Source organism: Dipodomys merriami, unplaced genomic scaffold, assembly GCF_024711535.1.
Source record: "Dipodomys merriami isolate MVZ:Mamm:240054 unplaced genomic scaffold, mDipMer1.0.p SCAF_1336, whole genome shotgun sequence".
Taxonomy (NCBI): domain Eukaryota; kingdom Metazoa; phylum Chordata; class Mammalia; order Rodentia; family Heteromyidae; genus Dipodomys; species Dipodomys merriami.
In genome coordinates, this window is record NW_027202645.1 from 117607 (window position 1) to 184034 (window position 66428).

General features: G+C 45.1%; 1 long non-coding RNA gene across 1 annotated transcript; it reads right to left on the reverse strand.

Moving 5' to 3' along the window:
- Positions 1-52562: 52562 nt before the first annotated feature.
- LOC138825071 (uncharacterized) lies at positions 52563-60712 on the reverse strand. The gene is made up of 2 exons (XR_011371333.1): positions 57633-60712; positions 52563-57446 (listed from the first exon to the last, which is right to left on the reverse strand). It is a non-coding gene; the product is annotated as an uncharacterized lncRNA (long non-coding RNA).
- Between the last annotated feature and the right edge of the window lie 5716 nt (positions 60713-66428).

The window sequence follows — 66428 nt, forward strand, 5'->3', positions numbered from 1 at the left end:
AGAGAACAATGGCTTTCCTCCCAGATGCTCTAATGTGCATTTCCAGGAAGTGTGCTCCCCAATCCTGAGAAATGACCCAGTTGACCAGACATGTGTTGGCGTCGGGGGGGCTCTCCCACATGGACAGTATCCTGCTTCCCCAGGTGCATCCCATCATTGCATGCTGATGAGCCTGGCCTGAAGGAAGAACCTGGGCATGTGGTCAGAATCATTGCTTGCTACGTCAAGAGAAAATTCATTTTCCTTGAGGGTTTTTTTCCCCCCAAGTCACGTTTTATGGCTGGAGTTACTCAGCAAATTACTAGGTATAGAAATGCAAAGGTCTTATTGCATTCTATCGACCTGATTGCAGTGTCATTAATTGAAAGATGGGGTGAGCATGATGGATAGTTGAGAACAGGATTTTACATTCCTGTTGGCCTATTGGAAGAAAGCCATATGGAGCAGACAGAAGGAAGCCTTTTGGTCTGACATGAATGATTCTTTCTTTGTCAGTTCTTGTGAGAGCATTATTCAGCCCTAGTGAGATTTACAATGTGAAAGGGTGAACTGTGTCTGCCCTGAAAGGAAAAATCAAAACCCAAGTTGCTTATTTCTGGAGTTGGAAATAATCCATGTTGTATAACTTCCTCTTAGCGATTCCTTATAGATCACATTTACAACACCCCAATCTGACAACAGCTGATTTTAATCCATTTCACTTGTAATATTGCAGTATTTGCATTCATCCTCATCCCTATGACAGGAGTATGTGAAACTTTAGGAAAGGTGGTATGTGTTTGGGGATATTTGTTTTTAACATTATTTCCCTTATTTGATCATTTGACCTACTATTCCTTGGAATTTGCCCATAAATTCAATCGAGGGTTTTTGTGTGTGTACAGAATTGTCCCCATACATATTTCATGGCTAGTTTGTGTGTGAAGGAAAAATTCTTCAGATTGGAAAAGAATATGCCAGCTTATGTTTCACCTGTTTGCAAAGGCAAAGAGCATATCTTTGCTTCCCAGTTGATTGCATGTTAATGAGTCTGGGTAGTTTTCGGTTGTGTTTCTCATGGTAAAGATTTGAAGCTTGGAGTGAATGGGAGGAACAGCTACATTTAAAGCACATCTAAATAGGCCACAGGTCTTCACCCACTCTTCCTGAGCACGTGCCTTTGAAAACTTGCAGAGTTTGGTCCACATTCTTAATGACTCACCTCCTATCTCCTCTTGGCCCTCCCATCCATGTTGTTCAGCTTGTCTCTCTCCAGGTGTTTTTTATTTTTTTTTTGTACCTAGCTGTTTGCAGATGTGGGTAGGTAGGATGCAGACATGGTCATGCCTGTGGCATGGTGTCTCTTTGGAGCACCTACTGAAGATGTACGGAGAGCTTTCTGAGCAGAGACAATGGGTGTTTGCTGAGGGTACCACCTCCCTGACCTTAAGTTTGGTGACAAGTGGAAACCATTTCCTCTGGCTTGTCAGCTGCTTTCAGAGTGGAAAAGAGGCTGCACTCACGTTGGGAGGCAGATTCTGTGGCTGATTGCACAGGCTGCCTTCCCAATGAGATTGTGTCTAAAAAATACCTCCAGCGACAGGCAGGCATATGCTGGCACCTTGGCGTGAAGGAGCTCGCACCTGTGTTTCTTGCTCTTCCCATCCCAGTTCTGGAATGAGGGGTTAAATGATCCCAGAAGCCCTGCCAGGTTTTGATTTGCTATTGTCTCAGCTTCTTCATAGGTTGTCTTTCAATGGGACTAACAGGAAGTGGCCAGGCAAGATACAGCTTCCAAGGAGACATTCCCAGCCACCCACTTCCTCCACCCAGAGCCCATCATTTCCACCAGCTCCCAAGGGTCTAATCAAATCCTGAATCCATCAATAATCAGATCCACTGATCACATCATGATCTGATGAATCCACTGATGATCAGATGTACACTGATCACATCATGATCTGATGAATCCATTCACGATCATCACCCTGGTATGATTGGATCATTTTAAAAATCCATCATTGACATGGGCAGAAGTGAGCCTCCCCTTTCTCCCCCAAGTATCTCCATCCAGTCAAGTTGACCAAACAATCAGGGCTAGGACTTCTCAAGCCCTATCCCTGGGAGAGGAGGGAGGGGATGTGGAAGTGGTGATGAGGAGGATAGAGAAGAGGGTTTACAAAAAATAGTGTTCAGTAGACAGAAGTGGAGGAAAAGTCCTGGGAACATTCTATTAAGAATTAGGAGACAAAACCTATAGATTCAGAGCCAAGTCAATGACAGACTGGTGGGAAGTAAGGGGGCAGAGGGTCTGCAGGTCTGGAGTCCCAGGCACTGACCACAGGGGCAGGAAGGCAGGACATCCTGTCTAGGGGCATGGGCCAAGATGGACACTGCAGTCCAGAGTGAAACTGCTCTAGGCCTCCCTGAGAAGGCAAGGAGAGGAGCTTATTCTACACAGCTCTCCACCACATGGAAAACATGTGTGTGAGCAGCTCAGGCAGCCAAAGCCATGTCCCACCCCACTTGAGATGGAGGACTGCTGGGGATCTATGGAGGACTCTTCCAAATTCAGCCCCCAAGGCCAGCACGGCAGCTGCGTCCCAGCCAGGGTGCCCTGCTAAGCCTTTTCCATAAGAGCTATTGGTCCATTTGGCTGTCCTCAATGTATTACTCGGTATGTATTGATAGCACAATTGTCAGCCCAGCAAACATTTCCCATTTTAATAGTTCACATGAGATGCTTCATTATTGATCTTACAGCACTAAATAAAAATCTCCTTTGTCAAGGGAACATGAAATGGCTTTTAATGGACACAGCCAAATACTTGCTACTAGTTATGGGAAGAAAAATAATCAGCCTGATAGAGATTTGGTTTGGGGATTTTCTGGCTTTTTGGTGACACTGGATATTCCTTCCCCAGCCGACCATCCAAAGGCTGACTCTCAGTGAGAGGAGAAAGAGGAGCCATTGGCCCGAACTTTGCAATGTGCAGGTGGAATGTTTTCTATGCCTCATCTTCCATAGGTCCCCCCACTTCCGTTACAGCCCCAAATGCATGATTCTATCTCCAATAAAAGCAGCTAGGCACTGCAGACATTAACTTCTCACTCAGCCAAAATCTGTTAGTGGATGGTTCCAGGATAGATCCTTCCACTCCTTGGGTTTAGAGCTCTGAGTCCCTATCTCTGCTGTCCTCTTGATTTGATCAACTTTTCCATTAGGACTGCAACCAGATATCTCTGCCATCCCTTTATGTCATCTTCTTCATCTGGGAAGCATGAATAAGGTCCAAAGGCTCCTGGGTTGAAAGCTTGCTGCCATCTGGAGATGAGAGAGATGATTGGGTCATAGAGGTTCTGACTCCACCAATGGGCTCATCCACCAGACATCATAGCTGAATGAACTGTCAGGAGGTGGGACCTTGATAAGTGATTGGATTGTGAGGGCTCTGACTCTACCAATGGGTTCTTTCATCCAGGATGTCATACCTGGGTGGGATCTGGCTCCTACTTGAAAGACAGGGATCAGGAGGCTCACAATTTAAAGCTAGCTCAGATACACACACACACACACACACAATTGCAATCAATAAGCAGGTTGTAGTGGCAGCTATGCATGTGGGAGTATCATACAAATAGGAAGTTCACACCAGCCCTGGCAACATGAGACCCTATTTCAAAAGTAAACACCCCATCCTTAACCTAAGCAGTAAGAACTGGGACATGGCTCAAGTAGAGAATCTGCTGAGCAGGCGAGGCCCTGTTCAAATCCTAGTACCACCAAAATATAATAATAATAACTTAAGGTACCCTTGGAAAGTCTTGATCGATGTATGTTCTTCCTGGACATCTCCCCTGGGCTCCTCACTGAGGATAGGGGACAGCTTGATTTCTTGAGAAGGGATTAAGAGTTGTGCAATCTCCCTGGCCTTACTAACAAAAGACACTGAGCAGATAAATTTTACAGCAATCAATCTCATCATTAACAAGTGGTAGCCATTTATCTCCATGATAAATCTCATCATTATAAATTGTTTCTACTCCTTATGGAGCTGTTGAGTCATAACTCAGAGCTGAGGCTACATGTGGAACTTACATAGGGCAACAACGGTCCTGGCACCTTATTTCCAAATGGAAGAAACCTGCCAAGGACTCTGGAAGTTTACAAATGCAAATAGACCCCCTGAGGCAGGAGAGATGCAGAAACAAGAAAATCGTATCATTTTTAATAAATATTAAAAGTGTCAAACTCAGAAATCAGAACAAAAAGTAGGTAGTACCCTTCCACCAACTCCATTAAGATATCAAAACACAGCCAGGGCACCTGTAAATCACACCAGTAATCCCAGCTACTCGGAGGCTTTAAAATGAGGATCATGGTTTGAAGCCAGCCCAGGCAGGAAAGTCCATGAGACACTTATCTCTAATTAACCACCAAAAAGCTGAAAGTAGAACTGTGCCTCAAGTGGTAGAGCATCATCCTTGACCAAATGAAAAAAAAATAACTAAGGGGCAGCACGCAGGCCTTGTGTTCAAGCACCAGGACTGGCACGAAGAAGGAGGAGGAAGAAGAGGAAGAGGACAAAGAGCAGGAGAAGGGAGATGAGGAGGAGCAGGAGGAGGAGGAAAGCTCCAGTGACTGAGGGATCCTGTATAGTTCAGACCAGAGGCAGCCTCAGCTGACTCCCTGACATAAGAAGGATGTTTCAGACTATTATAAGTAGCCCAGACTGTCCTAGAACTCTTGATCTTCCTGCCTCAGCCTTGCAAGTGCTAGGATTTCTGGTGAGTGCTATCAAGCACAGCCCTGCCTCCCCCCCCTTCCCTCAGGATGGGTCACCATAAGCAATGAGACAGGCTGAGCCCATTCTAGCATCATCAGCAAGCGGCTCCGTGAGCTCCCAGGGAGGAGAAAGGATAAAGTATGAAGGTCACTTTGGACCCTGGATCTCCCAAGGTCACACAGTGGTTAAACCAGAGCCAGGGGCCCCAAGCCACAGCACCAGGAGCCCCACATTCCATAGGGCCACTAGTTCCTCTGAGCCAAATAAAGACATGTAGCGAAGGGCAGAAAAGGGATGTCTGTGTCAGGTAATAGATAATGACAGCTCTTCTGTATGTCTTCGGCCATCTTTGGAGAGAGATGTTTGCTTTAGGTTCAACAGAAAGAATCAGGGCGGGAGGAGAGGAGGTGAGCAGAGGGAAAGCAGGGCCTGGTCACCAGTGCGTTCAGAACTGGCCAGAGGTGGCTTCAGAAGTGGACTGACAGTTCGTGGTCTTAGGAGAGGTCAGGTGGTGATCCATGGTCTCAAGAGGGGTCAGGTGATAAGCAGCTGCACCTGGCTCTTCGGATGTGAGGAGCCAGGGACCTGCTGGTCATTGTGAAGGATGATCCCTACCCACTGCCATGGCCACGGTGCTCCAGACTCTATACCCACTGTCACTCCATGGCCACACTCTCCTAACTCCTGACCCACTGCCATGGGTCAGTCAGAGCACTTCTGATTCCCCAAAAGGCTACCATCTTCCTTGATAGCTGTTTGCAGCCATGGACTCTGACCACCAAGCTCACCCCAGTCTCAGCCCCCCTGTGTGACCCTGGTTCCCATCACCAACCCCTGCACATGGAGTTTCTTCTGGGCAGAGGTCACCCCTTCTCCCCGGGCAGTGGCTCCGAGGACCCCATCCGGGCACAATGGATACACTAAGCGGACACTGAAATGCATGGGCTGGTTTTCCACAGACCTCATTTATCCTAATGGAGCACTAATAACCATGTTTTAAATGTGAATACTGTACTATGTGTCTCCATTAGCTTGCTGTGAGCAGCGAGCAAATGAAGGACAGGATTTCAGAGCATAGAAGGATGGGGAGCAGAGGAAGAAGGAAGCCCCCTGGTGGGGGAGGGAGAGTCTCAAGAGAGCCACTTGGAAAATTCCTGGGTTTCATTACTCTAACCTCGGGGCCTCAAGGACCTCCTGTCCTTACAGGAACTGCCAGTCTCAGCAAATTCTCCAGCTGCTGTTTCTTGAAAGTGCATCTTAATACCAAAAATGTCCCTTAGCAGGGCTAAGAACACAGAGGTCTCCAGGGGCCCATTCACTCACCCGCTGGCTTGGGGCTGGGGGGGGGCGGGGGAGGGTGCTGTTTCATCTCTGCTATTGCATTAAAGCAGGTAGAAAAGAAAACGGTGGCAAAGAGTGGACCTCTGTTCTGTCTAACTGTGTGTGTGTATATGATTGCTCCCCACCCCATCACCCCAAGCAAAGTTTCATTACTTAGTGGGGATAAAAAAAAAAAGCTAGATCAACCTAACAATAGTCTATAATTAATTTGCAAATGGTTTCAGAGAGCAATTATGCCATTAGTCCAAGTGCCTTTGACTTCAAAGAGTTCTCTCAGGCTCTCCTCCACACTGGGAAAGGAGGCTCCAGAGGAGCATAAATGAGTGGCAGGAGACCACAGCATGACTGCCATCCCTACGCACATACACAGGGGCACAACATCCTGCAGAATCCCCCATGGGAAGGAGACCAGCAGTGGCTCCAAGTGACAGCCCAGTAGGGGTCTCAGCCCCTGGGAATATCTGGCCACAGGACAAAGAAGGTGCCATAGGTGCCCTGCCCCCAGCACAACTCTTCCATCATCCAGTAACTGGTCTTGGCTGTTCCCACAAACTGAAGCTCAAATACGCACATATATATATGTGTGTGTGTGTGTGTGTGTGTGTGTGTGTGTGTGTGTGTGTGTGTGTGTGTGTGTATATATATATACATAAATATGTATATGGCACATACATATATATGTAGATATATATATATACACATATCCTGTAATTTTGCAATTCCAGCCACTAGGGAGGTGGAGTTAGGAATTTGGCTCTCCTGAGACATAGACAGACACTGACAGTGCTCACTGCCCCCAGAGCTCGGCACATGTGGCAGGATGGGAGGGATCCAAGCAGATGTTCACCCCCTGCATCATGGGCAGGGAGTTTGTTACATGGAGTACCAACTGTTGAATGTTGGGTGCTACAATCATAGTATCTATTTATGTGGTAATCTCCAATCATGCATCTATCTAATCAGTGCAAATAAGGTGGCACAACCACACTACCTTGGCTACTAAGATGGGAACCTATCACCACCAATCCACCCACCCACCCATTCATTGGTTTGGGCTAGCTGTCCTCTGGAAACCAGTGTTTTACACCCCAGATCCATCCAAACCCCAAGAGCTCCACTCCAAATAAAGGGACACGGTGAGGGGCATGTAAAGGACAATTCTTCCATGGTGGCCATGGGGTGGAAAACAGCTTGGGCACATCATCAGCTATCTTTGGGGTACAGACATTTGCCTTCGGTTAAATAAGGAGACTTGGCTGGGAATGTGGCTTAGTGGTAGGGTGCTTGCCTAGCATGCATGAAGCCCTGGGCTTGATTCCTCAGTACCACATACACAGAAAAAAACAAAAGCAGTGCTGTGGCTCAAGTTATAGTACACTAGCAAAAGAAGCTCCGGGACAGTGCCCAGGCCCTGAGTTCAAGCCCCAAGACTGGCAAAAAATAAAAAATAAGGAGACTTGAGGACAAAGGTATGCCAAGTTAAAATGGCCACCAGTCCCTGTGTGGCCTAGGTGGTGATCATTCTGGTCCTTGTTTCTGGTGGATTCTGGAGAGGCATGATGGCTGTCTCAGCTGGTCAGGATGAGCATATCCTGTGTCCTGTGGGGTGATCTGTCCTGAGGAGCTCTGCCGGCCCTCAGTGGTGGCTTCATCCCTTGTCATTAAGAAATTATCAATTTGTCTGGTCCTTCCTGAACCCTAAAGTGATTGCAAAGCAATGGCTGGAAAAATGGTTTAGAGCAGAGACACATACAACATGAGTTAGAGGTATGAGACTCTGCCCTCACTTTTAGTTCATTTGTGGGCCCAACAAAAGTGGCTTTGAAGCAACTGTCACTTCATGCACAATGAGAATTAGTCATTTTTCTTTTTTCTTTTTGGCTGGTCCTTGGGCTTGAACTCAGAGCCTGGGTGCTATCCCTTCACTTTTTTTGCTCAAGGTTAGTGTTCTACCACCTGAGCCACAGCTCCACTTCTGGCTTTTAGGTGGTTATTTGGAGATAAGAACTTCATGGATTCACCTGCCCAGGATGGCTTCGAACTTCGATCCTCAGATCTCAGCCTCCTGCATAGGAGGCACCAGGGCCAGCAGAATCACACACACACACACACACACACACACACACACACATATATATATATATATATTTAAATGGGCTTGTCTGAAATGTTTTGCAGGCCATACTGAGGTTGTACTTAGGGCCTCATACCACACCCAAGCTCTCTTCACTTCAATTATCTTTGAGATGGGGTCTCAACCAATCAGCTGGCCTGTCATAGTCAGTGGCCCAGGCCATGCAGGCCACTTCCCAAACTCCTGAAAACCTCCTTTAACCCTCCACGGACACCATCTGAGGGCTTCCTAAACCGGAGAAACTGATCCTTTCTCTCTCAGCTGCACATTTGAGTGATCAAGCTGAGCAGGACTGAACTTCCCACAGCTCAATGGAAGGCAGCCTGGGAGACTACTTCCCACCAGTGGCCTCAGAGGGACCCTGAAGCAGCCATGCCCTTTTGGCCACCCCCCCACACAAACCCCTCTGAGAATGTCTCTTTCCCCTCCCTGTCAAAATCCACCTGGGGCTTGACAGGGAAGCTGTCAGTGTGAGCTATAATCCCAGGCAGGCCTGGAGTCTAAGCTAAATTGCTCGTGCCACTGTGATGATGAACTCATTCTGCAGGGAATTGGAAATCATTTTTTGTCATCATCCAACAGAGTTCCTTTATCAAGCAGTTCCTGATAATGCAACCGACAAGGAGCTGAAGGGAGACATGGAAATGGGGGGAGGGGCGGGAGGAAACAAGCCTCCATGTGTGTGTGTACATGTGTGTGTGCATGAACTGTATGTGTGTTTGTGTCTGTGCACATGTGTATATGGATGTGTATATGCTCATGTTCATGTGTGCATGCTTGTGTGTGCATACATGTGTTTGCGTGTGCTTGCATGTTGTATGTATGTGTGTGTGTATCCCAAAACACACCCTGATCCAATGCTATCCCACGTGCTCCTCATTCTCCCATCTGTAACATAACACCTGAGGCAATTGGCCTACAGGATGAAAGGTTTCTTTTTGTTCTGGCCCACTTGGCCCTGTTGCTTTGGGTTGTGGAGGGGTAGAACACCGTGGTGGAGATCACCAGGTGGGGCAAAATGGCTTCACCCCCACTGGAGACAGACAGAAGAAAAGCAGGGCCAGGCTCCTAACAGCCCCTGCGCGGCCAAGTCTCAATGACCTCACTTCCTCCCTGTGGACCACGCCCCCATTAGCCTTCCTTCCCTAGGCCACACCCCTATGGCCTTACTTTCTTCTCTAGACCCCAATGCTCTTACTTCCTCCTTCTAGGCCACGACTCAAATTCATGGGGTCTCTAGGCCACTTTCCCAATACCATCACTTCCGCCTCTAGGCCGTGCCTCTTACAGGTTCCACTGCCTGCCCTTGGTGTGGGGCTGCAGGCCAAGCTGTCAGCCCTGGGCCTTTTCGGGACTGGGACTCAGGCCTTGCCCAGCCTCCCCAAGGGGCACCTGGGTCCTGTGGCCCAAGCCCAGCCCACCGCAGAGCTGGTGTCTGGAAGCCAGCTGGGCTGCCTTGGCAAGCATCTACACCCCATGCTCCACTGCTCCTGGGAAGCGGGGCAGGGCCGGACGCCAACTGTCTGGGCCCATATCATTTCAACTACCAGCTGAGAACCCTGAAGCCCAAGGCGAAGGCATCAGCCAGGGTCAGCCAGGCTAGGAGCTGCAGGGACAGTGCCCGGGCGCTGAGTTCAAGCCTCAGGACTCGTCCCCATCCCTCCCTGCCCATAACTAATCTTCCCTAAGGTTCATTAGCTGCTGCACTTTTTATGCAATCCTCGTAGAACTGTGCTCATAGTAGGTCAGCAAGGAATATCCATGACTCAATAAAGAAGAGACCAGGCTGCAAAAATAAAAAATAGCAAGACACACAGGGCCAGGGCCAGCCTTGGCTGTTCTCCTCCTCTACACACACACACACACACACACACACACACACACGGCTAAGCCTTCCAGCCTCCTGAAGCAAAATCTGTAACCCAATAATGTCAGCCCCAACAAGGGGGATGAATTTGATCCAGGAAAAATACCATCCCTGGCAACCCTGAAGAATATTAAGGTCTTAACAGCCCGTGGTTTAGAATTGTCATGGAAGGCGAGCTGGAAATAATTACACACCTGTTACTCAAAACTCAGCAGTAAAAAGGAATTTACATGAGTGTATAAATTACCTTCCCAGCGATATAAATTAGGATTTGAGTGCAGGCTGAGATTTCCCAGGAAGTCAAGCAGCTGGGGCCCATCCCCCAGGCACCAGGGGACCTCAGCTGAGGGGGGATCTAAAGGCCACTGTCACCAGCCCTGCTGGAAGGTTCCATGACTCCACAGACCACCCTTGGAGAGGAGTGCTGGCCCCTGAAAGTCCAGCCTGAGCTTGGCAGAGAACAAAGCAGTCTTCTTCCCTCTCCTCCAGTCTCCCCTGGACAGAGATTCCCCCAGGGTTTTTTACAGCTCTACGTTTACATTATCTACACTTCCCTTATGGATGCTGGGGACTGTCTCCTGTGGTTCGAGCTACCATGATGATAGGGTACTTGAGGTGGGCTGGTTTAGAAGACATGGAAGTTTCTTATTACAGCATTCAAGGTCAAGGGTAAACTTGCTGCACCAGGCCATGGCAGAAGATGCCAGATCAGAGAGCAGGACGGAGGCGAACCTCAACCTCAGGAGCCCTCCTGCCATACCTGATCCACTCTGTTCCATTAATCCACACCACAGACCCACTCTCCTCACTTTGGATTCAGTTCCCACCTTCAAACCTCAGCCATGACACCAACTGCCACTGGTCTGACTCGTGGCAAGCATGGACCAAGCAGTTTGGAATCCCAGACTGTCTTTGCAGGAGCTTTGGAGTCTGCAGAGGCATTTCCACTGGCCCTCCTTGGGTCTGCAGGAAGCATTCCCATTGGTCCTCCTTGGGTCTGCAGGAGAAATGCCCATTGGCCCTCCATGGGTGAGCAAGAGGTATTCCCATTGGCCCACCTTGAGTCTGCAGAGGCATTCTTATTGGCTCCTCTTGGACACACACCCACCTCCTGGACCAATCACTCTTTTTATTGTTTGTTTATTTATGTGGTGCTGAGGAATGGAACCCAGGGCTCATGCAGGCTAGGCAAGTACTCTACCACTGAGCCACCTTCCCAGTCCCCAATCACTCTTGAGAGGGGCTGGAGTGCTGTGATTGGCTGGGCTTAGGTCACATGCCCCTCACTGGTGATGCTGGTGATGGGAAGAATGGTTTTGTGCCACCACAAAGGTGAAGAAATGGGACAGGACAACACCCAGAGGAAATGGGGCTGGTCCTGAGGCAATGGCGAAGCCAGGTGCTCGGGGCATCAGCGAAGAAGGCAGCACAGGCCTCTACCCTGTGGCTGGGTCCTTCCCCCTGCCATGGCCACAACCTGGGGCCTGCCTGGTCTGAGGCATCCAGTCTCTCTCCCAGGGAGCCTGGTGAGTCAGAGAGTAGCCCTGAGCTTGGGCAGGGGGTTGTGACCTTCAGCAGATCCTCAGGATGCTCCGGGACAGAGCCATTTGGAAGGCCATCCAGGTAAGCCCAAGGCCCTGTATGCATTGCCAGTGGAAGGGCAGACCGTGGTGTGAACTTCCTGGGAAGCTCTGCACAGAGCTGGGGGCCTGTGAGCTGGGTCCAAAGGGGCAGACTGGACGTCTTAGTAGGGGTTACTTACAGAGCAGGAGACAGCTATGAGCCCCTAGCCTGTACCACCCAGTGAGTCATCACGAGGACCCTGGAAGACAGACACACATATACTACTACCCCTAAATTCTCCTGTGACTCTGTCTTTAACAGAATCTAGGTCAGAGCACCACCTAGTGTCAAGCCCGCAGAGTAGCTGCAGGTGGAATATGGGATGGCCTGCTTGCACCCTGCTTGCTGTCACCCAGGATCCAGCCAAGGGAAGGAGGTCTTGTGTGCTGCAGTTCACCTGGTCCAACAGCTAAGTAATGACTTGCTACAAGATGGTGTTACTCCAACTCCAGCAAGGACAGGACCTATACACCTAGAGATCAGTGCTGTGACCTGGAGCTCAGCACTCCTCATGGATAAACAAACCCCTAAGGGTTCACCTAGCCTCACCGAACAACCTCTCTGGGAAGAGAAGGCTGGATGGTGAACCCAAATTCAGAGGTGCAAGATAAGCAGAGCTTAGTTAAGGTCATGCCAAGGACATGACTGCAGTGAGTCTAGATTCCTTCCTGAAACCCATCTGCAAAAGGGGAGAGGGGCTGAGCACATCAGGGCACACCTTTCATCCCATTTACAGAGAAGACATAGGTAGAAGGATCTCAGTCGGAGGCTGACACTGGGCAAAATTGCAAGGACTTTCTGAAAAAGTATCTATAGCAGCTGGGCACTGGTGGTTCAAGCTTTTCATTCTAGCCAATCAGGAAGCTGAGATCTGAGGATCACGTTTCAAAGCCAGCCCGGGCAGGAAAGTCCGTGAGCTCTTAACTCCAATGAAACAACAGGAAGCCAGAAGTGGTGCTGTGGCTCAAGTGGTAGAGTGCTCACCTTGAGCTGAATAGCTGAAGGACAGTCCCCACGCCCAGAGTTCAAGCCCCACAACTGACAAAAAAAAAAACTTAATTAAAACTGTTGCTGGTGTGCCAGTGCTTCCCGCCACCATCCCCAGACTTCACCCCACCAGTCCCTAGAGAGATACCAATTATCTCCCCGGGGGATGTGAAGTGTTCAACACGCTCTCTCCTAAATGACACGAATCTTTAACATATTATACCTAAAAAATAAATTCATATAGCACTTTTCTGAGAAAAAGAAATGCTCCAAGTTTGGATGGATGGATGGATGGATGGATGGATGGATGGATGGATGGATGGATGGATTGTGGACAGATGGAGGATGAATTGATGGATGAACGGATGGTAAAGAGGAGGATCAGGGTTGGAGGGTAGAAAGATGGATGATAGATGAATTGATGAGTGGGTGAATGGATGGATGGGTGGATTGTGGATGGATGAGCATGGATGATAGATGGATAGATTGAGTGGGTGGATGGATGATGTGTAGATAGTGGATGGGTGAATGGATTTTGGATGACTGATGAGTAATTGGGATTGGATTAATGATGGATGGATGGGTGGATGGACAGATGGTGGAGAGATGGATGAGGGATGGATGGGTAGATATATGGATGATGGATGGATGAATTGACGGGTGGTAGGTGGAAATATATTTGGTCTTTGCTCCTCTTAGCACAGAACTTCAAAAATCTTCTTTAAGAAGATATTAAAGTGAATCATGTTTTGAGGGTGAGATTCTTGCTAAGCCATCTTGACAGGATTCTTGCTAAATCTGGGTGATGTAAAGATGAGCGAGCCACCTGGAGAGACTTCAGAAAAGCCCCTAAACTTTGGTGCCATTGGGTTATTATGGGGGAAGACTGCCCCCTAGTGTCCAAAGAGCTGAACAGCAGGAGCCTGAAGAGACCATGAAATGGTCAAAGCAGATTGGTTGCCCCCAAAAAATCTAATGATACACTTCTTGCCATGTTGTGTGTGTGTGTGTGTGTGTGTGTGTGTGTGTGTGTGTGTGTGTGTGTGTGTGTGTGTGTGTGTGTGTGAGTTCTGAACCTTGAATTCAGGGCATGTTCCTGAGCTTTTGTGTTCAAGACTAGTGCTCTACCACTCAGGCCACAGCTCCACTTTCAGCTTCTTTGGGTGGCTAATTGCAGAAGAGTCTCACAGACGTTCCTGCCCAGGCTGGCTTTGAAAAGTGATCCTCAGATCTCAGCATCCTGAGTAGCAAGGATGACAGAAATGAACCTTGCTTTTGCCACCTTTTAATATTTGCAACTGGTTATATTTTTTATTTACTTTGTTAATTTAGAGATGATATACAGTGGGATTACATTCACATTCGCCAGGTAATAAATACATTTCCTTTCATAGAGTATCATCTGTTTCCCTCAGCCTCTCCCATTCCCTCCCTTCTATCTGCACCCATGAGTTGCATAGTTGGCTTTCATCCATGTTTAGGACACTCCACTGCCGCACTTTTTCACCCTTTTCCCTCAGATTCTATGCTCTCCCCTCCCTTTCCACAGATGTTCATGTGAATACACTATCTATAAGGTAAAGAACACAGAGTCATCATATAAATAAAAAAAACTAAGAAAAAAGTTAGTTATTTCCATATCTTTGGAGTTCATTTCAGTATGTGTATTATATAAATAAAAAGAGGTGCTTGGGTATTACACCTTTGTGATTCTCTCCTAAGACGATCCTCTTTTGGTCTCACTGTATGTGAGTATCTAGATTTCTGTATAATTTGTCATATACCAGTGTGTTTCAGATCTAACCCACATATCAGGGAGAATATGCGCTATTTGTCTCTGTAATCTTGGCTTACCTCACTTAACATAATTTGTTCTAGTTCCATCCAATTCCCTGCAAATGATATTTTCTTCTTTCTAATGGTTATGTAAAATTCCATTGTACACACTTTCATTGTTGTTGTTGTTGTTGGTGGTGGTGGTGGTGGTGGTCATGGGGCTTGAACTCTGGGCATGGATGCTCTTCAGCTCAAGGCTAGCACTCTTACCACTTGAGCCACTTGAGCCAAAGCATCACTTCCAGTTTTCTGGTGGTTTATTGGAGATAAGAGTCTCATGGACTTTCTCATGGGCTGGCTTTGAACCATGATCCTCAGATCTCCGCCTCTTGCATAGCTAGGATTACAGGCATGAGCCACTGGCACCCGGCACCACATTGTTTTGATCCATTCATCTATTGTGGGGCATCTGGGCTGTTCCCATATCTTAGCTATTGTGACTAGTGCGACAATAAACATGGATATGCAGGTGTCCTAATCATGATGTTCAGGGTAGATGCTGGGTATGGCTGGGTCATAGGGAAGGTCTACATTTCGTTTTTTGAGGAACCTGCAGATAGTTTTCCAGAGGGGTTGTATTAATTTACATTCCCACAAGAAATACAGTAAGGTTCCTTTTTCCCCACATTCCCCCCACCCCCGCCCCAGCATTATTTGTTGTCCAAATTCAGAATATTGGCCAGTATAACCAGGGGTGAGATGGTATCTTGTTTTTTGTTTTTGTTTTTGTTTTTTGTTTTTTGGTCAGTCATGGGCTTGAACTCTGGGCCTGGGACTGTACCTCAGCTCTTCAGCTCAAGCCACAGTGCCACTTCTGGCTTTTTCTGCTTATGTGGTGCTGAGGAATTGAACCCAGAGCCTCATGCATGCAAGGCAAACACTGCCACTGATCCACCTTCCCAGCCTTTAGGGTTGTTTTGATTTGCATTTCCTTTATGGAGGGGGATGATGAGCATTTTATCTATGGACAGAGATGATAAGCATTCCTCCTGTATTTCTTTTTATTCTTACCTCTTCTGAAATTCCCTCTTTTGCTTCCTTGCCCATTTAGTGATTGGTATATTAGGTTTAACAGAGGTTGGTTTCTTGAGCTCCTTGTATTTTTTTGGCTATTAAGCCTTTGTCTGATGTATTTGGGGTAAAGATCTTCTCTCAGTCTGCTAGCTGCTAGTTGTCTTTCTAGGTGAATAACTACGTGCAGAAACTTTTTTATTTTGATGTAGTCCCACTTATCAAGTCTCTCTCCTCTCTGTTGTGCCCCTGGGACTTTATCCAGGAAGTTTCTGCTGTACCTGTAAGTTCTAATCTGTTACATTTCTTTAAAGACCCAAGCAAAAGGCTTTTAAAAATACATACCTTGTCCTTATTTTCATTTTGTATTTTGAGAGGATGTTTTGTTATGTAGTCCAGGCAGGCCTCAAACTCATGATCCTCCTGCCTCAACCTCCCAAGTGTTAGAATTTCAGACGTGCCCACATCCAGCTCCCCAGATCTTCCTAGGCAGCACAAGTCAGTTGTTTAGAAGGAGGTCTCTTGATTTGGGTTTGTTTGGTGGTTTCACAAAATATGAAACCAGGCATGGTGGTGCATGCCCATAATCCCAGGAACACAGAGGTGGTGGGAGGAATTTAAAGCCAGCCTGGGGGCTGGTAATGTAGCTCAGTAGGAGAGCACCTGCCTAGCATGCCTGGAGTTCTGGGTTCAATTTCCAGCACCACAAAAAATAGATAAAAAAGAGATCTAAGTGTTTGCAATTAGAATGTGTCTTAAAGTTTTAAAGTGCTGGCCTTGTGCACAAAAGCTCAGGGACAGCACCAGGCCTCAAGTTCAAGCCCCACAACTGACTAAAAAATAAATAAAAACAAATCAAGCCAGCCTGGACTAACATTTCAATCCAGTTTCTATACCCCAGTTGGGACCAAAAGGTTTGTTGGGTTTTTTGTTTGTTTTCTTTGTTTGTTTGTCTTTGCCAGTCCTAGGGCTGGAACTCTGGACCTGAGTTCTGTCCATGAGCCTCTTTGTGCTCAAGGCTAACACTCTACCACTTGAGCCATAGCACCACTTCTGGCTTTTTCTGAGTGGTTTATTAGAGATAAGACTGTCAAGGACTTTCCTGCCCAAGCTGGCTTCCAAACATGATCCTCAGATCTCAGCCTCCTAGAGTAGCTAGGATTACAGGATTGAGCCACTGGCACCTGGATTCAAGGATTTTTTGTTTTGTTCAATGAGATTGCATAATATCCAGAGTGGTAGTACATGCCTGTAGTACCAGCAACTCAGGAGACCAAGGAATAGTAATATTTAAGCTCAAGAATTCCACGACCTAGCCTAGACAGCATAGGAAGACCCCTTCTCAAAAGAAAGAGCTTGTGCAGGGTGTACCCATGTCTGACACTGGGTGTGGAATGAGCCAGGCTGGTTAGCTGCATGGATGGTGTGTGCCTGCTCTTCTAGACTCACTGCCCCTTCCCCTTCATTTCATCCTGGAATGCAGGACAGCATCCAAAGAGGAGTTCCAAATGCTCAACATCAGAAAGTCCTTTTTTGTGCCAATCCTGGGGCTTGAACTCAGGGCCTGAGTGCTGTCTCTGAACATTTTTTTTTTTTTTGCTGGGGCGCTACCACTTCTGGCTTTTTGGTGGTTGATTGAAGGGAAGAGTCTCACTTTGGTGCCCCAGCTGGCTTCGGGCCATGATCCTCAGATCTCAGCCTCCAAAGTTGTTGGAATTCCAGGAGTGAGCCACCAGCTCCGGACTGAGACACTTCCTCTCCTAGGGGACTCCCTCACCAGATATTAGCTGTACCCCAAACCAAGCAAGCAACCCCCATTCATCCCCCTGTATGCGCCTCATAAAGATTTTAGGGAGCTGTTCAATTGCAGAACGATGCAGGCAATTAACCTCCATCCTGGTTTTATTAAGGGAAGATGTTGCAATTGCAAGAACAGAGCCAGCATCCTTGGTTCAGAAGGCAGGGCCACCGAGCCCAGGGGCCAGGCTGAATGGGTACACACAGGCCGGAGGCTCGTGGCTAATGGGCTGCTGGCATATGGCCCTCAGAAGGCTGGCACGCAGCCCTGGGGAAGGTTCTGGACAAGCTGGACTGAGCCAGCTCCCCATGTATGATGGGTGAAGGCGAGTTCACCCCGAGTGGGGTTTGAGTCATAAAAGTCTGCCTTGTTGCCTTTCTGGCATAAACTCGTCCTGGCACACATGGCTTCCACCCATGCACATGCAACTTCATGTCAGATGTATCTACAAGGAAGGGGAGGGAGAGGGAGAGAGAGGAGGGGGGAGAAAGGTGGAGAAGTGGAAGGAAGGAGGAGAGAGGAGAAGGGAGGGGAGGGAGAGGAGAGGAAGAGAGGAAAAAAGGGAGAGGGAGAAAGGAAAAGAGGGAGAGGGGAGAGAGGCAGAGGAGGGAGAGGGAAAAAGGAAAAGAGGGAGAGAGGGGAGAGAGGCAGAGGAGGGAGAGGGAAAAAGAAGGAGTGAGAAAGACAAGAGGGAGGGAGATAAAAAAGAAACAGAGAGAGGGCGAGGGAGATAGAGGAGAGGGAGAGAAGAGAGAGGGAAAGAGGGAGGGAGAAAGAAGAGAGAAAGGGAAAAAGAGAGGGAGAGAGGAAGAGAGAAGAGAGGGAGAGAGGAAAAGAGGGAGGGAGGAAGAGAGGGAGGGAGGGAGAGAGAGGGAGGGAGAGAGAGGGAGGGAGAGAGGGAGAGGGAGAGAACGGGAGAGGGAGGGAGAGGAGGGGGGAGGGACAGAGGGAGAGAAGGAGAGGGAGAGGAGGAGAGAGGGAGGAAGAGAGAGGTAGATGAGTCCCTGGAAAGCTGAGCTCTGACGTAGGCCAGCTGGGAACCCTGCCCCTCTAGCTGTAAATTGCATAGGTCTCCGGTTTCCTAGCAATGGTCTCTGATTGGCCCCAGCCCTGTCTGTCTGCCCACTGCCCGCCCCTTCCCTAGGGCGGGGCTAGTAAGGGTGATTGACACCGAAGCTGGGAGGCCCAACCCCGCCCCAGCGTCCTGGACGCAATTACCATGAATCCTGCCAATTCTGAAGGGTGCAGCACCTCCTCCCAGCTGCCTCCTTTTGGTGAAGCAAGGGTCTGGATGTGGGGGGAGGGAGGCGCCTCCCATCTAGCGGGGCCCAGGTTGGAGTGAGGCTGAGTTTGGGAGGCCCAGCAGGGAGGCTCGGCCAGGGAGGCCTGGTGAGGGGGAGGGGGGAGGAAGGGGAAGGGAAATTTGCTGGGGTTCCAGAGGGAGAAGTCCAGGGCTGGACTCCCACCACACCCCCGACCTGGGAGGAGCTTGTGAGGCAGTGACAAGCAGAACCAGGACCACCAGAACAGGGGCAGTGGACAAGGAAGGTCCATGTCAAAGCCCCTCTTGACCACCTCTTCCCATCAAGCCAAGGGCACGTTGGAAGTAAGGGTGGGAGCTCAGCATGAGACACTTCCCCCAGTCCAAGACAACTAGATGCCTATCTGCTATTAGAAGTGTGTGTGTGGGGGGGTGGAATTCCCGGGCCGAGCTTGGTAACACATGCATTTAATCCCAGTTACCATTGAAGAAAAGGGTCCTAAGGCTCCCCAGGAAAAAGCATGAGACCCTATCTGAGAAAGAATCTCAAATAAAAAAAGGGCTGGAAGCATGGCTCAAGTGGCAGAGCACCTGCCTAATAAGCAAGACATCCTGAGTTCAAACCAGCAAAGCAAAAAATAAAAGTCTTTCAAACATGCTCTCCTGGCTCCACTGACTTCTTACTCTGCCAACCCTTCCCTGATGCAGCTATATAGTCCTGCAGTCCAAGAACACAGCTTCAGCACCCAGAGCAGACACAAAGACACTGGCTGTGTTCAAGGCCAGCTGCCAGGTGCTCATCTAAATCCACAGTTTGGAAAGATGACCACAAGCCATCCTTCCTCCCCGAAAGTGGCTGTGGGGTTGCTGTCTGCTCAGAACTGTCTGCAGTTGAACAGACCCATGCCACACTTAAGACACAGACCACTGCTTTCCCTTCAGGACTTGCTGGCACCTGGCACTGCTTTTTATTTACCTTGTCCAGGACCCAAGTCCCAGGCTGGGAATTTAGTCTCTTCCCATCTCTTCCTCAAAAATTGGTCTGACCTGAAGCTTTGAAACTATTAGAGGAAACACTTCAAGACCACCAGGTAGGTGTGGTGGCTCCTGCCTGGAATCCTAGATACTTGGAGGCTACGAACAGGAGGACTAGACAGAAAAGTTCAAGATATCCTACCTTAACCCATAGCTGGGCACAGTGGCATATGCCTGTCATCTCAAGCTACATGAAAGGCTGAGATTGGGAGGATCATGGTTCCAGGCCAGCCAAGGCAAAAATAAATAAATAAATAATATAAATATCCTCAAAACTTCATCTGTACAGAGGGAAGTGGAATGGGGCAACCTGTTCTTGTGGTTCCAACAACAGAGCACCTAAAGCAGCCAGGACATGGGGAATGGAAAGCCTGCCCTAAAAACAATAAGCAAGGAATAAGGATGGAGGTGTAGCTCAGCAGTATTATGCCAGCTTAGTAAGTATGGGACCCTGAGCTCAAACACAAGCACAGAGGAGGAAGGGGAAGATGTAGGCACAGGCAATAATTTCCTAAGAAGGACTCTAATAGCTCAGGAAATAACTAGCAAGAACTAGCTAGGTACCCGGTGGCTCACACCTGTAATCCTAGCTACTCAGGAGGCTGAGATCTGAGGATCACGGTTCAAAGCCAGCCCAGGCAGGAAAGTCCCTGGGACTCTTATCTCCAACTAACCACCAGAAAACCAGAAGTGGTGCTGTGGCCCAAGTGGTAGAACGCTTGCCTTAAGCTGAAAAGCTCAGGGACTGTGCTCAGGCCCAGAGTTCAAGCCCCACCACCTACAGACCCCCCTTCCCCCAAAAAATCAAGGACTAACAATTGGGATTGCATCAAATTATGAAGCCATAGAGCTGGTTTGTTGTTGTACACCTGTAATCCCAGTACTCAGGAGATTAAGGAAGGATTGGGTAACCTAGTAAGATCCTGCCTCTAGAAAGAGGTAAACCTTCAGAGCAAGCAAGGCCTGCTGACACCTGGTTTGAACAAAGAATAAATCTCTGTTATTTAAAGTCACCAAGCCCATGAGAATTGGCTGTGGCAGGCTAGAAAAGTAGTACCATCCCCATACCGTCTCCCTCTCCTCAGGTGTCATGCCTTGGTTGATTCTCTGTGTCACCTTGACTGGGCCACAGGGTGCCCAGATATGTGGTTTCTGGCCTCCCTGTGAGTTTCTGGATGGCATTGGCATTTAACTTGGTGGGCAGAGTCCAGCCAGGTTGGGCTATGCAGGTGGACGTCATCCAACCCAAGAATAGAGCACAAAGGTGGAGGAAGCTTGATTCTCTCAGCCTGCCAGCTGGAGCTGACACCTTGCTCTTCTCCCCTTGGACTGGGACTGTCACCTCTGGCTCTTCCAAGTCTCAGAGAATCTGAACTCAGGCTGGAATTCACACTCTGCCTTTCCCAGGTCTCCAACTGACAGATGGCAGACTAGATTTCCATAACTCAGAAGCAAATTGCTGACGATAACTCTTACTATATACAGATGCTCCATGCACAGCCTAAGCCCCGACTTCCCATAGGGTTACATCCTAAGTCTCCTGTCAAACATTTTGACAGACTGTAAGTCAAAGATGCCCTTCATCCACCTACCCTCCCAGCCATTGTTGCTTAGCAACACAGCACACCACAGAGGGTCCCAGGGACGTGTAAGCTCACTGTCACCACACAATGTCATGGACATCACTAGCCAGGGGACCAAGCAAGACCTGCTGAAAGTGAACTGTTCTTGTGTTTGTCCCATGGTAGGATATGCCATTGAGAGTTCAGCCATCATAAATCAAGGACTGTCCACTCACCTACAGATCCATCCCTTGCATCACCAAGGAAGATGCCATAGATCTCATCTAAACAACAAACACAACTGCTCCAGCAGGGAGAGGGCCTGCTCTGTTCCCCAGGAGGATGGCTGTGGCGGAGCCAGTTCATGAGGGTAGAGGCAAATGAGAACTTGAGGGCCCCTGGAACAGAGGCCCATGCCATTACTTAAGGCTCCTCCTAGTGGCTCACTCCCTAATATCACCATTCTGGATTCAATGTCAACAGATAAATTGGGGGAAAGAGCATGTGGAGGCCCTGCCTGTGCCTGTCACACTAGCCAGTGGCTCTGAACACTGAGGTCAAGGTGGATCTGCAGACACCAGGAAGGTAGGGCTGGATGGAGGTGACCTAGAGCTACTTGCTCTTTGTATTTGAGGGACAGCTTATAGCCGAAGACCTGTGCTTTTATTATTGGTGTGTGTGTGTGTGTGTGTGTGTGTGTGTGTGTGTGTGTGTGTGTGTTTGTGTGTGTGTGTGTGATTAGTGCATGCACACACACTGGTTCCAGAAGCTTGAACTCAGGGCCCCACTCAGCTGCTTGGCTTTCTTGCTCAAGGCTGGCACTGTAGCACTTGGAACACACCAGGCCCACAGGCGACCCACCAGGCCACACATGGATGGATCCTTTTCCACTGCAGAGATGGGCCTGCGCAAGAGGCAGAGGCCCGTTTACTCCTTCACCCCAAGACAAGGAATGTCTGTTCTGTTTCTTGCACCAGTCACCTAAGACTTGAGGAACACAAAATTGCCTGTGGGGGCTATAAATCCTTTGATGTTCCTCTCCCATCAACATGTAGTGAGACAAGGCCCCTCCTCTTCTCTCTCTCTCTCTCCTCTCTCTCTCTCTGTCTCTCTGTCTCTCTGTCTCTCTCTCTCTCTCTTTCTCTCTCTCTCTCTCTCTCTCTCTCTCTCTCTCTCTCTCTCTCTCTCTCTCTCTCTCTCTCTCTCTGCCTCTCGGTCTCTCACTCTCTTTCTCTCTCTCTTGTTGGTCATGTGGCTTGAACTCAGGGCCTGGGCACTGTCCCTGACCTCTTGCTCAAGGCTACCACTCGGCCATTTTCAGCCACGAGATCCACTTACACTTTTCTGGTGGTTTATTGGAGATAAGATACAAAGGGACTTTCCTGTCCAGTCTGGCTTTGAACTGTGATCTTCAGATCCCAGCCTTCTGAGGATTACAGGTGTGAGCCAACTATACCCAGCTATGTCCCATCCTTTTGAGCCTAGGCTAGCTGCAGCGCCAGGTCTGTGCAGGGCAAAGCCATGCTGCGATGCACTGCTAACTCCAAGTCTCCTCAGAACATGCGTACTGCAGCCCTGTGCTGCCCTGAAGACCACGTGCTGGAAAGAACACACACACACACACACACACACACACACACACACACACACACACACACACACACACTGCGTATGACCTGAGCCAGCACAGCATGGCAGATGGCTCCAGCGGTTCCACATGCCTCCACCTCCACCCCCAGCCAGTTCCAGCCCCTTGGGGCCTGAAGCAGGTGGCAGAACTACGTGAAAAAGCACCTCTGGGATCCTGGCCCACACAAGTAAATTGGGGTTACACCACTCAAGTTTGGGGCTGCTCTATGGGAGCAATGATGCTCTCTTTGAGTTCCCTCAGTAATCAAAATTTCAACTTGACCTTCTCAGGGTCACAAGCAAGGCAGGAGTTTGCCTCTGGAAAATTCTAGAACCTTTTATATCATCATGGATCATGGGATCAATGGGACCATGTGACAGAGAGAGAGAGAGAGAGAGAGAGAGAGAGAGAGAGAGAGAGAGAGAGAGAGAGAGAGAGAGAGAGAGAGAGAGAGAGAGAGAGAGAGAGAGAGACCAGTTAAACACAAAGAGAATAAAAAGAAGAGCCAGGCACTAGTGGCACATGCCTCTCATACTAGCTGCAACTCAGGAGGCTAAGATCTGAGGATCAAAGTTTGAAGCCAGCCAAGGCAGGAAAGTCCATGAGACTCTTATCTCCAATGAACCAACAAAAAATGGAAGTAAGGGATGTGACTCAAGTGGTAGAATAACAGTAGAATACCAGTGTAAAAGCTAAAAGACAGTGCCCAGGCCCTTAGTTCAAGCTCTAGGACTGACAAGAAGGGGTAAAAGTAAGAGGGAGAAGGAAGGAGAGGAGAGTGGAGGGGAGGGGAGGGGTGGAGGTGAGGAGGGGGAGGGAAGAGAAGGGAAGGGAAGGGAAGGGAAGCTGCAGCTCTGCGGGACAGGGGCAAATGCATCATGCTGACCACAAAGGGCAAGCCCTGGAGGCCAGAGGCAGCCAGAGAACTCTGTGAAGCCTGTCCCAGGAGGGAAGGAGAGGGGAAGGGAGGGAGGGGAAGGGAGGGAGAAAGGAGAGGAGGGGAGAGAAGGGAGAGGAGGAGAGAGGAGAAGAAAGGAAAAGAGAGAGGGGGAGGAAAGAAGGGGAAGAAGGAAGAAAAGGGAAGGGGAGAAAGAAGGGTTATAGGAGAGGAGAAGGGAGGAAAAGTGGGGAAGAGTGTAAAGGGGGAGCAAAAGGGAGAGAAGAAAAGAATGTAGGACAGAAGGACTGAGTGGCATGAAGGGAGCAGATAAGAGGAAGGAGAGGGTGGGGCTGCAATGATGGAGTCAGTGGCCTTAGAAGAAGAGACACAGTTCAGGCATGGTGGCTAGTACCTGTAATCACAGCTGTGTGAGAAGTGTAGGTTTAGAAGATCTCAATCAAGCAAAAGGGTGAAACACTATCGGAAAGAAAATAAGAAAGGAAGGAAGGCAGGAAGGAAGGAAGGAAGGAAGGAAGGAAGGAAGGAAGGAAGGAAGGAAGGAAGGAAAGAAGGAAGGAGAGAGAGAGAGAGAGAGAGTGGGAGGGAGGGAGGAAGGAAGGGAGGGAGGAAGGAAGGAAGGAAGGAAGGAAGAAAGAAAGAAAGAAAGAAAGAAAGAAAGAAAGAAAGAAAGAAAGAAAGAAAGAAGAAAGAAAGAAAGAAAGAAAAAAAGAAAGAAAGAAAGAAAGAAAGAAAGAAAGAAAGAAAGAAAGAAAGAAAGAATATCCCCCTCCATCCATCTCCCCCATCACTGAGCCCTTCTTAAAGAAATCTCAGGCCCCAGGGTTGTGAGTTTCATCTGTAATTCCCGCTACTCCGGAGACTGAAATCTGAGGATAGATGTTGGAAGCCAGCTGAGGCAGGAAACGCAAGAGTTTCTTGTGTCCCATTATCTTAACAATAGAGCTCCATCCTTAAGCAGAAAAAACAGAGTTACAGGCCCTGAGTTCAAGCACCAGTATATACAAAAAAAAAAAATAAATGTGGTCTAGGCTAGCGAAAATCACAATCCTATCTCAAAAATAACTATAGCAAAAGTCAGTATACACTGTGGAAATTGAACTGTGTAACTTGCAGGCAGGCTGGGAGGGAGAAACTGAGGGAAAGCAAAGAAAGGATTGAAATGTATTCATTGCCTGACTTATGAAATAGTAACTTCTTTGTATAACACCTTAATAACTGAAAAAAATAACCACAAGCTGGGCACTGGTGCCTCATGCCTGTAATCCTAGCTACTCAGGAGGCTGAGATCTGTTGATCATGGTTCAAAGCCAGCCTGGGCAGGAAAGTTTGTGAGGCTCCTATCTCCAATTGACCACCAGAAACCCAAAGTGGCATTGTGGTCAAGTGGTAGAGCACTTGCCTTGAGCTGAAGATCTGAGGGACAGCACCCAGGCCCAGAGTTCAAACCTCACGAAGACCATCCCCCCCCCCAAAACAAAAAGGGTTTCCTAGGGGCAGGGAATGTAGCTCAGTGGTAAAGTGCTTGCCTAGCATGCATGGGGCCCTAGGTTCGATTCCTTGGTACCACATAAGATTAATGAAGAAAAAGAATCATTAAAAAATGTTTTTCCTAGAGTTACAAGGATTTTCTCTTATGTTTCTCTCTGGATATATGTATTTGATCCTAGGGCTTGAACTGGGCCTGAGTGCTGTCCCTGAGCTCCTTTTCTGCAAGGCTAACACTCTACACTTGAGCCACAGTGCCATCTCCAGCATTTACTGTGATAAATTGGAGGTAAGAGTCTTATCTCCAAAGTCCAGCTTGGCTTTGAACTGCAATCCTCAGCTCTCAGCCTCCTGAGTGGCTAGGATTACGGGAGTGAGCTACCAGCACCCGGTTATATTTTATTTTTAGTTTGCCTTTAATTCTGTGATCCATTTTAAGATCACTGGTCCAATTATGTAAGCTTGGTTACTGTTGTTGTTGATGATGATTAAGCAGATGTTTCAATGAAGTGTTTATCTTCTCTTCTGAATTTCCTCTGTCCCTACAGCCACACAGCTGTGCATTTATTTCTAATTTACTAACTTCTAATGCATGAACAGCAGGATAAAGATTTACCTGCTAAGAAGAAAGGAAGGAGAATTTAGATACAGAAAATTGTTGAATTTTTTAAACAAATATTCCTTGGGTGCCAGTGTCCAAAAAGAAATATAGTCATTACCTGACTTACATAACTGTGACCCCTCTGTACATCACCTTTATAATAATAGAACAATTTGTAGGCACCATGACTCATACCTGTAATCCTAGCTATTCAGGAGGCTAAGATCTCAGGATTGCAGTTCGAAGCTAGCCTGGGCAGGAAAGTCTGTGAGACCCTTATCTCTGATAAACTACTCAAAAAAAGCTAGAAGTGGAAGTGGCACTGTGGCTCAAGTGGTAGAGGTCTAGCTTTGAGCTCGAGCTGAGCAATAGTGCCCAGGCCCAGAATTCAAGCCCCACAACCAATAACAACAGCAACAAAAAATCCAATTGTAGACTCCTTATGGGCCTGAGACGGTGGCTCAGTGATAGAGTGTTTTGCCTTGCATGCTTGAGGCCCTGGGTTCAATTCTTCAGCACCAAATAAGCAGAAAAAGCTGAAAGGGTTCTATGGCTCAAGTGGTAGAGTGCCACCCTTGAGCTGAAGAGCTCAAGGGACAGTGCCCAGACCCAGAGTTCAGGCCCTAAAACTGACCAAAAAAAAAAAAAGCCAGAAGTGGCACAGTGGCTCAAGTGGTAGAATGCTCACCTTGAACAAAAGACACCTGGAGGCGACAGCACCCAGGGCTTGTCTCCAAGCCTGTGGGCAGACAAAAAAAAAGCAAAAGAGTAAAAAAGAATAATTTTTAAAATCCACGTATTTCAATCATGCTGCTATTGTGGTCATGGGACAGAGATAGGACATTTATCAAGAAATGCCCTCCAAACAAGTCCATGGAGAATTATTGAAAAAACTTGGCCAGATGCTGGTGGCTCACACCTGTAATCCTAACTACTCAGGAGGTTGAGATCTGAGGATCACACGTCAAAGACAGCTTAGGCAGAAAAACCCTGAAAGACACTTATCCACAATTAATCAGCAAACTACTGGAAGCAGAGCTGTGGATCAAGTGGTAGAGCAACAGCCTTGAGCAAAAAGGCTCAGTAAGACCACAAGGCCCCAAGTTAAAGGAGATGGAGGGAAAGAAGAAAGGAAGAAAGGTAGGAAGGAAGGAAGGAAGGAAGGAAGAAAGGAAGGAAGGAAGGAAGGAAAGAATGAAGGAAGGCAGGCTTATCAAATGTCTTCCTGAACAGAGAGCCAGGCAAGGTGGTGTGTGTCTGTAATCCCAGCAATCAGAAGGCAGGGGCAAGAGAATTATAAGTTCCAGGCCACCTGGAATGCCATAGCAAAACTTGTTTCAAAGAACAGGAGAGGAAGCCAAGTCCTGGTGGCTCCCATCTATAATCCTTGCTACTCAGGAGACTGAGATCTGAGGATCACAGTTCAAAGCCAGCCAAGGAACAAAAGTCTGTGACACTCATTTCCAATTAACCAAAAAGCCAAAATGGAGCTCAAGTTGTAAAGTAACAGCCTTGAGTGAAAAAACTCAGGGACAGCACCCACTCTCTGTTCAAGCCCCAGGACTGGCATGAGTGTGCGCATGCATGCACACATGCATGCATACACACACACACACCACCACCACCACCACCATGACTACTACCATCCAAGCTCCTCGCCAGGCAGACAATTCAGACAGCAAAATGAAGCGGCCATCACTATTGCTTTCTCTGAAATCCACATTGCTAAGTGGCTGGCTGTATTTTCCAAAGATGGCTAAAAGAATAGTTTCACCTATATACTTTTCCTTAGTTTGTTTTGATTTTGAAACAGTGTCTCACTATATAGCCCAGACTGGCCTGGAACTTCTGTTTCTCCTGATTGCCAGCACATACCACCATACTTGGCTTTGAATATTTTTTAACCAAGACCCATATTAAGAAATGGTTAGGCCAGGCACACACCTGTAATCCCAATTAATCAGCAAAAAGCCAGAAGTGGCACTGTGGCCACAAATGGTAGAGAATTTGCCTTGAGCTGAAGAGCTCAGGGACAGAGTCCAGGCCCAGAGTTTCAAGCCCCATGACACACCACCAACAAAAACACATTTAAGCTAGGCAATGGTGGCTCCCCACCACCGTATAATCCTAGTTACTCAGAAAAACTAAGAGATCTGAGGATTGGGGTTGGAAACCAGCCCAGGCATGAAAATCTATGAGACTCTTAGTCTCCAATTAACCACTAGAAAACTGGAAGTGGAGCTGTTGGCTGACAAACAAAGAAAGAAAAAGAAGATGGATGTTTAGGCCAGGTTGCTGCTGGCTCGACACCTGTAAATCCTAGCTACTTAGGAAGCTGAGGTCTGAGGATCATGGTTCAAAACCAGCCCTGGCAGACAAATCTGAGATTCTTCTTTCTTTCTTTCTTTCTTTCTTTTTCTTTTCTTTCTTTCTTTCTTTCTTCTTTCTTTTCTCTTTCTTTCTTTCTTTCTTTCTTTGCTTGCTGTCAGGGGTCTTTCTTTCGTGTATGTGGGTGCCTGCATGTGTGTGTGTGCTGGTAATAGGACTTGAACTCAGAGAAATGAGCTTTTGCTTGAATTTTCTGCTCAAGGCTGGTATAGCACAACTCAAGCCAGAGCTGTACTTCTGGCTTTTTGGGTGATTAATTGGAGATAAATTGTCTCAAGGCCTTTTGCTTCCCTGGCTAGCTTGGAATCGTCGATCTGACTTCTTACCCTCCTGAGTAGCTCAGAAACAGGCATGAGCCACAGGCACCTCAACTAGCTCCATGATATATTTATCTATTTGGGACAGTTTATGAGTTTCCAGGTTGGTTTTTGTTATTTTATTTTTTTGCCTTTTAAAAGAATCTGAAAGAGCACAGTTGTAGCTCAGTAATGAAGCACATGTGATTCTTTCTACAGGGTGATTTCTTAGTGGTAGAATTTCTAGGCTAAAGGAGCATAATGCTTTTCTTTTTTTTTTGGGGGGGGGCGTCCAGTCGTGGGCCTGAACTCTGGGCCGTGCGCTGTCCCTCAGCTCTTCAGCTCAAGGCTAGCACTCACGCTTGAGCACTATTTGAGCCACAGTGCCACTTCCGGCTTTTTTCTTTTTGCTTATGTGGTGCTGAGGAATCGGAAACGAGGGCCTCTATGCATGCAAGGCAAGCGCTCTATACCACTGAGCCACCTTCCCAGCCCCAGCAAATGCTTTTTCTTAAACAAACAAACAAACTTATTTTCTGCCAGGCACCACAATAATCCTATCTAGCTCTCAGGAGGCTGAGAGATCTGAGGATCACAGTTTGAAGCCAGCCAAAGCAAAAATGTGTCCGTGACTCTTGTCTCCAATTAACACCAGAAAACCCGGAGTGGTGCTGTGGCTCAAGTGGTAGAGTGCTAGCCTTGAACTGAAGAGCTGAGGGACAGCACCCAGGCCGCAGAGTTCAAGCCCCATGTCTGACAAAAAAATTAATAATTCTATACTCTTCAGAGAACACACACATATACATATAACCTTTACAATTTCAAAAGGGGTGTTCTCATACTGTCAGTCACTAGTTCGTTCAATGCTCAATGACTCCTCCAGAGAGGAGGAGACCATTATGAATTGCAACTTTTCAGAGAAAGCAAAGAGGTTTCATTAAGTGAAGCCATTCGCTTAGTGTGACACACACAACCAGCCAGTGGCTGAACCTGCCTGCCCTTCATGTCACCTGTTCCACACACCTCCATTCCACCACCTCATGTCCACTTCCTCACTTTCATAACATTCCTGTGATAGAGACCTTCTAGACCCTTCTAGATCCACAATGGATGGCTGACCTTGCCACCACCATGAATGAAGGCAAGAACGGTTTCTGTAAGAGCAAGTGGATCTTGGCCAATTTAGTTTTTGTAGGATGATGTTCAGGGGCTCCATTCAGCAAGAAGTAGATAATTTCTGGGGCACAGATGGTTCTAGCACTGCTTTCAAGGAGCCCAGAGAGATCCCTTTGGGGCAATAGATACTTGTCAGTTCACTAGTATAAATTAAAAATTCCACCATAGAGATTTATTTACTTATTTATTTATTTTTCCCCAAAGACAATCATTGTGATTCTGGTTAAAATGCAAACCTGCAAAAAAAAGTCAGAGTCTGAACACTTGCTTACATGCCTCGATCTCCTAGCTGTCTTGGTTCCTGACTGTCAATGCTACAGCATTGCAGTGCAGGTGTAGCCCTCAGCAAGGTGCTCACGACAGTCCCTAAGTGCTAAGTAAAAACCAGGTCTTCTGAGGTGCTTGCTTGGTTTTGGTAGCTGCTGGGGAAAAGGAGCTGCAGAGGGTCAGGACCGAAGAAATAGCAGTGCACCTGGGAGGAGCAGCTCATGGGCAGAGAGGACGCCCTGGCCATGTGAGAAGGGGAATGCTGGCCCTGGTGGGAGGTGGGGGCTGGTAGAGAGGATAGATGGATGGTTGAGAATTCCAAGTACTCTTGTCCTGTTGTCTGGGAGAAACCCATAAAGGTGACAGACCAAGGCTGCTTTCCTCTTTCTCTTCCATCTCAGCAGGTGGGGGCCCACCCTGGGTGTGCTGGGGAAGAGGGGGAGGAGGAGGAGGAGAGAAGAGCAATCAGGTTCTGGCTAAGGGTGGGTTCACACTCTCCAAGGGAACTATAACATTGGGCTCTAGAACAGTCTGGTTCAGAATTTGGAGCAATGTGGCCAGACGGGGGCGCATGAGCTGTGTATGATGGCAGGCGTGTGTGTTTATGGAGCTGTGGTGATGCAGGTTTGCCGGTTTATATGACTTGCCTTTTAATGTTCTGCATCTCAGGCATTGTTTTTGCAGTGCTCTCTCTCTCTCTCTCTCTTCTCTCTCTCTCTTCTCTCTCTCTCTCTCTCTCTCTCTCTCTCTCTCTCTCTCTCTCTCTCTCTCTCTCTCCCTGCTCCTGTCATCTTTCCTTTGTTTCTGATCTTTTGCAGAGACATCACATAGAAGGGCAGAAGCAATGCAGTTCCTATGGCGTGCACCACACGTCTGTACACACAGGTGACCATTGTGGCCCACTTCATCCTGCAGCTCAAGGATATCCACACACATAGGACCAAGGATCAGGCTTTGTTAAAGCAGGAAGCAGGCAACTTGCAACTCAGACTTTGCCCTTCACCCTTCTCTCCACCAAAGATCTATTAAATGTGCAGACACAGAAATATGCTTATGCTGGCAATGAGGCTTGAACTCTGGACCTCATGCTCTTGCTTAGCATGTTTTGCTCCAGACTAGTGCTTTACACACCATTCGACTGACCTCTCCAATTTTGACCTTTTTCTGGTTAATTGGAGAGAAATTTTCCATGGATTTGTCTGCCCTGGCTGGTTTTCAACCTTGATCCTCAGATCTCAGCCTCTTGAGTGGCTAGGATTAGAGACATGAGCTATTAGCACTAATGTGAGAAAAAGTCTTTTCTATCAAAGGAGTTTTCTTCATTTTTGTTAATATTGAGAGATTTTCTTTTCTTTTTCCATTTTGTCCACTATGGGTCTTTAACTCTGAGCCTGGGAACTGTCTCTGAGCTCTTCAGCTCAAGGTGAGAGCTCTACCAATTGGGCCACAGTGCTTCTGGTTTTCTAGTGGTTTATTGGAGATAAAGAGTCTCATGGACTTTACTGCCCAGGCTGGCTTTGAACTGTGATCCTCAGATCTCAGCCTCCTGAGTAGCTAGGATTACAGGTGTGAGCCACCGGTGCCTGGTGAGAATTGTTTTTCTGAAGGGTTCCTGCTTTGGCCAGGTGGCTTGGCCCTCGTTAAGTACACTTTACTTACAAACTTCCTTTTCCTGAGCACCTGAGAAGCTCTTTGAATATTAATTACATCTACATCCCTTTCCACATTGTGAGCCTGAGCTCAGCCAATGGGAGCAGAGGGGTGGTGCCTGCTGGATCATGGATAGAAAGGGAACAGCCAGCCTGCCTGCTCTGTGTAGTTGCTTGCCAGCTTTTTGACTGATGGTGCATTCTTCTGTAGAAATAAACTTAGTCTTGATGAGTTCCGTTTGAGATACCCAGGAACTGAAAATCCACTTTACTGTACAAGTCCTTAACCTACACAACCTGGAAGTCTGCATGCATACAGAAGAGGTAGGGCTTGCTGCCTGTCCTGAGCACACCAAGGTTGCTCTATAATTGACCATAATGCACTTGTACTGAGACAGGAGACAGCATGGGCTAGACTAGAATCTCCATCAGCTCTGTGACCTTGTCTCTATCTCCTGGCTGTTCATTTGCCCATTCAAACAATGGAGTTCCTGCTTAGCAATCTCTATGTTCTTCTCCAGTCCCGTTGGCCTTGTCCTCTTGCTTTTCCCAGGCTCCTTCTTCTCTACTATATATTTAAGACATTTTTTTTTAAATTGTATTTTATTTTATTTGAGAACATACTGTACAGAGGGGTTACAATTACATGGGCAGGATAATGCATACATTTCTTACCAAGCATTGCAGCCTCCTCCTTTGTTTACCCTTCACTTCCCTTCCCCGCCTCCCCCCTCCCCCCACCCAATTTTACCCCCCTCCCCCCACCCAATCATACCCCCCTCCCCCCCCACACCGAAATTGTAAAGCTGGTTTTGACATGACATTTTGTACTTCTCATTGTTGCAACAGGTCCCCCTGAATCCTTAAACGACTTGTTTGTCCCCATCTCCTCCACATGTTATACTGACCTCAAATATAGTGAAAGCGGGGGTTACACTGTGGGGGAGGGACATACAAAGCAACAAAGAAATAATCTTATAAATGCATTAGAAACACATGCATGAAAGAAACAAAAACATTAAAATACATATTTAAGGGTTCATTTTCCTAACATCACAATATCTGGCCTTTTCCGCTTGACTCATACCTATACTAGATATTGCAAATAAGGGAAACCATGGGACCTATGCTTCTTTGGGCCTGGCTTACTTCACTTAATATAGTTTTTTCCAAACCTTTCCATTTCCTAACAAATTATTTAAGACATTTTTAAAATTTGTTTATTCCTGGTGCCAGTTATGGGACTTGAACTCAGGACCTGGGCACTGTCGTTTATCTTTTACTCACAAGGCTGGTGCTCTACCACTTGAGCCACAGCCTCACTTTTGGCCTTTTGTTACTCATTAATTGGAGATAAGAATTGCACAATCTTTTCTGTCCAGACTGGCTTTGGATAGCAAGCCTCAGGTCTCAGCCTCTTGAGTAGCTAGGATTACAGATATGAGGTATTAGTGCCCAACAACCAATTATATCTCTAAATGAAGTGAAACATACATAAAATATTAATTTCAATGTTGGACAATAAAGTGCTATAATGAATCCTCCATCTTAGACTGTCTCTTTGTCAATCATATAACTTTCTACTCTGTCAAGTCCCTTAATAATGGCAGCCCTTATGGCCAAATGGTTCCTAACAGGTGACAGCCCCCTCCCCACACACCAGGGAGGGACTCGAGGGAGACACATATTTTGTAAGACAGACATTCAGACAATGGCACTCAATCATCCCCCTAAATTCATGTCTTTTCTACTTTCAAAACACATTAACTCACCTGGCACCAGTGGCTCACACTTGTAATCTTAGCTGTTCAGAATGAGATCTGAGGTTCGTGGTTCAAAGCCAGCCCAGACAGGAAAGTCCATGAGACTCTTATCTCCAATTAACCACCAGAAAACCAAAAGTGGTGCTGTGGCTCAAGTGATAAAGTGCTTGCCTTGAGCTGAAGAGCTGAGGGACAGTGCCTGGACCTAGAGTTCATGTGCCATGACCACCAAAAACCCCCAAGAAAACAAAATAGACACATTAACTTCATCGTAGTATTCCCCATCCCTCCATCCACAAAAAAGTAAACTTTGTCATTTATTCCAGCATCAACTTTAAAGTCTAAAATCCCCAGTATGACCAAAGTCACATACAGACAGCTTTAAATAATGCTTCCTTCTGAGTTTGTACACCAGTGGAATCCAATGTATAGTTCTAAAACACAATGGCGAATTGGCATAGAATGGACATCCCCATTTCTAGAGGGCTACATAGAACAGAAGAAAGGAATAGCCATTAAGTCTCCCAAATCCAACAGAGTAAGCAACATTAAATCTCAAGGATGGAGATGTGTCATCTTAATGAAATTCCATTTCATGGACACTTAAGGCCTCAGGAAGACTTTCCTAGGTGATGCTCAAGTTTCTGCTCATGCTGAAATTTCATGCCTATGACTTCTTTAGGTTGAGGCTGTACATTGTGGCTTTGTGCTTGTGTGTGTGTGTGTGTGTGTGTGTGTGTGTGTGTGTGTGTGTGTGTGTGTGTGTGTGTGTGTGTGTGTGTATAGCCTGGTCTTCCATCAGTCCTCTCAATATTGTCGTAGCAGAGATCTTGATAAGACTCCAGTGTCACAGCCTGCTCTCTATAGCAGTTCTATGATAAAGTGCTTGCCTTCAGCTGAAGAGCTAAGGGACAGTGTCTGGACCTAGAGTTCAAGCCCCATGACCACAAAAAACCCCCAAGAAAACAAAATAGACACATTAACTTCATCCTAGTATTCCCCATCCCTGCACCCACAAAAAAGTCAACTTTGCCACTTATTCCAGCATCAACTTTGTCTAAAATCCCCATTGTGACCTAAGTCACATACAGACCAGTTTTAAATCATGCTTCCTTTTGAGGCTGTATGCCAGCAGAACCCAATGTATAGTTATAAAATACAATGGCAGACTGGCATAGAATGCACATCCTCAGGCTGGGAAGGTGGTTCAGTGGTAGAGAGCTTGCCTTGCATGCCTGAGGCCCTGGGTTTGATTCCTTAGGACTACAAAAGCAAAAAGAAAAAAGCCAGAAGTGGCACTGTGGCTCAAGTGGTAGAGCACTAGCCTTGAGCTGAAGAGCTGAGGGACAGCACCCAGGCCCAGAGTTCAGGCCCCATAAATGGACCCCCCCCAAAAAATAATGCACATCCTCATTTCTAGAGGGTTACATAGAACAGAAGAAAGGAATAGCCATTAAGTCTCCAAAATCCAACAGAGTAAGCAACATTAAATCTCAAGGCTGGAGATGGGTCATCTTTATGAGATTCCATTTCGTGGACACTCAAGGCCTCAGGAAGACTTTCCTAGGTGATGCTCAAGGTTTCGCTCATGCTGAAATTTCATGCCTATGACTTGTTTAGGCTGAGGCTGTACATTGTAGCTCTGTGCTTGTGTGTGTGTGTGTGTGTGTGTGTGTGTGTGTGTGTGTGTGTGTGTGTGTGTGTGTGTGTGTGTAGCCAGGTCTTGTCTTCCATCAGTCCTTTCAATATTGTCGTAGCAGAGATCTTGATAAGACTCCAGTGTCACAGCCTGCTCTCTATAGCAGCTCTGTCCCTGAAGTAGGACCCTGCCTGGTCATCAAGGCTTTTGCAAGCATCCTTTGAAATCTGGCAGGAGGAAGCCATGCCTCCATAACTCCCACCTTCAAATTGCCTGTGGAATTCACTGTATGTGGACACTATACAAACAAGGCTTGCATTGTGCTGGCCTGAGGCAAATCTTGGCCCTTGGAGCCACAGCTGGGGGTGTGGCAGAGGAGTGCTGTGGTAGAATGTAGGGATCAGACACAAGAACACCTCTGGGCAAGGAGCCCCGTAGGTCCCACAGGTACTCTGGGCCTGTGAGGGGATGGGTAACCCTAGAAATCTCAGACATGCCTTCTAGAAGCTTCTTTCTAGCCTTTGCTAATCTCCATATGATTACTTGTTCACAACTTTGCTTTTCTGTCCTCAGCACACTTTGTGTATGTGTGTGTATGTGTTTGTGTGTACGTGCACACTTACTTGTATGCATGCATGTGTGCATCCTGGTCTTGGGGTTTGAACTCAAGACTTTGTGCTCTCCCTTAGCTATTTTGCTCAAGGCTGGTGCACTGGAGCCACACCTCCATTTTTGGCTCTTTGCATGGGTACTAGGACTTGAACTGAGGACTTTGAACTCTTGCTTAGCTTTTATGCTCAGGGCTGGTGCTCTAACACTTGGGCCACATCTCCACTTCTGGCTTTGCTTTTTGGCTTATTAGATGAAGATAAGAGTCTCATAGATTTGTATATAACCAGCCTTGCTTTGAATCGTGATCCTCAGATCTCAGCCTCCCTGAGTAGCTAGGATTACAGGTATGAGCCACTAGTGCTCAGCTTGAACATTCTTTTTTGACTCTTTACATAGACCGTCTCAGAACTTTCCAGATCTTTCCATGCTCATTCCCTCCTGAGTGTAAATACTGGGCTTCAGATCATTTGATAATTCCTCTTTTCTTGCATTTTACAAGAAGCTATTCAGAGAAGCCACATAGATTCATGAACCTTTGCTGCCTGGAGAGATTTCTCCTGCCTGATTCCAGAGCATCACCCCACACATTCTGCCTTCTATAGCTTCTGAGGAGAGGGACAGAATTCACCCAGCATCTTTGCAAGGTCACAGCAAGGCTGGCCTTTCCTCTTGTTTCTTTCTCACACTTTGCTCAGCACGTCTAACTGAGGGTCCATTTCAGCTGATTCTAAGTCCTGACTGCAACTGCTGAGAACACAGTTGTTTTCCCTCCCTACCACTTTATTCTCACAGAACCCATTGCCTAATGCTTCCTTTACAAAAAAGCAAGACTCCTCATGGCATTCATCTCCAAACCCTTCTAGCTTGGGCCCTGTATCCAGCTCCAAACCCACTTCCACATTGTTAGATATTTAGGAGAGCCACCACAGTGTACCCCATGGCTCTGGGCTCCATCTTTTGTTGTTTTAGTCCATTGTTATGACTATAACAAAATACCAGAGGCTATTAACAAGAGAAACTTGTGTTTTATTGCCTTGAAAATGGAGACAAGTTCATGGCCCAGCTGTCAGAGGCTCAATTGTCAGATGATGCTACACTTGGCTTCCAACATGGTGCTTGGAACACAGCATCTTTGGATGGGGACAGACACATGCTGAACATGGACACCAACGGTCAGACTCCCCTTAGATTCCTTTCTGCTAGCATTAATCTCTCCACAAGGTCAGAGCCTTCCTGGCCTAAACACCTTCCCAAGTCACCACCTTCTAACACTGAGAGAATGGGGATTAATTGTTCAGCATGTGAACTCGTGTGTGTGTGTGTGTGTGTGTGTGTGTGTGTGTGTGTGTGTGTATGTGTGTGTGTGTATGTGTGTGCACTCAGATCACAGTGATCTCACTTTCTGCATCTCTGATATAAAACATTCTGAGTGCTAAACAAGTATATTCAGGACTTCCATGTGAAATCATATGAGCACCAGGAAACATGCCAGGAACTTTAGATAGAGGGAGAAGGGATGATGGTTAGGATTTTTTTTTTTTTGCCAGTCATGGGGCCTGAACTCTGGGCTTGGGCGTTGTCCTTGTACTTTTCAACTCAAGGCTAGTGCTCTACCACTTGAGCCACAGCACCACTTCCTGTTTTTCTAGTAGTTTTTTGGAGACAAGACTCTCACAGACTTTCCAGCCTGGGCTTGTTTTGAATCGTGATCCTCAGATCTCAGCCTCCTGAGTATCTAGGGTTACAGAAGTGAGCCACCAGCGCCCGCCTTTTCTAGGATTTTTATCCCTTTTTGCTGAATAGAATTAAACACACTGTGAACAAAAGTGTCAGTTTGTCCTCTGTATCTTGGTATTATTTCCAGGCCACCATTGTGATTTCTGAGAACTGGGATAAAAAGATTCATGAAGCCAGCTTTCCAAATATATAGCTTGGAGCTATATTTGGTGATGTCCATTCAAACAGCATAAGCTCGTTTATGAATTCTAATTTGTATTTCACTCAGGAATCACATAGAATTAGACACCAGACTAAGGTGAGCTATATGGAAATGAAATGGACAGAACTCGAGACTTCAAAATTCTGTTGGTCAGCCAGGCCCTGGGGGCTTATGCTTGTAATCCTAGCTACTGAGGGGGCTGAGATCTGAGGATTGCAGTTCAAAGCCAGCCCTGGTAAGAAAGTCGATGAGACTCATGAACCACCACAAAACTGGAAGTGGTGCTGTGGCACAAAGTGGTAGAGCACTAGCCTTGAGCAAAAAGAGCTCAGAGACAGCATCTAGTCCCTGAGTTCAAGCTCCACAATAGACCAAAAAGAAAAGAAAAAAAAAACAAGACCAAGGATACTAGCCAGGCCCTGAGTTCAAGCCCCAGGACAAGCACAAAATAATAATAAAAATAGATGCAATCATGGTTCTAATGTCTGAATTAGCTCTTACTTGTTTGAATTCTCTTTATGAAGGGATTGAGCTACTAGGGGATACTGTGAGGAGGTGAGGAGTACAGAAGTCAGGCCATTCTCAACGTTTTTGTGTGACCCAACACTCAGTTCCATAACCTTGATGGCTGAGTTGTGGGGTGAGTTTTATAGTCCTTGCCTTCCCTCTCAGGGGTGCAAAGCATTCATTGAGTTCTTCAGGTAATGATGGTAGTGTGCATGCTCTTAGGAGGTCTCCTCATCTCTATCATCATGTGAATTCGAAATGGGGTTTACACAGCCATGCAAAACCACCTCCACCAGCACATTGACCCTATGGGAAGGTAAATATATGGGCATACTAACACTCAGGCTGAGTCTGAAGCAGTGAGACAGATGGCTTGCACCATGAACAGCTCCTCTAGGGTGGAAACCTGCAAGCTGGATTTCTATCTCTATCAACAAAATACTTGACGTCCTACAGGGTCTTCTCATGACAGACAGGGTTGCACCTGGCACCTGTAGGATCACAGATCAGCTCCACAACACTGATTTATGGTTTATAGTGGGTCTAGTAAAAAAAAGAAAAAAAGGAGACAAAGCATTCTCCTCCCTTTCTTCCTTTCTTCCATTTCTCCCTTCCCCTTTCATCGCTCCCTCCCTTCCTCTTTCTTCCTTCCTTTCCTCCCTCCCTCCCTTCCTAGCTTTTCTCCCTTCCCTTCCCTCCCTTCTGCTATCCCTCCTTCATTCTTTCCTTCCTTCTTTGTTTTTCCTCTTCCTCTCCTCCTTCCTCTTCCTGTTTCCTTTCTCTTTTTCCTTATTTCTCCTTCCTCCTTCTTCCTTCTCCTCCTCCTTCTTTCTCCTCCTCCCACCTTTCTCTCCTTCCTCTTCTCTCTTACTCCCTGCTCCTTCTTCCCCTCTTTTGTCTTCTCCTCCTCCTCTTCCTCCTCATTTTCTTCTCCTTCTCTTGTTCTTCCTCGTCATCTTTCTTTCTGTGTGCCAGTCTCAAGGCTTGAACTCAAAACCTGGGCCTTGTCCCTTCATTTTTTTTAACTCAAGGCTAGTGCTTGCCACAGCTCCCCTTCTTGTCTTTTGGGTTGTTAATCTGTGATAAGTGAGTCTCACAAACTTTCTTGCCAGAACTAGCTTGGAACCATGATCCTCAGGTCTCAGTCTCCTGAGTAGCTAGGATTACAGGTGTGAGCCACCAGTGCCTAATTCTCACATTAACTTTTAGCCCACTTAAAAAAAATTGAATAAAGAATTTGGAATTCTCTCACATCTATTTTCCCCCTCTGTTTTCTCCCAACAGTGGCAGCTATGTGCTGCCTTAAATCAACGCCTTGTTACAGAGTCCTGGGAGAGAAGATGAGGCAACCTCCTGCCTGCTTCTATGCCTCTGGTCTCCATGCACCTTCCAGTCATAAGCTGAGCATGATTGCCAGACTCCAGTTTCTACAGCTCCCTCCCATCCTTCCTCCAAAGTATTCAATAACTCCCTATTGCCAGAATGAAGAGTGAACTGCAAAGGAAGTGCATGCCAGGTTCCAATGTCTATCTCTAATTTTCAATTTTTCATCTATCTTTTATCTATCTATCTATCTATCTATCTATCTATCTATCTATCTATCTATCTATCTATCTATCTATCTATCTATCTATCTATCTATCTATCTATCTATCTATCTATCTATCTATCTATCTATCTATCTATCTATATTGGTTCTGGTATGAGGACTTGAACTCACGCCCTAGACACTGACTCTGAGCTTTTTCCCTCAAGACTTGCATTCTACCACTTGAACCACAGTTCCACTTCTGGCTCTTTTGGTGGTTCAATGGAGATAAGAATCTCACAGACTTTCCTGCCTGGTCTGGTTTTGAACCAGGATCCTCAGACCTCATCTTCCTGAGTATCTAGGATGACAGACATAAGCCACGGTTCCCAGTAGATAGTATTCATTTCCATTCTTACCTATAAATAGATTTATTGACTGTAAGATGGGACATAGAGCATTGTCTTCAGAGTAATGGCTTTGCCAAGATCTAGGAAATGATGGAAGCATGGCCTCTGCTAGCCAGCCTCTAAAGAAAGCCCTTCTTCTGGCTTGCTCACACTAGAGATGAGAGTAGAGGAGCTCGGAATGCTGCTCCAGGAAGGACGCCATCATGTTCTTCTGTGAGGGGAGAGATGTGGCCCTCCATTGGGCTGTGTCTTCATGGGAGGAGAAGATTGTCTGGCCCAAAGCCCAGGTAAACATCTACTTCTCCCACCATGCATCATTCTTGACTGACAGCAGCTTTTATGAGTGAATAGCTAGGCGTGGTGATAGTCATGGGAAAGCCTGGGAGAGCAAGTGAGGGCCTTTGGCCTTGTGTAGTCTAACCCCCATCCCCTTCTGATGGGGAAACTGAGCTCCTGAGAGGTGCCTCTGTTCTCTCATCTTCTCTTTTCTTAATCTGAGGCACTGAGGGGTTGAGATCACCTTGAAAAAGCAGAGGGCTGTGTTGATCTGCTCAGCCAGGGGCAGAGAACATTCCAGATATACTCCTAAATCCAAGGAGAGCAGAGGCAGAGAAGAGAATAGGAGAGGAGAGAATAGACATGCCTCTGTTTCAGAGAAATAGAATGCAATCCCAGAGCAGAGACAAGAACAGGAGAGACTTCAGAACCTATGTGGAAACTTCCTCGCTTGCTTGCTTGCTTCCTTGCTTTCCTTCCTTCCTTCCTTCCTTCCTCCCTCCCACCCTCCCTCCCTCCCTCCCTTCCGTTCCCTACCTTTCCCTTCCTTTCTGTTCCTTTCACTCCCTTCCTTCCTTCCTTCAATCTTTCTTTCTTTCTTTCTTTCTTTCTTTCTTTCTTTCTTTCTTTCTTTCTTTCTTTCTTTCTTTCTTTCTTTCTTTCTTTCTTTCTTTCTTTCTTTCTTTCTTTCTTTCTTTCTTTCTTTCTTTCTTTCTTTCTTTCTTTCTTTCTTTCTTTCTTTCTTTCTTTCTTTCTTTCTCTTTTTCTCTTTCTTCTTTTTTTTTTGGGTCAGTGATGGGGCTTGAACTCAAGGCCCAGGCTCTGTCTCTAAACTCTTTTGTTCAAGGCTAATTAGCACTCTACCACTTAGAGCCACAGCACCACTCTGGTTTTTTGCTGGTTCATTGAAGATAAGAGTCTCAAGGACTTTCCTTCCCTGGCTGGTTCTAAACCACAATTCTCATATCTCAGCCTCCTGAGTAGCTAGGATTACAGGTGTGAGCTGCCAGCGTCCAGCTTAGAATTTCTTACTATAAGAACAGAGTCAGTGGCTGGGAAGGTGGCTCAGTGGTAGAGCGCTTGCCTTGCATGCATGAAGCCCTGGGTTCAATTCCTCAGCACCACATAAGCAAAAAGAAAAAAGATGGAAGTGGCGCTGTGGCTCAAGTGGTAGAGCGCTAACCTTGAGCTGAAGAGCTGAGGGACAGCACAAAGGCCCAGAGTTCAGGCCCCACAGCCAGACCCACCCCAAAAAAAAGAGAAAAAAGAAAAGACCAGAGTCAGGGGCTGGGAAGGTGGCTCAGTGGTAGAGTGCTTGCCTTGCATGCATGAGGCCCTGGGTTCAATTCCTCAGTGCCACATAAGCAAAAAGAAAAAAGCTGGAAGTGGCACTGTGGCTCAAGTGTTAGTGTTAGCCTTGAGCTGAGGGACAGCATCCAGCCCAGAGTTCAGGACCCACAAGCGGACCCCCACACACAAAAAAGAAAAACAGAGTCAAGCACCAGTAGCTCACACCTGTAATCCTAGCTGTTCAGGAGACTGAGATTTGATGATCATAGTTTGAAAACATCCCAGGCAGGAAAGTCCATGAGACTCTTTTCTCTAATGAATCAGAAGAAAACTGGTTGTGGAGATTTAGCTCAAATGTTAGCATGCCAACTTTGAACAACAACAACATAGAACTCCTCAGATACAGTGCTCAAGTTTCAAGTTCAAGCCCCAATAGTTGCACACACAAATGAAAAAAAAAAGAATATATTAAGAAGCAGTGATTGCTTTCTACCGAAAACCTGAAAAGGATGAAGAGGTGAACCTGTTAGGAATCTGTGTACCAGAGCTGGAAGTGTGGCTCTAGTGATACAGTACCTGCCTGTCAAATGTAAGACCCTGAGTTCAAATCTCAGTTCTGCCAAAAAAAAAAAAAAATCTAAGCATTTCTATGGGCAGTATTAAGTTGATCAGAGTGTTTGTCAAGGGGAGTGTTTGTGCCTTGAATCACAATGGGGGCAGGCATTCTCTGTCATTAAAATTTGAAGATAGATAAACAGTAAATATTGCTGGGGGTAATTCTTGCAGTGAGGAAAGACATGGAAGTTCCAACTCTGGCTGGCCCAAAGCCATAGTGCCAGGGGTATTTATCTAAAGCTTAACCAAACCATCTGAGCTGCAGAGGTGAGGTACAATTTGGAAGGCACTCTTTTTACACAGTTATGTTTGAGAGGTGTAATAATAACAGTTTGGCTGGATGCTTGTGTCTCATGCTTATCATCCTAGCTACTCAGAAGCCTGAGATCTGAGAATCGAGGTTCAAAGACAGCCCAGGCAAGATAGCCCGTAAGACTCTTATCTCCAATGAACCACCAGCAAAAGGAAGTGTATCTGTGGCTTAAAGCGGTAGAGTACTAACCTTGACCTAAAGAGCTCAAGGGCAGCACCTAGGCCCTTAGTTTAAGCCCTGAGACTGACAAAAGAAAAGAGAAAGTGGGGGAAGGGAGAAAGAAAGGAAAAAAGGAAGGAAGGAAGGAAGGAAGGAAGGAAGGAAGGAAGGAAGGAAGGAAGGAAGGAAGGGAGGAAGGGAGGGAGGGAGGGAGGAAGAAAGGAAGAAAGAAAGGAAGGAAGGAAGAGAGGAAGGAAAGGAGGAAGAAAGGAAGGGAGGAAAGAAAGAAGGAAGAGAACTATAAGAAGAGTTATTTTCATTCATGGAGGAAAGTGGCTTGAATGACAGAATGCTCATCGGATGCAGTCTTAACCACTGACTTTGGGAAATTACTTAATATCTCTGACTTTGAACGTCACCTTTACAGTGTGTGAATGAGCCTGGTGCATATCAGGATCATTGTGTGGATGGGCAGCACACAGTAGGATTTCAGTTGATGGCTGTTCCTCCTCTCCAAGTATCTGTTGTCCACAACATTCCACCAGAACCTCTCTGAGATGTCTGTCTGTTGAGGAGCTGGCAGAGAGGCCTCTCTGCCAACTTCCACAATGCTATATTATGGGATGCAGAAACAGCTTTCTGCCATTAAACCTGTGAGGAATGAACATTTGCTCATTAGAACTGCTCAGTGTGACTCTCCCAAAGGTCATCTCAGTTCTGCAATCCAGACTTGTAGGTTCTTGACATAGACCACTTTGTGCCTCTTGACCTATATAAATGAAAACCTGATACAAACATCTAAATCGAGATCATGGCTGCAGAAGTAATTTTCCTTTCTGGATGGATGGCACAGTCCCAGGTCTTTTGCAATTACAAACAAATGGAAAGCAGCAGGATTAATCAAGAATGGGGAACTTTTAAACCCACAGAAGTTAAAAGCAGGGGAAGTTGACTGACACATGTAATGATAAGATCTAGACTATTTTGGCTTCAAGTATGGCTTGATCCAGGTACTCAATATCATGATTTCTTAGCATTAAAAGTCTTATTGTACTTTTGATCACCCAAGGTAAATACAACTACTGGAATTGACCCATGAGTTATTAGGCTGTTGAAATTCTTCTGTGACCACCTGCCTAGATGATCATTGTCTTCCTAATTGATGGCTTTGATGAGACCGCCTCCAGGTCTCATTAGAATTTTAGAGGAATCTCACTGTACAGAACCATTAAAGAATATGATACTAGGGTAGAAAAATGTCAGTGTACTACACACCCCCACTCCAAACTCCAATGGTTTCATAGAGGATTAAATCGAGACTTAAAAAGTAGTGATTGCCTCTCCCACCCAAATATACAGAAATTCTATGACATATCTGGTGTTGTAATGTAGATTTCTTGATCTTAATGGAATCAGCTTTTTTTTACTTCTATATTTTTGCTGCAACTGGGGTGGAAATAGGGTTGATAATAATAGCCTCTTGAAGATGAAACTAGCTGTCTTTTTTTTTTGCCAGTTTTGGGGCTTGAACTTAGGGCCTGGGAGCTGTCTTTGAACCTGTGTGTGCTCAAGGCTAGTGCTCTACCACTTGAGCCACAGCTCTACATCTGAGCATTTTTTGGAGTAGTTTATTGGAGATAAGAATCTCATGGGCTTTCCTGCCCAGGATTGGCTTCAAACTGAGATCCTCACATCTCAGCCTCCTGAGTTGCTAGGAATACAGACTAGCTGTCCCATTCGGTTCCTTTGCTGAGAATTAGGACTCTTCTGGAAACTCTCAGCAAACAGGAGTCAGCTGTGGAGGGTAGTGTTGGCAGATGGCAGCAGGTGGATGTCAAGCTGCAGAGCACAGGGCCCTGTCCATGTTTGCTGACCCCTCTCCCCTGTGAGCCAGAGGCTCCTGGATCTGGTGTGACTTGTTCCTACTTACACTCTCCAACACGTCTTCCATTAAATGATAACATTGTCCCCACATCATCCACGGTGGTTTTGAACACTCAGATCTCGGTTCTGCTGTGCAGAAAGACCTACTGGGCTAGAATCTCAAATGTTGCTTCCATCTTTGTTTTGTTAGCATCAGGACTGAACCTCTTTGAGGGCTCACTTGGTCCTTTTAAGGGATCTTTTAATCAACATCACCAGACAAGTGAGACAGACCTTCCTTCCTTCTTTCAATAAATTATCTTCCAGCCTTCCTTATCTTCTTGGGGCTCACACCTGTCATCCTAGCTACTCAGGAATCTGAGACTTGAGGATCATGGTTTCCAAACCAGCTTGGGCAGAAAAGTCCGTAAGACTCATCTCCAATAAACCACTCAAAAGCTAGCAGTGGAGGTGTGTCTCAAGCAGTAGAATGACAGCCTGGAGCAAAACAGCCAAATGAGAGTTTGAGGTCTTGAGTTCAAGCCCCATTACTGGCACATACACACAAGAAAATTTGTCTTGTAGACTTGGCCACATATGTCTGAAAATTGGTTCTTCATGGGAACCTAGTGTCAAGTCTGTCTAGCCTTGGGTTTGCCTCAGGTTTGGCCTTTTGTTTTCAACATTTTGACTCTTAGATCTTAGATCTGTCATTCCTTCAGAGAGAGAGAGATCGTATTCCATTCCATTGCAACCTCTAAAATACTACACAGAATGCCACATTCATCTCAGTCACAACATCTTATCACATCTTCACAGGAAAAATGACTTCATGAAGTCTAATTTGCTTCAAGTTCTATTTGAACTGTGTGTGTTTGTGTGTATGACTCCTGGGGCTTGAACTAAGGGCCTAGGCACTGTCCCTTAGCTTTTTCACTCAAAGCTCAGTACTCTACAACTTGAGCCATATGCCTCACATCTGCAGGAGTATTTTGGAGTATTTTTGGTGATTCATTGAGAAATAAAATTCTTACAGACTCTCCTACCTGGGCTGGCTTTGAACTGTGATCTTCAGATCTAAGCCTCCTGAGTAGCTAGGATTACAGGTGTGAGCCACTAGCACCTGGCTCTGGCCCCATTTGAACTAATTCTGTCTAAGAGAGAGAGAGAGAGAGAGAGAGAGAGAGAGAGAGAGAGAGAGACAGAGACAGAGACAGAGACAGAGACAGAGACAGAGACAGAGACAGAGAGACAGAGAGACAGAGAGACAGAGAGAGACAGAGAGAGACAGAGAGAGACAGAGAGACAGAGAGAGGGACGGACAGACAGACAGACAGACAGACAGACAGAGATAGAAGGAAAGACAGAGATAGAGACAAAGATAAAGAGAGAGAGAATGACTTCTCTTTGGCTCCACTGAGCCTTCTTGGGTTAGAAGCAAAGTTTTCCCTTTTTGTTTTGATTTTGGTTTCTGAGGAGTTAGCAGTAGGTCTAATTAATGTCATCAAAAGGAGAGCATTTAATTAACTAAATAACATATTGAGTCTAATGAGAACATACTTCAGCACCCACTAGGTGGTAATGGTCTCTGAGACTAATTCCCAGGAGGCCTGTGATTGGATACAGAGAAATCTCTGTCCACCAGTGTCAGCGATCCCCCTAGAGTTGCCAGAAATGGGGCAGCCATGGTGCCATGCAGGCAGAAGAGGTCTTGGCTTTGCAGTCTCCATCTGGAGAGGGCAGTAGGGGTGATGGTGGCTTCACTTGGAAACCCACAGGCATGTGAAAATGAGCTTTGCTTTTCAAAAGCTCTTTCTATTCCTTGGTGTTTTCCAGTCCCCACTGAAGTCTGACCATGACCTGGTAAGGATGGGGCTGTCTGTCTGAAAGCTGTGATTGCCCACTTCATTCCCTTTGTTGCTGCTGAGTGTGTGGATGTGGGTGCCCTCTGCTGGACACTAGCGGATCAACACCCACGTTTCTTCAGACCCCAAAGCCCTTTTACCAGCTGGGATTAAACCTTCTGAATGAGAACTTTTAGGGGGCTTAAATAGGAACTACCATGATTCATTCATTAAAAGAAAAAAAAGAACAAATGATAAGGAACCTCAGATCTTTTCAGTCACAAACAGACCCCCTGAAAGGATATCCCAAAGAAATGAACTCTGTGTCTGGGGAATGATATGCATCTGTTCTCCCTGCGTTCACGTGTTTACTGAGAACTCCATCTTGGTCTCTCATTTTGTTTCCCCACAGATGTGAGAATATTTTCCTATAAAGTGATCCTGACCCATACTTTGGAGTCCTGGGTCCTGGGTTTGACTTTGTTATGTAAAAGCTGTGTATAGGGTTGTTGTTGTTACTATTATTTGCAAAAGAAGAAAGGGGTTTGTTTGGGATCTTCAGAATTGCAATTCAGGACACTAACATCTGCATATCTCTACAGCCATTTTCTGCAGAAAGCAGGAATGTGGGGGTGGAGCCTCTATTGAGCAGCTGGTGTTGGTTTCTTGCTAGGTGAGGGAAGCTGGTTCATGGGAAATCTTCTATAGGAGTTGGGTGGAGAGACTGTGTGACAGGAGCCATATTACTAATTGGAAGGAAACTCAAGAATGCAGATACATAGTCCAAGGGCCAGAAAAGTACGTAAAAAGAAAGCCTTGGAAGGCATTTTGAGTCATCTTGGCAGCCAGTCTTGTTCTAGATGAGAACGCAGAGGTGGCCCGAATTTACCTTCCCATCAGTGGCTGGTGTTCTGCCTAAGACCTGCTTCACAATGGTCTCCTGATTCCCTTTGGGAAAATCCTCTTCCAATGACATCTTCTCCATGAGCCCATGACTCGTGTCTGTCATCTGAGCTACTCAGGAGGCTGAGATGTGAGGATTGTAGTTCAAAGCCAGTGTAGGGCAAGAAAGTCTGAGAGACTTAAAAATCTCTAATGAATCACCCAGAAAGCCAGAAGTGGAGCTGTGTGGCTCGTGGAGCTAGTGGTAGAGCACAAGCTTTGAGTGAAAAAGCTGAGACACAACATCCAGGTCCTGAGTTCAAGCCTCAGTACTGACACCAAAAAAATTTTAAGGTGATTTTATCATGATTTTTTTCCTATTTTCCTCAAATTGAAGCATCTCTCTGAACACCTGTTTCCTTTTCTCAAGTGTCTCATGGGAGGAACTCTGCTGATGATTTACTTTTCCCAGATTTCCCCGTTATGATGGTGCCATAAAAGCAGCCTTGGTGCTAGCCATCTTCTCAAGCATCTCACATCGAATAGTTCACTGTTGTTATCTCAGGCCCAACTTCTAGCCAATGTGAGGTGGAGGAGCAGAGGGAGGAAAGCCAGGGCTCTCCACCTGTCTGTGTCAGTGTCTTTGGTTGACAACATGCTGGTTTGAGAGATCTCAAGCATTTGAAGTAGGGAAAAAGTTCAGCATCATGTCTGACTGATAGAAGGTGCTCAGTCAGTAAAATGTCTTATTCCTTCTAGGACTGGCCATGTGGATTCACTGGAAGGCATTGCCAGCGGTTCTGTCAAGAGTTCTAGAATAAAGTTCATTTTCAACAGTGTCTTGCACAAATAGACACTGTAGAACATCCAAAGTCTTCTAATTAAATATGGAAGTGTGCCCTCCTTCCAGGGAAGGGGATTCTGAGTGAGAGGGAGGGGTGCAGAGAGTTCTGGGAGATTGTTTGAGTGACTGATGCTTAGGCTTCAAGCTATGGCACACAGGTGGCAAGGAGTCTGGTGCTAGCAGATGGGCAGCTTTCAGTGCAGGGTGTAGCTGATTCCTGCATGGACTGAGGGGGCCCTGACTGGATACAGAACGAGGCCATTTTCTCCTTCCAGTTCTCTGTATGGCGTGTTTCTTTATAACTGGGATGCAAAGGCTGACAATTCTGCCCGCCCCACCAGTGATAGCTGTTCCTAGCATGCATGTGCACACAGACATGCCCACCGTCAACATTTTCAGTATTCCATTCACCTTAGTATTGTCACCAGGGAACACAGTGTGGCTCCCAGCCATGGCAAAAATGAACATTGAGGGCTGGGAAGGTGGCTCAGTGATAGAGTGCTTGCCTGAGGCCCTGGGTTTGATTCCTCAGCACCACATAAGCAAAAAGAAAAAAGCTGGAAGTGGTGCTGTGGGGCAAGTGGTAAAGTGCTAGCCTTGAGCTGAAGAGCTAAGGGACAGTGCCCAGGCCCAGAGTTCAGGTCCCACGACAGGACTTCCCCCCCCTAAAAAATGAACATTGAGCCTGGTTGTCAGGGTCGCCTGGAGGAGGGGTGTGTGGCTTTTAAATGGAAGGTTGGGGTGGGGGAAATCACTTGGGGAAAAAATGGCAAGATGTTGGTTATGGGGACTGAAAGGAGGTACCCATCGCCTGGACAGGGGGGATGGGGAAAGAGAGCTACCTCTCCACATCAGGGAATTGTCTGTGGGCAAGGAAAGCTTCTGTCCCTTCTGCTCCCTGAGGGTACAAAGAGGCTCCCGATGACTTCCCTCTTCCTCCTTTTGTGGGTGCCCCAGTATTGGGGCTTGAACTCAGTGCCTAGGTGTTATCCTTTAGATTTTCCTGTGCTCCAGGCAGCTGGTGCCTTACCATTTGAGCCAAAGCTCCGCTTTCAGATATATATATACACATATGTATTTATATCTGTATATATGTGTATATACATATGTACAAATACATGTATATGTATATATACAGATATATATTCAAATATATATTATGAAAACTTTATTTATTTAATATATTTTTGTAAAGATACTGTACAGAGGGTTACAGTTACATGAGTAAGGTAATGAGTACATTTCCCATGGAAGCATTGTTACTTCCTCCTCTGTTTTTCCCATACCATCCCTTCCCTCCCTACCGGCCCACTCCTCCCACCCCCCCCAGAAGTTGTAAACTTCATTTTCAACACAATTTCTTGTACACCTCATTGTCACAATGGGTCAACCTGTATCTTTATTTCAGCATTTTGTTATTTCCCTTCCCTTCCCCAAATTAGAAAATTGTATATACAAGATGCAGGGCACTACAATCAATGAACCAGGGGTTATACCAATGGGGAAAGAACAGACAAAACAAACAAAAAAATCACATAGTACATTATACATACATTAAAATAACAGCAAGAAAGATAAAACCTCTTGTTTCCCTATCTTGGGGGGGGGGGAGGCGGAGTTAATTTCACTTAGCATCATATTATATGGTCATATGACAGGCTTTTTTCTAACCTGGGCTTTGAACTAAGATCATCAGATCTCAGCTCAGATTAAAAGTGTGAGCCACCCATGCTTGGCTTTGCTCAGAATTTTTATCCCAAGGGTCTTCTGCCAGCTCTCATTTGTCTGGGGGAGGAGGAGACACCAGTGGGAAAAGGAATGTGAGCTTTTGGTGGAGGGGGCTAGTGAAGCTAGAACTTTCTGGAAGATGGAGTTCTTTATCTCCATCAGGGCTTCAATGCTTTGGACTTCCAGTATCCACAATCACTTTTTGGGGGGGCTGTAAGTGGGGATTGAACTCAGGGCCTGGATATTGATCTTTAGGCTAGCACTCTACTACATGAGCCATAGCTCCACTCCCATCATTTTGGTGTAAATTGGAGATAAGAGTCTTATAAATTTTCCTGCTTAGGCTAGCTTTGAACCTTGAGCCTCAGATCTCAGTTTCCTGAGTAGCTTGGATTACAGGCCTGAGCCACCAGTGCCCAGCTTACAATGACTGTTTAGTGAGAGGTAGCTATAGGCAGCCTGTAGGTAGATGACTTGTTAGATGGGTTTGGTTTAGTACCAGCGAATTGTTCCTGGAACTTAAGCTTGGAGCTTGGGTGCTGTCCCTGAGTTTTTGTGCTCCGGGCTGCTGCTCTATCACTTGAGCCTCAAGTCTACCTCCAGCCTTTTGGTTAATTGGAGATGAGAGTCTCATGAATTTTCAGGATGGCTTTGAATCATGGTCCTCAGATCTCAGCCTCCTGAGTAGCTAGGATTACAGGCATGAGCCACTGGTGCCTGACTTAAAAATGAGATATTTTCACATGCAATTCACATGTGTTTCTGGCTCCTCTGGGACACCAGATTTTTTTGATAACATTGGTCTTTTTTTGCCAGTCCTGGGGCTTGAACTTAGGACACTGTCCCTGAGCTTCTTTTGATCAAGGCTAGCATGCTACCACTTGAGCCATGGCACCACTTCCGGCTTTTCTATTTATGTGGTACTGAGGAATTGAACCCAGGACTTCATGCATGATAGGCAAGCACTCTATCATTAAGTCACATTTCAAGCCAATATTGATCCTTATATGTCTTCAGTAGTATACTATGAGAAATTGGTTTGTGTGTGTGTGTGTTTGTGCATGCATGCATGTGTGTGCATATGTGTGTGTACATATGAATGAGTATACACCTTGCTTTGCACTTGCCCAGAGCTCTCTAGTTCCAGACCTCTTGACCTGTCTAGCCATTTTAATACTTGATGGCCCAATCATTTATGACACCTGATCCAGGCAATCATTTAACCTTAGAAGTAAGTACATGAGGCCCAGATAAGGTGTGTGACTTTATCAGAGTCACACAGCCTCCTCCACAGACAGAGTAGGCATTGTTTACATAATATGAAGTGGCCCTGTGGCTCAAGTGGTAGAGTGCCAACTTTGAGCAAAAGAAACAAAAAGTGCAAGATCCTGAGTTCAAATCCTAGTACTGACACAAAAGACAAGGCTTTCTCTGCATCTCTATGTTATGGCATCTCATTTACCTCAGAGATGATCGTTGTTAAGATTCCTGAGTGCTTACTTCAACATTTTATTTGGATGAATCTAATAAATTCTTTCTCCCCCAGTATTTTAACACAACAGTAATTAGGCCACTCATGGTGTGTGCAGACCTCTTCAATTTTTGCTTAACATTTTTGCTTTCATTTCAGCACACAGGACTCTTTCATTTATCTCTTTTTTTGGCCGGTTGTGGGGCTTGAACTCTGGGCCTGAACACTGTCCCTCAGCATTTCAGCTCAAGCCAAGTGCTCTACCACTTGAGCCACAGTGCCACTTCTGGTTTTCTGGTGGTTTATGGAAGATATGCCAGCCTAGGCTGGCTCTGAACTGTGACCCTCAGATCTCAGCTTCCTGAGTAGCTAGGATTACAGGTGTGAGGCACTGGCACCTGGCTTTATTTATCTTTGATGGTTGCTTATGACAGATGAACGTAGGCTATTAGTCAGGACCAACAAAGTTAATCCACTAAGAAGCACAGACAAGAAACTTCTTAGATTTTGTGGATCCTAGGATCTCTGGACCTACTCTTCTTCCTTCCTCTTCTTTTGAACACTGCTTTAACAATGCAAGGATTATCACTAGCTCACACCAACAGTCTGATGGGGCTACTACCTCTGGTCTCAAATCACAGCTCATTTACTCAGGCCTAAGGTAGAAAAAACAAAATGTATCTACCAGACACTTTGGGGACACATTTCAAGCAAAATCGTGACCAGTCTTGCCTCAACCTTTGCATCTATGAGTAAGAGAAGAAATCATGTGGAGACAGTGATTCACAGACTCCGGGCTATTCAGTGGGTACAGCAGAGCTGCTGGAAGCTCTTCAGTCATTCCTTCAGAGAGCTCTGTCCATTGTGATGAAGATTTGTCCCCTGCTAGAGGCTTACCTGGAACTTGTCTTGGAATACAAAATTGGAAAGACTCACCATTTTCTCAATTTGAGAGAGAGGCTCAGAGCATAGCCGCACCCCTCCCCCCAATGCTGCTTTATCACTTTCCTCCTTTTTTTTTTTTTGGTACCACTTCTGTTGTTCACAGTCTTTGGTGATAGCCCTGCTACCCACACTTTTAGGGCCAGTGAGTGGATCCATGTGGAATGGAGGGGAAAGGAGTTGTTTCATCACTTTGGAGGCTTCTGGCTACCATGAACAGAACCCTGTGGCACAAATGAATTTAAATAAACAACATCAGATATATACCACGTGCAGGTACAGAAGGAGGGATGTGTCAAGATAAGACGCAGACAGTAGCTGGGTGGGGATGCATCATGGTTTATTTTGGCATATCTATTCAACATATTAAGTCCATCTTTGGGAATAAGATGGTGGCCTTGCTCTAGGAGACATTGTCTGCTGTTGCTTCACAGAGACAGGAAACTTCTCCCCTCCTCCCTTACACCCTTGACATGCATTCCCTCATTCGCCAGAACTGCATCACCTGGCCAATTGCTGAGCCAATCATTGATAAGAGGAATTTAGAAAACAAGCCCTGGCTGAGAAAAATTCTCTGGGGTTGAACAGATAGCTGTTTGGGCTGCCACTGCCCTTTTTAAAAATTCACTGTGTATTTTTGTTTGTCAAGCAGATCACATCTGGGACACTGGCAGAGAGGAAAGTGGGTAGAACTTTTCTTCTTCAGGGGAGAGATAGGGAGAGTTCTTTCTCTGCAAATCCCTTATCTGAGCAAACCTAGGTCCTGGGAATGAATGGACTCGGAGGAAGGCATTAGAGTGACAGGGAGGAAGAGGAAGAGGTGTAGCTTCAGAGTGAAGCCCGCCTCCTACTTCCTTTTCCATCTTTCTTTACTTTTTCTTCTTCTAAAGTTTCTGTTCTCTGCAGAGACCCAAGCATCCAGAATAGAAGCTCCCAATAGATTTATCTACTCATTTATCCTTCTCTGGGAACAATTGCTTTGTTAGCAGTGAAAAGATTTTTTCACCCAATCTTTGTTTTCACCCTTGTGGGCTTTCTGCTTATTATTGGTTGTTTTTTTTGTTGTTTTGTTTTGTTTTCTTGCTTTTCCTTTTTGTACCAGTCCTGGACACTGTCTCTGAATTATTTTTTGCTCAAGGCTGGCACTCTACCACTTGAGTCACAGCTCCAATTCTGGTGGTTTCTTTTGTTAAATTTTTTGGGGGGGTCCGGTCATGGGGCCTGAACTCTGGGCCTGGGTGCTGTCCCTCAGCTCTTCAGCTCAAGGCTAGCGCTCTACCACTTGAGCCACAGTGCCACTTTCTGGCTTTTTTTCTTTTTGCTTATGTTGTGCTTAGGAATTGAACCCAGAGCCTCAGGCATGCAAGGCAAGCGCTCTACCACTGAACCACCTTCCCAGCCCTGGTGGTTTCTTTTGGTAGTTAATTAAAAAAGAAGAGTCTCACAGGCTTTCCTACCCAAGCTGGCTTTGAACTGCGATCCTTAGATCTCAGCCTCCTGAGTAGTTAGGATGACAGCGGTGAGCCACAGGCTCCTGGCTCTGCTGATTATATTTTAAGCTTAAAATGGAAAAGCTTCTCTTTGAAATCTTCGCTTATGTGTCAAATGTCACTGGAGAGTTGGAACCAATTTACCATGTGTTTATATCATTTCATTCATTCCCTAATGCATTAATTCATTCATAATCCTGTAATATCATAAGCACAAGTCCAATGCTGGCCCTTCTTTCTTGCCATAGGGGGGATTTGGGCATGCCCTTTGAGGCCAGACTCCCAGGAGAGTCAAATGAAGAAATACCAAGGACTGAGGCAAGTACTGAGAAATATAGTCCCCAAATTCCTTCCATGGAATTTTGCTCCAGAATCCATGCTGCCTAAATCCTGGAATAGGTCACCTGCCTAATCTTGTTTCACAGACAAAGTTGGCACAAGTCAGCTGATGCTTTCTGTTGATCTCTCCTCCACATCTTCAGGAAGGAGACCACATAATTACATGACCAGAAGATCATGTGACCGTGTGACCACACGTCTCTTTCGCTGCTCCAAAGATAGCAGACACGTGGGATGGGGAACCACATTGGTTTCTGCATCAGGCTGACTCATTCCTTCTGTCTCTACTCCTTTCCAGCATCACAAATCTTGAGATAATGTTTGCTTGTTCTTCAGTTTTCTGGTCTACCTAATGGGAACAAAGATAATGTTTACCTCACAGGGTGATTGCAAAGCTAACTCATGGGAAGTCTCTGGTCTAGGCCCTGCCTCTAACAGTGCTCAATACACTGTATTCTTTTTCCTATCTGAAAGTGTATTTTGGTCCCAAACAGTACTATTTTCATAAGCAGAGAAGCATGATCATATGCTGTTGCTGTTCAGAAGGAGGTCATCAGCAAAAGGTTGTTGCTCAGACTGGGTCTCTCTCCTGCTTGGGGGCTCGAGTTGTTTGGTCACCCCATGCCTGTCGCTCCCTCAACATGTTAGAATTGAGCTGCATGTCTCACTTTGAACTATGATTATTGCCAGTAAACACTGGGCATAAACTGCATTGGAAATGATTCTTGAAGAGTTTAGTGGGACAGAAAATACACAAATGCAGAACATAGGCAACTAGACTAAGAGCCTTGACCATTGCCAAATGTAGAGTAGCAAAGAGATCAAGGAGAAAACTCCATGATTATTTCATCCACATGAGTCTCTCTGCCTTCGCTTGTGTGTGTGTGTGTGTGTGTGTGTGTGTGTGTGTGTGTGTGTGTGTGTGTGTTTAAAAGAGACAATATTATGATGATATTATATTGTGCTATAGATCCCCCAGATTAGTACCCACAGACGGTTTTGCTTGACCCACAGAAGATTTTAGACTTTCAAATTAGTTTGTCAGGTCTGGTGCCTGTGGCTCACACATGTCATCCCAGATACTCAAGAGGCTGAGATCTGAGGATCAAGGTTCAAAGCAAGCCTGAGCAGACCAACTGGAGAGGCTCTTATCTCCAATTAATCAGCAAAAAAGACAGAGGAAGAGGTGTGGTTCAAGTTGGTAGAGCACCAATCTTGAATTTTTTAAAAAGCTAAATCAGAGCATGAAAACCTGAGTTCAAGTTTCAGTGCCCACTACCACACACAAATTAGTTTTCAACATTTAAAGAATAGATGGTTTCATTCTGCATCTGGAGGAATAGATAGCTGGAGTTGAAAATTGCTACCATTAAAAAATGTCATTCTAGCTGGGAGCTGGTGGCTCACATCTGTAATCCTAGCTACTCAGGGGGCTGAGATCTGAGGATCTCGGTTCAAAGCAAGCCGGGGCAGGAAAGTCTGTGAGACTCCTATCTCCAATAAACCACCCGAAAACCGGAAGTGGCGCTGTAGCTCAAGTGGTAGAGCGCTAGCCTTGAGCTGAAGAGCTGAGGGACAGCGCCCAGGCCCAGAGTTCAAGCCCCATGACTGACAAAAAAAGAAAAAACATCCTTGTAATTATAAAATAAATGATGCACAGAGGGGTTACAGTTCCATAAGTCAAGTCATGAGGACAATTCTTCTTAGCCAGTGGTCACCCCTTCCCATGCTCTCTTGCAGTGTTTCCTCCACTCCCATCTCCACCAGTAAGTTGGATAGTTCATTTAAAAGTGTCCATTGAGTACTGTTACAGCATTGGTTCACCCTTTGTCCCTCCATTTCTATGCCTCCAACTTCCCACCATTTGAAAGGCCAGAAAGGTGATTGGGGGGGGCAGGGGAAAGGGGGCGCTACATTTCCTGGAACTTCATCTCCACTCACCCATATGGCTCAGTGGAGTTTGCTGCCTGCATCCCTGAGCAGATCATCTGCTTAGCATGATCCAGATTCTTCTGAGGGTTCTAACTACAGCAAGGCTTGCTCCATTCTTCCAGCCAAAAGGGGAAATAAAGGCAGATTGATATTTTCCTGTCTGTCTGACATTTCACCCCCTGTCCCAGAAAGAATGTGTATCATTAACTTTATTGATCATAACAGCCATTATTTAGTAGAATTTAGGATGATTTCAGCACCTTCTCTCAATGGATTCTTTTGAATTGTAGGCATTAACTTCTCCCACTTGGTAGAAGAGGAGACAGAAGTTCAAAGAAGCTAAGGAATTTACTGGGCCAACCTCTGATGCAGATTGACTGACAAAACACAACCCCCTGCCCTGGAACATTAAGTAAATATGATAAACTGTACTTCTCTTCTGTTCTTTATCATATCTAAACTGCTACAGGCAAAAGAAATAATAATCCTTGGAGAAGTATAAGATGTTATAGTTGTCTAAAATGGTTCTCATATGGGGCTGGGAAGGTGGCTCAGTGGTAGAGTGCTTGCCTGCATGCATGAGACCCTGTGTTCTATTCCTCAGCACCACATAAGCAAAAAGAAAAAAATCTGGAAGTGGTGCTGTGGCTTAAGTGGTAGAGCGCTATCCTTGAGCTGAAGAGCTGAGGGACAGCGCCCCGGCCCAGAGTTCAGGCCCAACGACCAGACCCAAAATTTAAAAAAATGGTTCTCATACAACAAAAAGAGATGACTATAAGGTCAACAATTAAATTAAAACAATCCTTTGAAAGACTCATATTACTTAAAGAATAACCTAGATAATCATGTATTTACTACTGAAATTAAGTTTTGAATGTATAAAAATGGCACTGAAGCAATAGAGAATGGCCCTAGTTCTCTCTAACCAAATAGACTTAGGGTCCCATATGCAGTTCCCCCAAGAGATAGACAATAACGAATAAACAAACATGCAGAGAATCACAGGAATTTGCACACACAAAGATGGAAAATCTCAAAGTCCACCCCCTGACCCCTCATGGCAGTGCTGTTAAGCATTGAAAGGGGCCCACTGCTTGTGTCTTCAGGAACACCAGCCAATCTCAAAAGGCAGACACAGAAAACTCCCATAGCACTGGACACAGACCGGGCAGAGACCAAGACCAGAGACCAGGCACAGCAACACCCAGTCAGAGACAGCTCCCACTGCCCCACTGCTCAGCCCACAATTGATATGAAGGAACATAGTGGCCTACCAACCTGAAATCTGCAACAATAGATACAGAAATCTGCCACAGCACTGACAGTCATCCAAAACCAGTTCTAGGATCAGTAAGTATCAGGCTGGAGCCACTCACCCCACACAGGAGACCAGTACTGCAGCACTGGTTAGTGACCCACAGAGGTTGATCTGGACCTCTCTCCCTGCTAAGAAGGAACAACACACTTGAAGCACACAAAGAGGCCTGAGCCCTTCCATATTCCCACCACCCCAACTGCTGGCTTCCAGTGGAAGGCTACAGGAACTCCAACTAGACAGGTGCTAGGACCCTGTATCCCCCATAGCACTGGCTATCCAGAGAAAGGTCAGTGTGAGAACCAACGTTCACTCACCCACAGGGACATGCCCCCTCATCCCAGAGTAGTCCAAATCTCGGCCCTCCCTAACAGACAAGTCAGGCACTGGTAGAGGGCTCTCCTGTCAGAAAACACAAACATGTGTGCTAACCAGCCACCTGTAGAGCATTTCCACCAGGAACAGCCAAGTGAATGCATGCACCAGCCCTATACAGGAGTGCAAGCTGCCTAGGTGCCAAACCCTGACGAGAACTGCAGGCCCATTAAACATTTGCAGGTCAAATCACAGGTACATGCTGTCCACCAACAGAGCACACCCTTGTTGGTAGCTGCAGCACTGAACCCTGCCAGGACCCACTGGTCCCTGTCTGGAACTGCAAAAAGAGTAAATGTATGAGTAACAGGCAGAGCACATGTAAACACATACAAGATGCACCAGACCAACTGCTGGTCACTTGTTGGAAGAGAACCAACCCAGGGCCAAGGCACAAAAAAAGCCCTGTGCACAGTGAGGACCCCAATCCTTCTGAAGCCAATGCCTAACCCAGACTCCTGAAGCTAACTTCAGTCCCCGCTGCAGACCAGACCAAGCTCCTTTCAGTTATCCCAGGGCTGATTATGCACACAGGTGCTAGCCAGCTTGGGGACCCTGCTTCAGTTACCCTACCCAGTGTAAACCAGCCCAGGCAAAGTGAAGGCTGTTGGTACCTGACAGGCAAAAATTGGGCCAACAGACAAAGATTAGACTACAGCACCGACAATCCCTGAACCCAAATGCATATACCAAAAGGAAAGATTACAAGAGTCATGGACAGTCAAGAAAACAAACCAAATCCAAAAGCCAGCAGCAATCCAGGAAAGAACTACAGTAACAAGGAAGAAGAAATGGAGGACAAAGGAACCAGTAAAGAAATGATGGCCAAATTGGCCAATGAAATAAAAGGGAAGATGGAAAAGCAATTTCAAGAACACAAAAAGAAATATCAAAGAAATTCCAACACTTCAAAAAAGATACAGACAAAAATAGACACAGTATATACCTCATTAAAAGATAGAATTAACAATGAGACCTGATATAGGAACCATAAGTTGTCAATTTCCACAATGCAAACCATAATGGAAGCTATAGGTAACATAATAAGTGAGATGGAAAATAGAATATCAGGAGTTGAGGATAAAACAGAGAATCTGGAACAGCAATTAATAGGTATGGAAAAAAGAACTCAAAAATTACCAAAAGGAAATCCAAGAATTGGCAGAAAAAGCCAAGAACTCAAATCAACATATAAACTGGGATAGGTGAGATGGAAAAATTTCAAAAGAGTAATGGAACACCTATTCAATAAGATCATTACAGAAAATTTCCCCAATCTTAAGAGAGAAAATCTCACCTGCATAACAGAAGCATATAGAACACCTAGTAGACACGATCCTAGAACACTTCTATACATATCATAGTAAAACCATTAGACCTGAGTAGCAAGGAACTGATTTTAAATGCCACAAAATCAAAGAAGGAATTACATTACAATGGAAAAATCAAAATCGCTGAGGACCTTTCCACATAAACCCTCAATGCAAAGAGCCTGATAATGTAGTTTCCAACAACTGCCTACTCAAATTGGTGTACCCAGAGAAGCTATCGAAATGAAAACCTTTCATGACAAAAATTAAAGAAATTCATGAACACTAAACCCACACTGCAAAAAATAATAAAAGAAGAATAAAATCTGAAGAAAACAATTAAGATCAGGGAATCATATCAGACAGAAATCACTAGAAGATCAATTTAGTAAGTGCAGGGAAAGGAAAGAAGCAACAAGAAAACAAGAAAATGGCAGATAACATAACACATCTCTCTCTAATAATCCTAAACATTAACACACTCAAATTCTCCAATCAAAAGAAAAAGAACTACAGACTGGCTCAGAAAAGAAGATCCATGGGGGAGTTAGGGGGTGAGGGGAGATGGGAAGGAATGGGAAGGGATGGGAAGGGGAAACAAAGGAGGAGGCAACAATACTTGATAATAAATGTACTCATTACTTTGCCCATGTAATTGTAACCCCTCTGTACAGTATTTTCACAATATAAATAAATAAATAGCAAAAAAAGAAAGAAAACAAGATCTATTAATTTATTGTCTCCAAGAGACCCATCTCACAGCCAAAGTAAAAACAAACTCCAAGTCATGTTATGGAAAAGATCTTCCACCCAAATGTACCCTGTAAGAAGGCAGTAGTCACCATATGGATATCTGATAAAAAACAGACTTCTCATTAAAATCAGTACAAAAAGACAATGTAGGTCCCTACATATTAATAAAGGGAATGATCCATAAAGAGAAAATCATAGTGGTCAATGTCTGTGCACCAAACAATAGCGCATCTAAATGTGTTAAACAAAAACTCTTGGATTTACAGAACAAGAAAGACCCAAACAAAATAATAGTGGGAGAGTTTCACACTCCATTCTCACCAAAGGACAGGTCAATCAAACAAAACAAGCCAAGAAGCCTCTGAACTAAATGACACCATAACCTCTTCTCAGTAGCTTGTGGAACATTCTCCAAAATAGATAATTTTATAGTTCACATAAAGAACCTAAACAAATAAAGAGAATTGACATAATCCCTTGCATCCTATTAGACCATAGTGGAATTAAACTAGTTTGTAAGAACAAAGCATACTGTAGAAATTAGTCAAATACAGGGAGGCTGAACAGCACACTACTGAGTAAGACCTGGGTCACAGAAGAAATTAGAAAGTTCTTCCAATTCAATGAAAATGGAAACACATCACAACAGCACCTCTGGGATACAGCAATAACAGTGCTGAAGGGAAAGACCTAAGCATAAAGAAAACAGAAGCAGCTCAAGTAAATAATCTCATGATATAATTAAAATTGCTAGAAAAGGAAGAAAAAAGTTAAATCTAAAGGGAGAGAGATGTTAAAAAAGGTTATGGCAGAAATCGAGATAGAAATTTTTTAAATATACCTGAAATTAATACAACAAAAAGCTTCTTCTTTAAAAAGTGATTAAATTGACAGACCACTTGTGAGGTTACCAAAAATGAAGAAGGAGGAGGAGGAGGAGGAGGAGGAGGAGGAGGAGGAGGAGGAGGAGGAGGAGGAGGAGGAGGAGGAGGAGGAGGAGGAGGAGGAGGAGGAGGAGGAGGAGACAAAACAACAAGATCTGGGATGCCACATGAAAAATTACAAAGTAGGCTTCATCCCACAGATGCAAGAAACATACACAAGATATATACATACATACCTACATGCCACATATGCAAATCCATAAATGCAATTCAGCACATCAACAGAGCCAAGATCAAGAACCACATGATCATCTCAACCGATGTACAAACAGCCTTTGACAAAATCCATCCACTCCTATTCAAAGAATATAAGGCACTTATATTCAAAGAACAGAAGGAAAATTCTTTAAAGCAACAAAAGTAATATATCATAGACCAACAGCCAAAAGAATACTACATGGGGAAAAACTAAAACCATTTTCCCTAAAATCAGAAACAATGCATAGATGCCCACTTTCTCCATTCTGCTTCAATATGGTTACAGGATCCTTAGCCAGAGAAGTAAGGCAAGAAAAGCACATTCAAGGGATCCACATAAGGACAGAAGAAATGAAACTATCCTTATTTGCAGATGACATGCTGTTATACCTGAAGGACCCCAAATACTCCACTCCCAAACTCATAATAGACCACTTCAGCAAAGTAGCAGGATACAAAATTAATCCACAAAAATGAGCAACCTTTGTGTATGCCAACAATGCTCAAGCAGAAAGGGAAATCATGAAAACAACACAATTTGCAATAGCCTCAAATATATATATATATATATAGGAATTAACCTAACCAAAGATGTAAAAGATCTATTTAGTAAAAACTATATACATCTAAAAAAGAAATCAGACACTAGGAAAGTGAAAGACCTCTCATGTTCTTGGAGAGGTACAATCAATATTGTGAAAAAGGCTATACTGCCAAGCACCAGTAGCTCACACTTGTAATCCTAGCTACTCAGGAGGCTGAGATCTGAGGATCACAGTTCAAAGCCAGCTCAGGCAGGACCAAGGCCCCGAGTTCAAGCCCCATGACCAACCAAAAAAAAAATGAAAAAAAAATGGCCCAATAATATAAACATTCAATGAAATCCCCACCAAAATCCCAATGGTGTTCTTTACTGAAATAGAGAAAACAAATAAAAAAATTCATGTGGAACAACAAAAGACCTAAAATAGGCAAAGAAATTCAAGTTCTACAAGGAGCCATGGTAATAAAAACAGCTTGGTATTAGTACCAAAATAGAACCAAAGACCAATGAGATTAGAAGACCTAGAAATAACACCACATACTTTCAGTTATCTGATATTCAACAATGGATCCAAATACATACAGTAGGGAAAACATAGCCTCTTCAACTATTGGTGCTGGAAAAACCAGGAAGCCACATGCATGTTTGTCAACATGCACTAACATCAATTCAAAATGGATTAAAGACCTCAACCTCAGACTCAAAACTCTGAAACTACTGTAAGACAGTGTAGGAGAGACTTTAGAACTTATAGGCTCAGGCAGGAATTTCCTAAATCAAATCCCAGGGGAACTACAGATTGGAGAAAGACTGGACAAATGAAAAGACATAGGTACTAAACAAGGAAGACAGCCAATCAATTGGGAAAAATCTCTACCAGCAATACATCAGACAAGGCCTAATATTCCATATAAACAGGGAACTCAAGAAACTAAGCCCCTCCCAAGTCTAATAAACCAATCACTAAATGGGCAATGGACCTCAAAGGAGGTTTCTTAGAATACAAGGTAAAAATGGCAAAGAAACTGTCATCCCTGGCCATAAAGGAAATTTAAATCAAAACAGTCCTGAGATACCATCTCACCCCAGTTAGACTGGTCAATATTCTGAATTCAGACAAAAACAAATGCTGGCGGGGATGTGGAGAAAAAGGAACCTATTGCACTACTGGAGGGTGTAAACTAATACAACCACTCTGGAAAGCAGTCTGGAGGTTCCTCAAAAAACTAAACATAGACCTTCCCAAAATCCAGCCATACCACTCCTAGGCATTTACTCTGAGCATCATGAACCAGAATATGAACAGGATACCTGCACATCCAAATTCATTGCTGCAATATTCACAACCTCCCACAAGAAGCACTCAGATGTCCCACAACAGATGAATGGATACAAAAAATGTGGTACCTATAGCCAATGGAATTTTAAACAGCCATTACAAAGGATAAAATAATGGCATTTGTAGGGGAATGGATGTAACTAGAACAAATCATGTTGAGCAAGGTAAGCCAAGATTATGGAGACAAAAGGTGCATGAGCTGGGCGTCAGTGGCTCACGCCTGTAATCCTAGCTACTCAGGAGGATCACAGTTCAAAGCCAGCCCGGGCAGGAAAGACTGTGAGACTCCTATCTCCAATAAACCACTAGAAAAATGGAAGTGGCGCTGTAGCTCAAGTGGTAGAGCACTCGCCTTGAGCTGAAGAGCTGAGGGACAGCGACCAAGCCCAAAGTTCAAGCCTCATGACCAACAACAGCAACAAAAAAGGTGCATGTTCTCTCTGATATGCAGATGTTAGATTTAAAGCACAACAAGATATGATCAAGTATACAGGGTTCTAGACACAGATATATAGTGAGACCAAAAGAGGATAGCCTTAGGAGAAAAGCACCAAAATGTAATACACAAGCAGCTCTTCATATATATATATATATATATATATATATATATATATATATATATATATATATATATGTATATATATATAAATCATAGACATATATATAAAATCATACACATATTGAAAAGAACTCCAAAGAAAACAAAGGACCTTTTCTTAATTTGTCTTATCATTTTTAGATGACTCTATTTTTTTACCTCATATATGGTGTATTCACATGCATATGTGAAAGAAGGTGGGGACAGAGCACAGAATCAGTGGAAGACAAGTAAAAATAGATAGCAGTGGGGCTCATCAACTGCATTGGACATTGATGTAAGTGAACCAAGCAACTAGTGGAGGAGATGGAAAGAAAGGCAAGAGAGAATGAGGGAACAGATGATACTAAGGAAAAGGAAAGAAATGTACTTATCACCTGACATATGTAAATGTAACCTCACTGTATATCACATCTAAAACATCAATAAAGTAATTTTTTAAAGCTATGTATAATGGGGAATGGTAATACTCAGCACTGTGGAGGCAGAAGCAAGGGGACTGCAAGTTCAAAGCCATCTCTACAGTAAAATTTTTTGTCTCAAAAAAACAAAAAAAGGATATGGATGTTACAGGTCTTGATAGACCATGTGAGGTTCTGGGTTAGATCTCTAGCACAAAACAAAACAAAACAACAACAACAAGAACTAGTCTTTGTATAATTAATTTACAGTGATAATTACTGAAAGAAATGGCCTATATAGGGCTGGGAAGGTGGCTCAGTGGTAGAGCGCTTGCCTTGCATGCATGAGGCCCTGGTTTCGATTCCTCAGCACCACATAAGCAAAAAGAAAAAAAACCCGGAAGTGGCACTGTGGCTCAAGTGGTAGAGTGCTAGCCTTGAGCTGAAGAGCTGAGGGACAGCGCCCAGGCCCAGAGTTCAGGCCCCACGACTGGACCCAAAAATAAATAAATTAATTAAAATGCCAAAAAATATTAAAAAAAAAGAAATGGCCTATATAAATAAAAACCAAGAAAGAAACCAACTAAAATGGTGCACAATAGAATCTGGCAGGGGGGAAAACTACAAAGGAAACATCACATCTGCAAAATCTGGTTTCAAGAAACATTAGTATGTATAAAAATCTTCAATATATAATTAATTTTTTAAAAAAGTTTTTAATTCCTCCTAAAACCTCTAGACCAAATTTTTTTTTCACTGAAGAATTCTGTCAGGTGATTTTGACACAGTAAATAATTTTACAATAAATGATGTCCTAGGAGTTGGCACTTGTAGTTATAAAATGTGGCATGGGAAAATTGGGAGGGAGCAGAGGAAGGGGTGATATTGTCCAAAAGAAATGGACTCATTAATTGCCTTATGAAATTGTAACCATTCTGTACATCAACTATATAATTATAAAAATATTTTTAAATATGCCAAGTTAAAAAAAAAACCTCATAGGTCTAAACATAACCCACAAACTACAACACTTTAAATGAAAGCACATGAAACTTCATGTATTTGTGTTGCTTTGAAAATGACCTCTGTGTACACTTTAGTGGGGTTTTTTGTTTGTGGTTTTAGTTTTGTCTTTGGATTGTTGTTCTTCATCACTGATGTCATGAAGCTTGGACTCAGCCTGGGTGCTGTCACTGAGCTCTTTAGTTCGAGGATAGTGGTCTACCATTTTGAGCCACATCTCTAATTTCAGGTTTTGAGGACTGTTCATGAGTGCGCCACTAGCACCCGGCTACACTTCGGATTTTATTATTTTTTGTCGGTTGTGGGCCTTGAACTTTGGGCTTGGGTGTTGTCTCTTCAAAATTCTACCACTAGAAACAGGGTCAATTCCGGTCTTCTGAAGATTATAGTCTTACGGACTTTCTTGCTGGCCAATACTAATACTGTGTCTTTGAGAAATCATTAACGACAGCCCGAGATTTCTATAGGTAACAAAGGCCTGGATATTTTTTCATGACAAGTTGATTAAAGACAAAGCATTGGGGAAGCTTTACAGATATTTAAGAAAAGGACACAAAACACCATCTCTAGAAAGATGGCTTACATTTACATTTTCATTCTAAGAAGGCACCCTCTAAAACTTCCTTTCTATTCATAAAGTACAAGTAATTCCATCAAAAGATAGCAGCAGCACATAAATAGTCTGCAATATGATACAAAAACAGCAAAGATGTAAGCCATAACATATTATGTAAAGAACTGAAAATATTCAAACAAGACCAAGAAAAATGATCCCATTTACACTATGTATCTCCTATAAGCTTACTTATAGTACAGCATTATATGGGCCAACCTTGTCTATCTGCTTGTTTTCATTGCCAATTAGGCAGAAAATAGCCACAAGTGAAGGTGTGATACAAGAGGTAGACCTCAAGCCTTTAACAAAAAGCCAAGTAAGAAAAGCAAGTTCCTGACTTCAAACCCCAGTACTAGCACAAAAAATAAAATAAAACTATTATTATCTCGATGAAAATAATAGGGAAGGTAGTGCCATTACATCAGCATTTTAGAGCTTAAATATAAATAAATTGATGTTATTTAAATGAAATTATGAATGTATATGGAGGAAACAGAGATTATGTTTTCTAACTGTGGAGTCAGGGAGGAACTTTAAAGCAAAATGTAAATATCAGAAACAAGAAAAAAAGATGGACTAATTTTGGCATAAAATAGTATGTTGGTATATATCACTAACAAAAACTAGAATAACATATTTGAAAAAAAATAATCTGCAACATATTTGATAGGTAATATATGTTGTAAAAATATTTTTAAGCTTTCAGATGCAGAGTGGTAGCTCAACAAAATGAAGCTGGAAATTGAAATATAACAGGGGAAAGTAAAGGGGAGGAGTGTAAATGAATGAAGAGTGGGTAGTAATGGCAGTATGCAGTGATAATATTCAATGCATATCCTATGAAATGAGGAAAGTTGAAGAAATGGCTTGGGTTGGTGAGAGGGAGGTGGTAGAATGATGATAGGATTGATATTGAGTAAGATACTTTGTACTTATAAACTGGTACATTGACAGATAAACCCTTTGTACAACTACTTGAAGATAATCAAAATATAAAAAACAAAAAAAATTT